We start from the raw sequence: 72089 nt of genomic DNA, 5'->3' as shown, positions 1-72089 counted from the left end.
TGAGAATAGCATATGTGAAAACAAACAAATTATAGATATTTTCAACAAGCATCAGAAAGAAAGGGCTTAAAACCTTCAGGGCTATGCCACGACGAAAAATAGCAACAGTAATTTCGTCGGCTCATAAGGTCGCGACAGGGGGAGGCGAGTCAGAAGGCTCGTGCACCCACCCTAAATGCAGGTTTCGTCGGCTCATAAGGTCGCGACAGGGGGAGGCGAATCAGAAAGCTCGTGCACCCACCCTAAATGCAGGTTTCGTCGGCTCATAAGGTCGCGATAGGGGGAGGCGAGTCAGAAAGCTCGTGCACCCACCCTAAATGCAGGTTTCGTCGGCTCATAAGGTCGCGACAGGGGGAGGCGAGTCAGAAAGCTCATGCACCCACCCTAAATGCAGGTTTCGTCGGCTCATAAGGTCGCAACAGGGGGAGGCGAGTCAGAAAGCTCGTGCACCCACCCTAAATGCAGGTTTCGTCGGCTCATACGGTCGCCACAGGATTACACAATTTGCTTTTTAATGAAGAAGCCCCCAAGTCGGGGAGTATTTTATTACTTCATAATGAAACTGAAAAACTTACAAAGTGTAGAGCTTAAGAGCTCAAGTGTAGTAAGGCCGCAAATGGGCAATATTCCAGGGGCGAGTTGACTCAGCCTCTGTGGTCGGTCGATTAGGCCGAAGATCCACCAAATAATAAGAACCATTGCGGAGGTTCTTGCTGACGACGAACGGCCCTTCCCAAGGGGGTGACAACTTGTGCATGCCTGCTCGATCTTGTATTAGACAAAGCACTAAGTCGCCTTCCTGAAAGGTCTGACTCTTAACCCGGCGACTATGATAACGCCGCAGATCTTGCTGATAGATAGCCGAACGGGCCGCAGCCAGGTCGCATGCCTCCTCCAAGGCATCCAAAGAATCTTGACGCGCCAGCTCATTATCTTTCTCCACATATGCGGCGACTCTAAGAGAGTCATGCCTTATGTCAGTAGGGAGAACAGCCTCTGCTCCATAGACCAAAAAGAAAGGGGTGAATCCCGTGGACCGGTTCGGGGTGGTCCGAATACTCCAGAGTACCGAAGGTAACTCTTCAACCCAACAGCCTGGAGTCCTTTCCAGGGGAACCATGAGTTGGGGCTTGATCCCTCGCAAGACCTCCTGATTCGCCCGCTCTGCTTGCCCGTTGGATTGCGGGTGAGCGACTGCAGAAATATCAAGTCGGATATGTTCTCGACGACAAAAATCCTGCATCGCCCCTTGGGACAAGTTAGTACCATTATCAGTGATAATACTGTGTGGATATCCAAACCGGAAAATCAGCTTCTTCAAAAATTTGACCGCTGTCTCCGCATCGCAAGCTCCAACAGGTTCCGCCTCAACCCACTTGGTGAATTTATCAACTGCCACCAATAGGTGGGTCTTCTTGTTGGAGGACATTTTAAAGGGACCAACCATGTCCAGCCCCCAGACTGCAAAAGGCCAAGTAATGGGAATCAATCTTAATTCTTGAGCCGGCACATGAGCCTGCCTCCCATAACATTGGCACCTCTCGCACCGACGAACTATGTCTTCTGCATCTGCATGAGCCGTCAACCAAAAGAAATCATGACGAAAAGCCTTTGATACCAAAGAACGTGACCCGGCGTGATGTCCACAGTCTCCGGAATGAATGTCATTTAGGATCGTGCATCCTTCTTCGGGGGAAACACATCGCTGAAAAACCCCAGAAGCGCTCCGTTTATATAACTCGCCATTAATGATGACCATGGATTTGCTGCGCCGAACGATCTGGCGAGACAAAACTTCGTCGGTGGGTAACTCGCCGCGAGTGAGATAAGCCAGATAAGGGAGAACCCAATCCGGACTAACACGGAGAGCCACCACGAGCTGAGACTCGGGATCTGGTATCGCCAATTCCTCCTTTGAGGGTAAAACCACGGATGGTTTATGCAAGATATCCAGAAAAACATTAGGGGGAACCGGTTTTCTCTGGGAGCCGAGTCGCGAGAGGGCGTCAGCGGCCTCGTTGAGGAGCCGGTCAATATGGTCCACCTGATAGCCATGAAAATGACCCGCCACATCAGACATAGCTCGTCTGTAAGCCGCCATCATGGGATCCCGAGAGTCCCAGGTACCCGAAACTTGTTGCGCCACCAAATCGGAGTCACCAAAACACCTGACTCGTGTTAGGTTCATCTCTTTTATGAGTCGCAAGCCGTGAAGCAAAGCTTCATATTCCGCCGCATTATTAGTGCAGGGAAACATGAGTCGGAGAACGTAACAGAACCTATCTCCTTGAGGGGATACTAACACAACACCAACCCCTGAGCCTTCCAGCTACCTGGATCCATCAAAGTAAATAGTCCAGTAGGTAAGGTCAGGCCGGTCTTCCGGAGCCTGTAGCTCTGTCCAGTCGTTAACGAAATCAACTAGTGCTTGGGACTTGATAGCTGTGCGGGGAGTATATTGTATGTGATGAGACCCAAGCTCTATCACCCATTTGGCGATTTGCCCAGTTGCCTCCCGATTCTGGATGATGTCACCAAGGGGAGCAGAACTAACCATTATGATCGGGTGCTCCTGGAAATAATGCTTAAGTTTTTGACTCGCCATAAACACCCCATAGACCAGTTTTTGCCAATGCGGGTATCGCTGTTTGGAAAGAGTTAACACCTCGCTGATAAAATATACTGGGCGTTGCACTGGGTATTCCTTCCCTTCTTCCTTTCTTTCAACGACCACAGCCACACTTACTGCCTTGGAATTTGCCGCGATATACAGAAGCATAGGCTCCTTTTCAGTGGGGGCTGCCAGGACCGGCGGGTTAACCAATTGACGTTTCAGGGCCTCGAGCGCCTCATCTGCCTCATTTGTCCACACGAATCGATCGGACTTCCTCAATAATTGATAAAGAGGAATCGCCTTTTCCCCTAGGCGACTCACAAAACGACTTAAAGCCGCAATGCGACCCGCCAGTCGTTGAACTTGATTAACATTCGCCGGCTTTCCGAGAGAGGTAACCGCTTCGATCTTGTCCGGGTTAGCCTCGATGACGCGCTTCGATACCAAGAAACCCAGCAATTTTCCTACATGTACACCAAAAACGCACTTGGTAGGATTTAGCTTCATCTCATATACCCGTAAATTATCAAAAGTCTCCTTAAGGTCTTCCAATAGTGTCTCCCCCTGGCGGGTCTTGATCACAATATCGTCAACATAGGCATGGACGTTGCGACCAATTTGGTTACGAAGACAATTCTGGATGCAGCGTTGTTAAGTCGCCCCCGCGCTTTTGAGTCCGAAAGGCATGGACACATAGCAAAAGGCCCCGAAGGGGGTTATGAAGGCCGTCTTCTCCTGATCCTCTACGGCCATCTTGATCTGGTGATATCCTGAATAGGCGTCCAGAAATCACAATCGTTCGCATCCCGCCACCGAGTCAATGATTTGATCGATGCGGGGAAGAGCGAAGGGATCTTTGGGACAAGCTCTGTTGAGATCCGTATAGTCAATACACATACGGAAAGTGCCATTCTTCTTGAGTACCAACACCGGGTTAGCCAGCCATTTGGGGTGAAAAACTTCCACGATGAACCCGGCGGCTAAAAGACGGGCGACTTCTTCTCCAATCGCCTTGCGTCGTTCCTCGTTGAATCTGCGAAGGTAGTGCTGGACAGGTTTGCATTTTGGGTCAACGTTAAGATGGTGCTCAGCAAATTCTCTCGGTACACCAGGCATGTCAGAAGGTTTCCATGCGAAGATGTCCCGATTCTCACGGATGAATTCGATGAGCGCGCTTTCCTATTTGGGGTCCAGACCCATCCCGATGGTGAACTGCTTGGATGAATCGCCAGGCACGAAATCGATTGTCTTGGTGTCATCCGTCGGCTTGAACTTGATGGGCGACTCAGAATCTGTAGTTGGCTTCTTGAGTGGTGACATGTCCGCCGGGTCAACATTGGCTCGATGGTGTTTGAGCTCTTCCGACGCACAGGCGACTTCCGCATAAGCCGCGTCCCCTTCTTCACATTCCTTTGCGATCCTTCTATCTCCATCAACTGTGATGGGTCCTTTGGGACCAGGCATTTTGAGCTTGAGGTAGACATAGCACGGGCGGGCCATGAAGCGGGCGTAAGCCGGTCGCCCGAACAGCGCATGGTAGGGGCTTTTTAGTTTGACCACCTCGAAGATTAGAGACTCCGACCTGTAATTCTGCGCAGTTCCAAATGCCACTGTGAGCCTGACCCGGCCTATGGGATAAGCCGACTTGCCCGGGACAATTCCGTGGAAAACCGTGGTTGAAGGCATCAAGTCTTTCTCCAATAGATTCATCCTCTGGAAGGTGTCGAAGTATAGGATATTGATGCTGCTGCCACCATCCATTAATACCTTTGACAGGGTGTAACCCCTCACTTGGGGAGCCACGACCAACGCCAGATCGCTCGGGTTATCTACTCTTGGCGGGTGATCCTCCCTACTCCATGTTATGGTCTGCTCAGACCAATGGAGATATCTGGGGATCGCCGGCTCAGATACAATGTACGCCCGGTGACTTACCTTTTTATCTCGCCTGCAAGCATTAGTAGTGAAAACGTGGTACTGCCCATTACTTAGCTGTTTGGGGTTGCTGCGGAAGCCCTCATTATCATCCTGGTCCTACGGAGCCCCCTGTGGAGGCGGCTGCTGGAAAGCTCCCGGCGGGTTGTACCGCCGCTGGTGGTGCACCGGGTACTGGCCGCCGCCTGGCTGCGGGCCTCTGTGAGCCCCTTGTTCGGGAAAGCCGCCGAAGGGGTTCTGTCTTTGGTTGGACGCGGCGAGTTGGTCCTGGCGCCGGTCTGGTAGTTTCCTGAGTCGCCAAGTGCTCTGGCTCCTCCGATCCCTGCGTGAACCCCACAAAGACCGGGCGAGTTAAATTTTGCGTTATGACTGGGCGGACGTACCTGGCCGGCTCGACGATGTGGGTGGATATGTCCGGCTCAGGAACGGATGATCCGATCATGCCGATGAAGATGTTGATCTTGCCGAAGGGGACCCTGTAGCCAGATTCAATCGAATTCGCTTCAGGTCCCCATCGCTGGTTGTCGATGTAGGGTATCCCACGGCGGCTCCGAGTCATGAGTGCCGTCGCGTAACTCCCAAACCCTGGTAGGGCTCCCTTTGAGAACTCAACTCCACTGTGCGTAGGCCCCACGGTGGGCGCCAACTGTCGTGGTTTTTTCACGGCAGATGTCCTCGTGAAAGGACTTAATACTGGAGCCATCGCACTTTGGTGGTGACTCAAAGGGGTTAAGCGGGAGAGACACGGCGATTTACCCAGGTTCGGCCCCTCGGGAGGAGGTACTAGCCTACGTCCTGCTTTTGTGTGTATTGATATGGATTCGATTACAAGGAAGGCGTAACTCGCCTAAACCTAGCACTCAATGATTTCTCACCTGTCCTCTGTCCCCCGGGACTTCGCCTTTATATATAGGTCGATTCCCTAGGGTTTACAAGGATTCCTTCCTTTCTACAACTCGTGACCATTGCGGTCTCTAAATCGCCATCTTCCAAAGCTGGGAGACCCGCCAAGAGCCATACTCGTCGTACGACCTCGATTCGGCCAAAACGAGGCCCAACTAAACGTTTAGATGAATCGCCCAATGGATAACCCGGCCCAACTAGGGCGGGTCATCCACTGGTTACATTCCCAACACTTACCCATAGAGAGAGATGGTGTTCTTTGAAGCTTTTGTTTAAGCCTTAGAATGGTATGATGAAAGCCCATGTACATGACAAGTGTTGTCACGCGTCGGAAATTTTAGGGTGAGGATGAAGCCAAGACCCTTCTCTCTGCAGCATACCCACAAATGGTAGACCACCATGATAATCATCGATAGGTTATTTAGAATGGTCACGAGACTTGTCAGTTAAGAATACCAAGTGATGGAAGAAGCTTTTATCAACAGAAGAACCCTCGATTTTGAGGGAAATGTTATGAGCATAAAGCAAGAGCATCACCAAAGGAGTTGGTATGGAGAATGTGAGGAGTCATATGCCAAGACCCCACAGGATTGTTTGAAATTTGAGGGACCGGTAACTCTCATTTTAAGTGTGGTAGCATCCCACTTTGCACGAGATTGGATTTTTTAGAAGACCCCCAAACCCTAACCTTTTCTTTCTAACCTCTTAGAATCTCGAGGACGAGATTCATTTTAAGTGTGGTAGGTTTGTAACATCCCAAATTTTGGAATGTTAATATAATTACTAGATTGATTGTTTGTTTGTTTGAGTGATTGAAACTTGAGTGAAATTTGAAAACATTTTAAAACTTTTGAATGAGAGGGAATAAAAGGACTTTCCCATTTTCTTTTAATTCAAATTCATCCATTTAAAATCAGTGAGAGAAGATAACATGACTTCTTCAACTATAAAGATTTTGAAAGGTGGATTTGAAAACTAATAAAAGATTTCCTATATGGATTTCATTTTCGTATTTGATCCTATTGCTATTTCAATGTTTAAATGAATACATATATTAAAAAAATATGACAGGAGGAACATGACCCTTCAAACCAAGGGCATTTTGAAAATTATTTGAACCCTAAAACTTAGGAGGTCATTTGAAAAATCTTTGTAAAAGGAAATAAATCATTTAGGCAATTTTCTGAAAACATAATATTTCTTCTGAAGTTTTTATTTTAGCCCTGGAAAAATGTCCATCTTATTGGATTTATTTTTCTGATAATTTTGGTATATAATACTTCTATATTTGGAAGTATATTTATTTAATTTTTTAAGTTTTACCTTCAGGTTTTTATTAAAAGGAAACAAATCGTTTTCTTTGGAAAGGCATCTGGGCCCGTTAGGAATATATGATCCGGCCCGATACCTTCCTTCTTCCACATGTCGTCTCCTTTCCTTCCGTGCCGCGTGAAACTTCCACGAAGATTCCTTGTCGATTCCTTTCCCCGATCTCCGCGTACCTTCCTTCCCCTCGCCCCTCGAGGCCCTATTTAAGATCCTCACCCCCTCCCCTCTCCATTTTCCCCAAGACCCCTTTGTCTCCATGCCCCAGCACCGCCCTCCACCCTCGCCGAAGGTCCTGCTCAGGCCGAAACTAGGAGCTCGTGTCGCCCCACCTCCCTTCGCCCTCGGACCCTCCTGACGCTACCAGGAGAACGTCGGGACCCTCCTTCGCCGCAACCACCACCACGCCGCCCCCTACACCACCCGAGCCGCCTCCCCTCGCCACCTCACCTTCAGTTGCACCATTACCAGCGCTGGAGCTCCTCTTTGCCACGGTAAGCTCCCTCTCTCTCTTTTTTTCTTTTTCCCACCGTTGGATCCATAATATACGCTCTAGATTAGATTAGGATACCCTTTCGGTTTTAGTTAGAAAACCGATCGGTTCCCAGTTAGTTAATTTAAAACCGAAAGGTTTCCTTTATATTGCGACCGTCCGTTAGTTAGCCTAAACCGTGCACGATCTCCAGCCAATCACAGCTTGCCACATCACCTTTTCTTTTAATCTTTTTCTGTTTTTAATTCTGAAACAGATTTGGACCTGATTTTAGATTGCTTATAACTTTTAATCTATAACTCCAATTGAGGTGATTATTTTTGCGTTGGATCACAAATTTTGTGTAGTTTCTGTAGATATAAAATTTTACCATGTTTGAAATTTTAAATTCTGAATTTAAACAGATTTGGTTTAAATCTTGTTTTGTTAATATCTGGAGTTTAAAAATAGATTTTTAGTTGATTCTTTTTGCTGCTGATCGCTAGTGATCTTATATATCACTAGGTAAAATTTCAGAATTTTTGGAGTACTTTTAATCAATATTGTGTGTAAAACAGATTCTGTTTTAGTTCTTTCTTGGATTATTGCTATTTCTTTTGCTATAATTGTTTTTAATTTATTTTGGTTTATACTTGTGAAAGGTTATATTTTGTTTCCTGTTAGTTAACAGTAGGTTTTCAACAACAAGAAAATTTTATTTTATTTGATAGCATGAAATCAATTCTAGTTCGGTAATAACTTGCAAATTGATTTTGTTGCTAGTTTGATGTCCTATTTGATGATACTTTCAAAAAATACAGTTTTATGAAAAATACTTTCTGTTATCTTAGTTAATTTTCTTTTTTATTTTCTATTATTTTACTATTTTAGTGTTCCATTTTCTGTTAAGTTTAATTAGAACAAAAACTATTTAGTGATTGTTGTAGTAGAAGACTCCATAGTTTTTCTGTGAAGTTCCTTTTGGATTTCTATTTGATATTTCTTATTGGTTTTATTGCATCAAATTTTATTGTTGTTTGTTATACTGATTACTAGGATGATTTATAGTAGGATTGCTTATACGAATATTATGTTTGATTATATAGATATCGACGGAGAGTGATGAATAGTTCTATCAAGTTATTTCTTGAGAGCGATATTCTTCTTCATCAACCTTACCAGGCAAGTTCACATTGATCACATTTTTACCTATGGTTTTATTACATTAGTTTCAACCTTCTTCACCCATTGCATGAAAGTAGGTACTTGGAAACTTTGGTTATTGAGTAGTATGTTATGATAGGCACCCCTAAACCCTTGTTACTTTGGCAGGGACGTTATTTTGCTATGCTCATGGTAGACGGGGTTTGGTTGAGTGTTTATCATGAGTGTTGTGAGAAACTTAATAAACAAGACCTGAAGACTCCAAGACTTGCAAGAGCTCAGAACAAAATATACCTCTGGGTGAAGGACGGTTCAGATGGGCTCCCTGGGAAAAACCAGCGGAGGATCCGGGATGCATGGAGAAGCGCCATGACATCTTGCGGAAAGTTTCACCCAGGCTCAAAGAGATGGATGGATATTTCAAGACCCAAGGCTTACCTGCAGAGCCACAAGTCATTATGGGCTCTGGCTTGGTTGGACAACGTGGTGACTCTGGACGGGCGGTGCTACGAGATGTAGAAGAACGGTAGGATTGGATAGGCACCGGCAGTGGCTCAGAGGAACCCGTTGAAAGACCATGTTTTGATCATCCGGTTCTCAAACATCCTGAAGTGCGAGGACTCCAACGGAGGCGATCAAATCTTGTGGGGAACAAGTGCAAAACTCTACAGAGTACTCAAAGCTAATCGATTTGTCGTGTCCACGGTCAGGGATAACTTGAGCCGAAGGAACCGAAGTTATCAGGAATTCTCAACACCATTTAATATTGATGTGGGTAATATTTATAACTTGGGTATGAGAATTGGTTGGTGGAACCATCTCATTAACAACCAACAATGTAGTAAATTTTGCTTTTACCCTCTCTTGTTGTAGGAAAATTTGCTTTACGCCAAACTTAAGACTACGGCCCCACCTGCCATATATGCATATAGTATGGATGATATTTTCACCCCTCTCTTTTGTGACTTGCCGGCATATTCAATATGCTGACCTACACGGCTGCAACGTCTTATGTTGCAGATATTTTCTTCTACGAGTAAGAGTATGATTCGGTGTTACGGTCTGCACACAACTTGCCGTTGGTGTCTATTGGGACTCCACTCCCTTTGACTGTTTCCGCTGAGATTTTCAGGTATATATGAGTTTTACGTTATTTTACATGTGATTGAACTTTGATATATACATTGACGTACTGTGTGTGCCAGCATACTGATCCAGGGATGGCGTAGAACACATAGAGGCTTGACTCGTTTTGAGTCGGGTCGCTACACTCTGACGGAGAACTGGTTAGACCCCTATTTTGGTAACTATATCATAGGGTATATGTGATTACTTTTGTTTCTACCTTTTTGGAATGGAAAGCGCGAGGTTTATGTTATTTCAATCCATGGAATCAGAGTAAGATTCGATAGATCCGTGTAGTGTACATATTGATAGTTAGTTAAGTAAATGATAAGTGATGTGGATAAGTGATATTTGTACAAACAATTATGCTAATAATCAGTCTAAGGGTTATAGTAATTTAATGGTTGATTTGTACAAATTATCATTTTTCTAATAAAACGTCTAGGCTTCTGAGTGTGCTAATAATTCGTAGCCAGATTTTAGAATCGATTTGAATGGCCTACATAGATGAGTATACATGTACCCCGTGTGTAAATAAATATTGTATAAGAGCATTTAGATCACTAGTTTAGTGATATAGGAAGGAGTACTTACTTGAAAGCTCTGAGTTCGTTTGACAATAATCAGTTCATGCATTTATAGTCATTAATTAATATTTTTGTTGCACGAAGTTGTTTGTGATATAATTTTATGCATTTCATTCATCAATGCCATGATTTTTTTATTACATGTATAGTTGCTCTCTGACAATGTTGATAGCGACAAATATGACCAGAGGGGGTACAAGAAACAAAAGTTCAGAGAGCTCCATGCGGGAAAGCATAATCGTCGTATCAGGATCGGGAATGGGGGTTTCAGATGCCCGTTCTGCATCCAAAGGCTTAACTCCGCATTTGCAAGTGTTCTGACGCATGCTAGAGGACGAGCCGTTGGCTCCTTCAGGTAGAAGTATTCTCCCAGAGTGGCGCATGCCACGTACGTGGAGTACGTGGAGAAAGTTTATGTTGTTGTTGGGTACTATTAGGATTGTGCTATATATACATGTACAACACTACCCTAGCTATCTAGTTTGTGTGCCTTATATCTATGCTTGAGTATGTTTATTATGTGTTGATCGAGATGTTGGTGAGACATTGTTTGATGAACTAGTACGTAGAGCAATGTAATTGCGATCTTCGGCTGCAATCGGTTTGGTTGATGGAATATTTATGCTTATCTTAGAGTTCCTATACAATTTACTACTTGCAACTATTTGCCCACAACATGCACAACTACATATGAGTGTCGGCAAAACAAATTACACTATGCATATTTCGTTGAAAAATGCTAGACTTACCTTGAAACTTCTTGAACACGGTAAAAATATCACGTGTCACACGAAAATGGAAATTTCAAACCCATTTACAAACATGGTTATTTTCACGGATTGAAACCATGTGCGATGACTAACATTATGCTCCGGCATGTGTGTCATGATTGTCCAGAATGCATTCCCATGGATCGCACATCTGCAAACGTAGGATTTACAGAGATCACGGATCAGGGCAGTCCATACCCCTCACAGCACACTAGCACTTGCTGCACACGGTTTTGTCTATTGAACCAGTGCCTTCAGAGCGCATTATTTTTTTGGCCCAGAAAACCATCACCATCCCCGCATCGCAAAACCCTCCCCCTTCCCCAGTCACACCGCACTCCTCCCCAACTCTACATGTCACCACCTATCACTGCGGCGACCACTTAGCTCGACGCGTGTTGCCCCCGTCGGCTGCTGCCAAATCCCACCGTGTTTTGCTACTGCCTCTTGCCGCCAGCTACTTGTATGGATTTTCTTGATACTGCTCGTCGTCGACCCAGCTCCATATGATTTGGGATTCTGTGGTACTCAGGGTTTCTCTCATAGAGAACCTAGTAAATAATTTACTGAAATATTTTGTTTGTCTCTTATCACAGTCTGTTTGTGCGTGTTAATCACCAGGTGAAACTCATCGCCGTGGACATGTAATTGACTTGATTTAATTACCATTCTGGCATGTGTTTCCCATGTTGGTCTCATAACAAACGAACTACATAATGGAACCAATAGTGACCATTCACATTATCGTACACGGTTGTCATTCATTACCCGTCTGTGAAACTTTCACCTCATCACACACCCTGCTTAGTGTTGAACGTGTGTGCTGCTTTTAGTCATTGCACACACTACACAGTTTCAAGGGAACAAGCTCACGGAAGATATGTTGGAACCGCTTGTAGACGGCGTATGGCCAAATGAAATGCGAGTATGAGCGCTGGTCAAGCTTGCTCTCCAATCCTCCACTCGGAACGCGGTGATGAGAAATGCCAACTATAGACCGTCCAACCCCCATTTACTCCACCACTCATTTAACCTCTTTTCTCCCTTCAACCTTTCCCCACAACGCAAGAAGTACACCCACGACTCCAAATACAGAGAGGATATCATGCTCGGCTCCAATGGCGATGCTCCCAGCGCTTGCTGACGACGAGTGGCAATTCACCATTTGTGCCTACATGGACACCCACGTAAGGTTCAAGGGCCTCTCGGTGGTGTACACCAATGACCCGGTCTGGGTGGAGAACTCCATCCACGCCATGGAGCAGTTATTTCCCAAAGACAAGTAAAAAGTGGTCGGCTTCGACCTCGAGTACACAGACAGACGACTTGGGTATGATCAGAAGGTTGTCGTCTCCCAGTTGTGCGTGGGCATTACATCCTTGTCTATCACTACTGCCTAGCCACAAGTCATTGCGAGCATTTCTCCATGATTATCAATAGCCTTGAGTACATATTCGTTAAGGTGGATGATACATCTCCAACGTATCTATAATTTTTATTGCTTCAAGTTGATATATTATCATTCTAGAATACTTCTCGGGTATTTATTTACCAATTTATATTATTTTTGAGCACTAACCTATTGACCCATTGCCTAGTGCAAGTTGTTGTTTTCTGCATGTTTTTCACTTTTCAAGTTTTCCAAACCAAACGAAGTCCAATTGACCTGAAAATTTTTGATGATTTTGTTTGGACCAAAAGAAGAGCAACAAGCATTGGAGGAAGGTTGGGGCCCACATGAGGGCCCCAAAAGACAACCCGGCACGGCGTGAGGGGGTCATGCCCTGTTGGCTTGTGGGCCCCTTGAGGCCCTCCCGGCTCCGTTCTCTAGCTTATAAATTCTCATATACCCAAAAAACATTAGAGGGAGTCCCGAAACACTTTTTACGTCACCATGGGTCTCTGTTTCGATGGGAGGCCATCTGGAGCTCCCTTCCGTCACCCTGTCGGAGGGGCTCTTTATCAACCTTGCTTCCCTCATGATGATGTCTGAGTAGTTCACCACAAACCTATGGGTCCATAGCGAGTACCTAGATGGCAATCTCTCTCTCTTTATCTTCAATACAATGATCATCGCATCTTCGCTTTGATCCACATGATGTAATTCCTTTTGTGTGGTGGGTTTGTTGGGATCCGATGACATGTGGGTTTTTGTTCAGATTATTCATGATAAATATTTGAGTCTCCTCTGAATACTTATATGAATCTTATGTGCATGATTATGATAGCTTTGTAATTCTCTTGATCTATTGAAATAGTTTGGCCAACTAGATTGATATTTCTTCAGTGAGAGAGGTGTGTAGTAGTAGGTTCAACTTGGTAAATTTGTATATCCCACTAACAGAAGGGGACAAGATGTGTATTTGTGTTGGTGCTACTAAGGATAAAACGTTGGGTTTTATTCACATTGTTTGAGTTTACTTTGTCTACATCATTTCATTGTTCTCCAAGCATTACTCTGTTTTACTTAATACTCTAGATGCATGTTGGATAGTTGTTGATGAGTGGAGTAATAGTAATAGGTGAAGTTAGGAGTCGGCCTATTTGTTTATGGACGTGATGCCTATCAACACATGATCATTGTCGTGAATATTGCATGACTATCCGCTTTTCTATCAATTGCCCAACAGTAATTTGTTTACCCACTGTATGCTACTTTTCATGGGAGATGTCGTTATGGAAAACTATGGCCCCCAGGTCTATTCACAACGTATAAAAAAACTTCAATACCTTGCTGCCATTTATTTGTTTTCATTTTATCTTGCTATCTACAATTATCTACACACCTCACTTGCAAATAACAAGAACAAGAGGATTGACAATCCTATTACTTGCGTTGGGTGCAAGTTGTTTGTTCTTTTGTGTGCAGCCACTGAAGATTGTTGTGGTTGATATTCCTATTGTTTCTATAAATCTTGGTTTCGTAACTCGGGGAAATACTTACACACATTATGCTACGATAATTTGTTCCTCTTCACGGAAAACCCAATGCAGATCACAAGTATTAGGAAGGATTAGTGGCGCCATTACCAGGGAATATCATCATCAACTGCCAAGTAACGTCACACAAATTTTCATTCACTTGTTATCCTTTTTATTTTCTCGTATATTTAGTTTGTCTCATAAAAAATACAAAAATACAAAAAATATTTACCTTTGCTTGTCACTAGTTTGCATCTTTGTTGTCTAGTTTACTTGCCTAGCTATGTTATCTTTATGTTTGTCACGCCAAAATAGAAAGTAAAATGCAAATATTAAGATAAATGGATCCTCATAAACTAACTAATCTTTTCAAAGTACATGTTTATGTTGAAACAATTGCTAGTGAGAGTGCACAAGATTATCTTTATGAGGTCTTGCTTGAAAATCATGAATCCAAATATTGTGAAATTTATAAAGTGATTCATGATAGTTCCTTGAATGAAAAGCATGATTGCTATATTGTTGAATTTTAATATGATCCTACATGTAATCATTATTAGAGAGGCAAATATGGGTATAGAAATTTTCATGTTACTCACTTCCTCTCTTGATATTCGAATTGTTAATGCTTCATTCTTCCTACTTGCTTATGCTAGACACTTCTTGTATTGACAAATTGTTTGCTTCTAAAATGCATATGCATAGGAAGTATGTTAGACTTAAATGTTCTTGTCACATGTTTTATTATGCTCTCTCTGTTATTCACTTCTTGTCTTTTATGTGGGCATCATTGAAATTTCAAGCCTATCTTAATGACTATAAAGAAAGAGCTTGTTGGGAGACAACCCAATAGTTATCATTCATTTATGTTTGTTTGTTATAAGATGATTATTTTCTATGCAATTATTGTGTTTTTATGTTTTAATTAGTGTTTGTGCCAAGTAAAGCCTTCAGGATGATTTGTATGATGAGTAGAATTGATATGGTGCAAATTCAGAAACTTTGACGTACACTGTAGAATTTCTTTGATTTTACTCGGACGTAGTTTTAAGCTGAATTTTGTACAAACTATTTCTATACAAATTCCGCAGGTCTTCTTAAATTTTCAGAATTTTTGGACTTACAGAAGTATAGATTCATTACACATTACTACAGATTTTTATGTTTCAGTCAGATTCTGTTTTTTTGACCGGCTACTGTAGGGAAAACAACCCACAGTCATTTCTCTCTATTAATAAAGGGGTTAATATGTACAAAGGAGGGCTAAAATGTACAAGAGATGTAGGGGTGTGTGGGATACAAACCTCAAGGAGGTAAAAATGCTATCCATCTAAGGAGATCATCCCTAAAACTAGGTTTAATCCTGTGTGCTAGAAGTGAAATATCCAGAATAAAGCCAGCCCTCCATTTTCTGAGCCGTGGTTGCTAATGATGAAAAACCTTTGCATTTCTTACAGTCCATATGTTCCAGCAAGCAATGAAGACCACTTCAGTGAAGAAAGGGTGATGAAAGTCTCTTCTTGCAGCTAAAGAAGCACTCCACATAGAATTTCCCTGCCATGAGATGTGGAGATAATTCCAGATCCTGGCACTGAAGAGACAGTTGAAAAACAAATGATCTCTGTCCTCCTTGATCCTGGCATGGCAAAGAACACAAAGATTAGAATCAGACACCTTCCAGTGAAGCCTCTCAAGCATATCTTGAGTGTTAAGTCTGTCCATAATCATCAGCCAGGCAAACATCTTGATTTTCATGGTGCAGCAGCTCTTCCACATCCAGCTAAGCAGGGGGTTTGGTGTGATGGGTTGGTGGATATGGACATAATACTTCTTGGCAGTGTATGGTTTAGAGTCTTTACTCCAGAGCCAGATATCATCATCATTCTGGTTTATATGAATATCCTGAAGCATAGAGTTTACATAATCCAGCTCTTTGTATGCTTGTTCAGATAGAGGAAAGTGGAACATGTAGAGCATATTGTTCTCATGAAAAGCATGGAAAACTTCCTCAGCAGTGCAAAAAGAATCCACAACAAAGGAGAACAGTCTGTGGAACCTAGCAGCCAGTGGTCTGATAGAATCTCCAATCAACCAGGAATCAGACCAAAACAAGAATGTATCACCTCTATTTGGTTTAACATAAGCCACAGCTCTGAATTTATCCAGACGTTTGCAGATGTCCTTCCACCAGAAAGAGCCACAAAGTGAGGTACCTTGAGGAACTGTGTTATGATAATATGTGTTCCAAATCAGTTTGACCCAGGGAATATCAGCTTTATTCAAAAACGTGTATGCATGTTTTAGGAGCAGGGCCTCATTCTGGATAGCAAGATTCATAATCCCCAACCCACCCTTCATCTTAGGTCTGCATGCAAGGTCCCAGGCAGCAAGAGAGGGGGCATGATCTTGAACATTCTTTCTCCATAAACATTGTTTTTGGATTCTTTCTAACTGCTTAAGGATTCCTGGAGGAACATTTAAACTGCACAGAAAGAAGATAGGTACTGATGAGAGAGCTGAGTTTAGATATTGCAAACGGCCCCCCTGGGCCAGGAAGGAAGAACTGGCACTGAGTCTTCTCTCCATGTTATCCACTAATGGCATTAGATCAATTATCCTTGGTTTAGTTGTTCCCACAGGTAAACCAAGGTAGGTGAATGGCAAAGAACTCACCTTGCAAGCAATAGCATCTGCCAATCTTTGCAGTTCATCTTGATCTATGCTGATGGGGAGCAGGGCAGACTTGTGATAATTTACCTGAAGACCAGTGGATTGGGAGAACAGAAGTAGCATTCTTTTGAACTCAAGCAACTGAGATTCTTCTGCAGGTAGAATTTTGAGAGTATCATGAGCATACTGCACTATGGGGAAGTCTCTGTCATGACAAGGAATTGGCAATTGAATGAGACCATCCTCTAATAGCTTATTGACTAAAGTTTGCAAAAAATCTACAGCAATTGCAAAAAAGAAGAGTGGACATAGGGTCTCCCTGTCTGACCCCTTTCCTGCACATGAATTTTCTTCCAGGAACTCCATTGAGAAGAACAGAGGAGGAGCCAGAAGTGAGCAGTTGTTGCACCCATAGGATCCATCTATCATTAAACCTCTTGTATCTGAGAATCTGAAAGATGAACTCATGTTCCACAGAGTCAAAAGCCTTTTCAAAATCCAGTTTGAGGATGACAATAGGTTTCTTGGACTGATGACATTGGTGCAAGTACTCTAGTGTCCATCCCACACAATCTTGGATGGTTCAGGATTTGATAAAGCCATACTGGTTTTTGTGTATACATTTCATAACTTGTAGTTGCAGTCTATTGGCCACCATTTTAGACAAAAACTTAAGTCCCATTCCTGTGAGAGAGATAGGACTAAAGTCACCAACCTGCTCAGGGGAGCTTTTTTGGGAATCAGAGTTATATATGATGAGTTCATGTTTTCAAGCTTGGCAATGCCACCATGGTAATCAGCTGCAAGTTGATAAAATTCAGGGCAAATAATAGACCAACATTTCTTGAAGAAATACCCATTGAAACCATCACGACCAGGGGCCTTATCAATGGGCATTTCTTTCACTGTCTGATCCATTTCAGCCTTGGTAAAAGGTTCTGTGAGCACATCCAGCCCATCCACCTTCTGAATTAGGGACTGTAGGTCAAAAGCCATATTAATACCTTGGGAGGAGCCCATCCTATCCTTGAAAGAGGTCCAGAAACAACCAGAAATTTGCTCATGATCAAAAATAACAAAGCCATCATTCGGCTTAAGAGATGAAATGGAATTTTTCCTATATTTTTCAGTTGCCATGCCATGGAAATTTTTTGTGATTTCTTCTCCAACTTTGATGTAACGAATTGTAGCCCTTTTTCCAGTAAAGGAACTACATATGCAAGAGATAATCCAAATGCAACTTGACAATCACCCTGAAATTAGCCTCAGGCCTATACAGGGGTCTTAACTCCTCTAGATCATCAAGAGAGAGAACAACCTGGTTGCACCTATCAATAAGAAGCTTGAGCCGAGAGAGGTTAGTTTGCCATTTCTCTAGGGCCTGCCTTAGGTGTTTGAACTTATCCATGATGATGGCAGTAATATGCCCTTTCCTGGATGGGATCTTCCAAGAGTCCCTGACACAATCCATGAAGCCATCCAATTCAACCCAATAGTTTTCAAAATGAAAGAGATTGCATTTTGGGATGGAAGTGTTAACTGTGACAACACAGGGGACATGATCAGATGCAGTTTTAGCCAAAGGGAGGACTTGCGTCAGAGGATATGATGAAATCCAAGAAGCAGATGTAAAAAACCAATCCAATTGCTCTAGCAGGGGTGAATCTTGCATATTTGACCAGGTGAAAGATCTGCCCTTAATAGGTAATTCCAATAGCCCAAGGTGGCCAATGATCTCATTAAAAATGAACATGTCATTTACATCAACCCCAGGAAGGTTTCTATTTGATGGAGATCTAATAAAGTTAAAATCCCCAAGAAGTAACCAGTTGTCGTCAGCAGGGATGTTGAGATTATATAACCAGCTGACAAAAAGATCTCGAGCCTCACCCTGACAAGGTCCATATACATTGACCAGGGTCCAAGTTTCTGCAGAGTGATTGGATGTAAAGGAGATAACAAGGCCAAAAGGTTGACACTCAATTAAGGTTCCAGTAAGAACAGAGGAGCTCCACAAAGTGATCAGACCCCCAGAGGCACCACGGGATGGCGAGTATGCAAACTGGTCAAATCGTTTAGGACAAAAACTTCTTGCTGATCGAAAATCAATCTGTTGCATTTTTGTTTCCTATAAGCATACTATAGAGGCCAAACTCTCATCTATTTTGTTGCGAACAGCTCTCTGACGATGATCAGAATTGAGGCCACACACATTCCAGCAGAGGACATGCCAACTTCGTGTAGATCTACTATCCATAATAACTAATAGATATAGCAAATGTGGAGTTACATAATAACTCACACAACCAAGGTTCAGAACGTTGTAACAAAAGATAAACAGTAGTCTGACAGACCGCATAACCATCAAAACAGGGCAATAACAACATAGTTTTAAACATCAGAAGATGGGGTCTTGGATGCAGCAGGATCCTCCATAAGACGATCCACCGAAAGCTTCCCCGCAGCAATTCCAAGCTTCTGGCCAGTTGCTTGCAAAACAGGAATTGGTGTTGCTGGCGGAGGCTATTCTCCCTCCTGATTGTCCATAGGCTTGGCCTTGGGCTTCCTATTCTTGGGAGTGTGCATTGGAAGTTCCTGCAGCACTGGTTTGAAGCCGTCGCGCTTGATCGAGCCTCTCGTGCAGCGGCGAACCGAGGAGTCGACAATGGGAGTGGCCTGCTTGCGAGAAACTTTCTTCCTGACAGCAGGTGAAGTAAAAGCGAACTCCCCTGATGGTGGAAGAAAGTCTTCATGTGTTACCTCAGTAGTAGTAGTAGGGATGGTCTCGATGGGCACCAAGCTTGAACCTGCAGACTCAACATCAAAAGCATACGACCACGATCGCTTGGGGATCATGATTGGCAGCACTGGCGGCTTCTGAATATGGCGAGGGACATGCATAGTACATGTCGCGCCCATAAGAGATTCAAAAGACCTGGCCCAACATAGCACAGGTGACAATGGTGGACCATAGAAAACCCTTGTTGCTCTAACCACCAGGTTTGATTGTTGCATCAGTGGACGATTGTATGGGACGATCGCCAAGGGGTTAAACAGAGGCGCCTCCTCGGCATGATCTGCTTCCACAGGCTCTTCGTCGGCGACAACTTCAGCTTCTGGTGCAGCAGCGCCATTGGGAGGGGCAGCTTCAGGAGCAGCCTCGTCAACCGCAGGTTGGACAATAGGCATGTCCACAACAACATCATCAGCAGCAGCAAGCTGAAGGTCAAGGATGACCAATTCATGAACAGAATCAGAGGATGTTGGTTGATCAATAGCCATGGATTCCTGATCTTGTACAGGTGCATCAGGTTGTGGCTCTGGCTCTGCTGCTTCTGGTTCCCAACCCCATCCTCCACCGACTGGGGCTTGTGGCTCTCGCTCTGGGGGAGGTTGTGGCACCGCGTTCCATCCCGAAGCTGGGTATGGTGGCAGAGCAAATAACAGATTGTCATTGATCAGTTGACCAGGAAGTGGGTGTGGGTTGCCATTGAGGGGCATGGGATCTTCGTCATTAGGCATCTGTTCACCAAAATTTGCGCCCAAGATGTAAACTGGCGCAGACCAGGAGACCTTGGCCCCTCCCCATGCAGCATATTCTGAGAAGGTGACACTCCTTGGCACCATATTATCTTCAGGAAAAGAAGCAAAGATAATGGATCGAACCAAATACGGGTCATCGCTGACCCAATGATGGAACTCTCCAAAAGTGTTAAAGGCAGCCCGAAGATCATTAGTATTGCGGAAATCTAGCGGAACTCCAAGTAGCATCAGGCATCCTTGGCGGAAACCTGTCTGCCCCCTAAAACCTGCACCATCACTATGACGCATGAAACGAACAAAGGTGTCGTTCCCTAGTGCTTGAGGGACCATTTGAACTGTAGCAAAGCTTTCTGTCGCATCCCTAAGCTCGAACACACCAACCCCCTCAATCCATGGCTAGGTCGAGCGAACATGAAAACCCCTATTGAGAAGTAGGGCGGTAACTTCCTACCGTACCTGGGCCACCAACTCAGCAGGAGGGGCAGGCATTACTTCGGCGATGATGAACTATTCATGCCTACGGTTGATGGGGTTGGTAGGCGTGATGAAGGTCCTTGGGAGACGATCAGGGCCTCCGTCAATGATGTTGTGGCCCTGTGAAATGAAGCGTTGGGGATCAAGCTCGAAGTTGGCCATTGTAGTCGAAGAAGCGGGAGGCGGCGGCGTCAATGGCGGCGTCCCAGAGGGAGTCCGGGGAGACGGTGGGCTTGACAAGACCGGGAGGAACTGCTCGGCAGGCTTTGCAGCTTCCCCAAGAATAGCAGAGGTTCCTGAGATATCTGCAACAGGGGAGGTGGTGGGGCACTTGCGTTTCCAAGTAAGACAATTATCTCGCATAAAGGAAGTGCAGTCAGATTTGGCATGTCCCGCATTTCCACAGGCAGGGCAAATTAACGTGGCGGTACAGTTGGAAGCGAGGTGCCCTTGAGACAAACAAATCATGCAAGAATAAATCTCTTTAACCATGCCATTAATCAATTCATCGAAGAGTTGGTGGGCCTCCTGCGAAGATGGAATATCAGGCTGATGACAAGATTCTGGCCCGGCAGAAGATGTCGTTGCCGAAGACCCATTAATGGTTTCGTAGAGAGGCCCACTATCAGGGCAATCCAACGAAATAGATTCAATATGATTTGAAACCCCTCCTAGCGTGGTGGGATTAGCCGAGATTGCATCATCCGAGGAGGAGATCCCATTAATTTCGCCACCTTCCATTAGGGTACCGGATGATCCGAGACGGGAAACATGCTGATGAACTGAACCAAAGGTGATGTGCGGCGAGGCGGACATCCACCGGAGCTCTATCGGAGATGGAGCACTAATAATAACACGTTCCTGCGGAGCGATCGAATAACCCGCCTTGGACAGAGTAATAAGCTCATCTTGAGAAACATGGCACTGATAACCTTTGCAAACATCATATTGCTGTAACGCTGCAAAAGTTAATTTTTTGCGAGCAGAAGATCCCAACTTAAGAGAGGAATTAATAGGTTTGGAATGCATTGCCATCAGACCTAGGGTTGCTCTTCGTTTGGTCGGGCTAACAATGATCCATTCTGCATCACATTGCTTCTTCCATAACTTGAATTCCCACCGCCAATTAGGGCCACCATACCCCCAAAGATGAAAGTAACACTTAAAACTTGAGCATTTGTACGAGCGTAAATCCAGAATGTAGAAGCCAACTTGCTGGCAAGAGACCTTGAAGGAGAAAACCGAGTCCGCAACTTGGGAAACCCTAAGTTCTATGGCGGAACCTCCAATAGCTGATTCAATCGCAGCAGCGACAGATTCCTCAGAGAGGCGGAAAGCATGGCGGCCAAAAGAGGCAACCATTGTGAAAGAGCGATGATGTTTCGATGGATGCACCGGAAAGCCAGAGATGCGATAAACCTCATCCGCGAAAGCCAAATTAGGAGAAAAGTCCAGATCCAAAGTGGAGCCAGCCATGCAAGCCATGGAGAACCACGTAAAGGTGGGGTGCTAAGGTTCACCTGATAAGATGAGCTGATGACGAGGATCAAACACCGGCTAGAGGTCCAAATCGCCATGGAGTCACCGAGGTGGGAGGTGGGGGAGGTGGGAGTCGCCACCATCCGGGTTAGGTAACACTTGCCTGCATAGTTTGCTTGTTTTTATGATCCCATGGATTTTATTGGGGGGTATAAGCTATGGATAAGTTAGAATACAGTAACTTATGCTAAAATAAAATAAGACTCAACTTATAACAACACCTGAAAGTATTTGATATGTTGCTTATACTAACGGATCTCACGAAGTTTTGTTGAGTTTTATGTGATTGAAGTTTTCAAGTTTTGGGTATTATCCCGATGGACAAAGGATTGAGAAGCAGAAAAATCCTAAGCTTGGGGATGCAAAATTCATCCTAGGGTAATATTCTAGGAATACTCAAGCATCTAAGCTTGGGGATGCCCCGGAAGGCATCCCCTCTTTTCGTCTCAATCCATCGGTATGTCACTTGGAGCTCCATTTGTATTCATCGCATGATATGAGTTTTGCTTGGATCATCGTCTGCTTTTGTTTTCTTTTAATTTTAGTTTGCCACAATCATCGTTTGCTGGACACACCTCTCTGAGAGAGTTACCACATCATCACGATTTGTTTCAACACTTTATGTGCTTCACTTATATCTTTTGAGCTTAGCAATTGCTCTAGTGCTTCACTTATATATTATTGAGCATGGTGGCGTGTAGATTTTTATAGAAATAATATGCTCTTGTTCTTCACTTATATTTTTTTGAGACTTCAATAAATAGTGATGGAAATTTGCATGGGTCATAAGACTAGATAAAAAATAATGGGTGCTCAATGAGTGATAATTAAAACCATCATGTAGCACATATGGAGAAATTATGGGTTAATGATACTGATGTGGTGATATGAAAAAGGTGTGAGTGCATTATTATTAATTCACATAGGTGTTGATATAAAGAGATGTTAAACTTCTAGTTCATCTAAAAAAATAAAAGGGCATGGTGATGATGTGTGAGCACTTCTATTCCTGGTTGAAAGCGCAACTTCTCCCTAAGGTGGTTTTGGTAATTAATAACAACATATGTGTCATTGAACTAGTGATCTTACCCAAGTATATTTCAGAAAAGTTCAAACATGCATTGGCTAAGGATTATGAGGAGAACCCCTTGATGCAAGTAAAGGAATAGGATTGGCCAAGCTTCAAGCTACAAGACTCTACATTTTATATTTGTGAGAAATCACATTTGAGTCCATAGGAAATCTAATACTATTAAAAGAGGGGTGAGCCATCTATGATGAATTACTTGCTCAAGTGCTTAGAGATAGCCACCAAAAATAATCATCCATTCTCCTAGAAATGTTCTCTCTCCAAAGCTTAAACATCAAAATTGATACCACCAAGATTTTCTATTTGGACCTGCCGATTTTCCACTAGACAAAACCTTTGCCAACACCTAGAATCTCGGTACCACCAACATTCCGTTCGGTGCCACCGAAAACCAGTGACCAAGTTTTTGGTATGTAGTTTTCAAGAATCAGAAATTCTGAGTCTTGGAATCTGTCTCTCCAAGATTTGGAAACTTCCCTAGGTCACCATATCGGTGCCATCGAGATTCCTATATTGGTCTCACGAGAATTCTAAAGTTGCCACATTTTGTGCAAATCGGTGCCACCGAGATTCACTTCGGTTTCATTGAGTTGGGGAATAGTCTTGTAGCGATTGGATTTTGGGAGATGCTTATATATACCTATCCACCACCTCCATTCAAAGATGAAGCACTCAGAACACACCAACACTTGCCATATCCATTTTTGTGAGCGAGAGCCACCTACTCATGTGTTGAGATCAAGATATTCCAATCCATCCATATGAAACTTGATCTCTAGCCTCGCAAAGTTGCTTTCCAACCAATCAATCTCTTCTACCCATGCCAAATTCGTGAGAGAGTGATTGAGTGCTGAGGAGACTATCTTTTGAAGCACAAGAGCAAGGAGTTCATCATTCTAACACATATATTACCTTTTGGAGGTGGTGCCTCCTAGATTGGTTAGGTGTCTCTTGGGAGCCTCCTACTTCGTGTTGTGGAGTTGAACCAAGAAGTTTGTAAGGGCAAGGAGATCGCCTACTTCACAAAGATCTACCCTGAGTGAGCTAGTCCATCGTGGGTGTAAGCAATGATGGAATAGACAAGGTTGCTTCTCCTTCGACCCTGTGTGGGTTGAGACCTCCATGGACATGAGTGGCCATTACCCGCCGTGGGTTCAAGTCTCCATCAATGTGGACGTACGATAGCACCACCTATCGGAACCACGCCAAAAATTGATGTGTCAACCTTTGCGTTGGATCTTCCTATCCCTACCCTCTACTTACATGTGCATGTCATTATTTTCCGCTGATATACTATTAGACTTGCATGTGTAGGGTGTGCTTGACTTACTACAACTTGTAAAACTTGCCCACAACTAAAATTGGGAAAAGGCTAAGTTTTTATTTGGTCAAGTAGTCTAATTACCCCCCCCCCCCCCGCTCTATACATACTTCGGATCCTATAAGTGGTATTAGAGCTTTGGTCTCCATTGCATTGGTTTCACAACCTATGAGAGTATGGCGTTTAGTGAGGGAAATTAGCATCGTAGAGCTCCAAATTTTGATGGTACAAACTTTGCTAGTTGGAAGCATAATATGAAGATGCGTATTCTTGGTCATAACCCTGTTGTTTGGCTTGTTGTTCATGTTGGTTTGCAAGGTGAATTCTTTGGTGATGGAAAGGAACCAGATCGTGAAACGACTACGAAATAATTGAAGATGTTTAAATACAACACTCAAGCATGTGAAATTATGTTCAACTGCATATGCCCTGAAGAGTTCAACAAGATTAGCTGTATTGAGAACGCCAAGGAAATTTGGGACACTTTGATTGATATGCATGAAGGTACTGAATCTGTCACGGAATCTAAGTTGGGTGTGCTACAAAGTCAGCTTGACAAGTTCAAGATGAAGAATGGTGAATGGGTCATTAAGATATACTCTAGGCTTGCTCTCATCACAAATGAGATTGTCCGCTTAGGACACGAAGATATGACCGACAGATTCATCATCACAAACATACTTAGATACATGGGTGGGAAATAGGAAACCGTGTGTACATTGATCCAAATTATACCAAACTACAAAGATCTCAAGCCAACGAAAGTCATTGGAAGGATTGTCTGTAATGTCACTCAAGGACAAAGAAAAGTTGCACAACAAGTCAAGCGGTGCTTACAAAGCTTCAAGTGATGCTCCCACTACTTCAAATGACAACCTTGTCACCAATGAAGACATAAGCCTCATGGTCAATAAATTCAAAAAGTTCTACAAGAGTAGAGGCAAAGAGAGAAGCTCCAACTCAAGATATGAAGAGAAGCGTTCATCTAGTTGTGACCGGAACTGCTACAATTGTGGAAGGCCCAGACACTACTCCAATGAGTGGTCCCCCCCCCACAGAAGAAGAGAAGAGTCACCTAGAATACGAATCTCAAAAGAAGAGTCACCTCGAAGAAAGAGAAGGAGTAGAGAAGATCCTTATGAACAAAGATCCTTATAATTTCAGATCTATAAACCAAAAATACCCAAAAAAATGTTGCCATTTATTTACTTTTGTTTTACTTTTAGTTCTAGCAATCTTTTATCTATCTCTATGATATCTCATCCTTGCAAATAAATGTGAAGGGATTGACAACCCCTTTTTAGCGTTGGGTTCAAGTGTTTGATTATTTGTGTAGGTGCTAAGATTGGGGCCTTGCTTGTTCCTCCTACTGGATTGATACCTTGGTTCTCAACAAACCGAGGGAAATACTTATCTACTTTGCTGCATCATCCTTTCCTCTTCAAGGGAAAACCAATGCAAGCTCAAGAAGTAGCATCAGCCTATTTGTTTATGGACGTGATGCCTATATACACATGATCATTGCCGTGAAAATCGCATAACTATCCGCTTTTCTGTCAATTGTCCAAAGGTAATTTGTTTACCCATCGTATGCTATTTTTCATGAGAATGACATTAGGGAAAACTATGGCCCCTGGGTCTATTCACAACATATATAAAAAACCTTCAATACCTTGTTGTCATTTATTTGTTTTCATTTTATATTTCTATCAGCAATTATCTACACACCCTACTCGCTTGCAAATAACAAGAACAAGAGGATTGACAACCCTCTTGCCCGCGTTGGGTGCAAGTTGTTTGTTCTTTTGTGTGCAGCCGCTGAAGACGGTTGTGGTTGACATTCCCATTGGTTCGATAAACCTTGGTTTCATAACTCAGAGAAATACTTACCCATATTGTGCTACGATAACTCATTCCTCTTCACGGAATATCTAACGCAGATCACAAGTATCAGTGGACACCACCAACGATGAAAAGGTGTGCAATGCCACAGGCTTGGCTTGTCGGAATCTTGTGGACATCCAACGCCAGTATAGGGTCTTGGGCGGCAAGGAGAAGCATAAGGACTCCCTGGTTGACCTCTCCATGGAAATCATTGACCCCTACTATAGAGTCATGAAGGGTTTTTGGAAAGAAGAAGGTTGCGTAGCATCTCGCCTAGGTTCGAGGACTAGATGAAGATCACATCAAGTACGGGGCCAAGGATACGTATGTAAGATATGAGATGTGCAGGCGGATTGTTGACATGAGGAAGTGCATCTGTGTTGCGTCGATCGGCACCCCTCGTCACAAGAAGTATAGATGATTTCATGATCGTTACTACTTGTTTAGTATGCATGTACTTTTAAATTGAGGCGTGCAAATGTTATGCGTAGTCAGTCTATAATGTAATTGGATGTTTATTTTGGTTATGCGATAATGTTGTTGTTTTGTAGATAGAGAAAATCACATTTCTTACTATTAAAGAAAGGAACACGTCGGTCGTGATTTCAACAATCACGGACAATTGGGTGCGAGCAAGTGCTTGCCCATGGCACACAGAGTTTATTCTCAGGAATCATCTATATTTGTATCGGTCATCTAACACAACCCCGATTACTAACCTGTTTGCCGAGTATAACACACATCTTGTTAGGCCGAATCATTTCTGGTACTTTTAATTATCGCAAACAGTTCGTCCGAGCGACCTATTTGTCGGGTATCACACACAACTTCAGACGTCGAAACAGTTGTGTTATTTTGGCTCGTCATAAATAGTTCATCCGGGTGAACCATATACCAACAATCGCACACATCTTGATATGTGCAACCGTTTGTGTTATTTTTCATCATCGCAAATAGTTCATGACGGTGAACCATATGACGTACATCGCACACATCTGTATTTGGTACCTGTTTGTCTTAGTTTTTTTCTCATCCCAAACATATCGTAAATGTCGACTGTATGCCATGTATCCCACATGCAACTTTTATCTGAATTGTGCTTGATGGACCAGACATCGCACACAGTACATTCTATTGGTGACGTATATAGCATTATACCGTTTGTGATCCATGCATTGCACACAGTTTCGTCAAAGGGTCTCAGATGCATGTGTCGTCTTAGGACCATCCTGCAGTAGTGTACTAGTTAGACTTTTAGAAGTTGTGGGTTTTATGATATATTTGTTTTGGTCAAAATTTTAGAATTTTCATTCAATGTTGGAATTTCTTCATAAAACCACCGCCTCACATGAAGTTGCTAGAGCATAGTACACCTTGCATTGACCAAAATTTAGTTAGTATTAGCAAAGTGAAAGCCTGTGATCTTAGAGCTGAAGATCTGATATTTTGGAAATCATGAGATGTAGTGAATGTGAGTTATTTAGCCAAGGTGTGTGTGTGTGTGTGTGTGTTGGCTTGGTCTTTCGATGTTGGCACGCCCACCCATCGAGAAGTTTTTCAAACAAAACTTCACTACTCTCCAAGGTGTATCATACATGGAAGGCTTCTAATAGGAGTCATCAAAAAATGTCCCCAAATCAAATATACAAACTATGGGATATAATGTAACATCCCAAATTTTCAATTCAGAATGTTATACAATAGATCATCTTTGCATATCATATTTTATTGCATTCTTGGTTGATCCTAGAAATTCTACGCAACTCAAGGACCCGCGGAGAGAGTTGGGAATTTCATTATTTTTCATAATTGAGTTTTCCAAAATTTTGAAAAGAGGATCGTTCGGTTTTAATTATTTTCTCTTCAAATATTTCTAAATATGAAATAAAATAGAAGGGATAAAATGACTTCCCCAAAATAAAAGAAATATTGGAGGAAAATATTAAAATCAAATAAGAATTGTATTCGGAGTTTTATTGCTATTTTATTAGAATTAGAATGCGTTTTTCAAAATTGCATTATACTCCCAAATGCGTTTTTCAAAATTGCATTATACTCCCAAATGCGTTTTTCACAAATGCTTTTCCAAAATTGCATTATACCCCAAATAAATGTTTACCTTGTCCGTTATATTTTTAGAGGACGGGGAAAATTTATTTCACGCTTTTTGGAGTCCGTTTGATATTTCTTTTTATTTATCTTCTGCGCGTCGGAATTATTTAAGAAAAAAAGTCAAACCGTTTAAACGGGTCGTGTCCGACCGGGACTATCCCGTCGGCCTTTATAAGCCCAGCCGGGGCGACCCAAACCCTAATCCTAGCCGCGCCCAGCCGCCCCATCCGCCCAGCCGCCTCGCCGTCGACCCCGCCCCGAGGTAGCCGGTTTTAAAAAAACTATATTTATTTTTTTAGATTGGTTTTATTATTATTATTCCCGGTTTATTTAAATAGCGGACGTTCGTCCGTACGTTCATTTTAACGAACGATGTTCATCCGTTAGCCGCAGACAGCGAACGTTCGTTCGTTAGCCTGTTCGTCAGTTTTTCTTTTTCCAGGGATTTTCCGCGATTATTTTCAATCGCGATTTCTGCCGTGATCTTCGTTTTAGTTTATGTTTTCGCTCGATTGTTGGAATTTGGTGATTCAAACACCGAGATCTTCATCTCGAAACCCTCTTTCTGTTTAACCAGGGGAACAACAGCAACAACCCACCACCACCACCACCTATTGATCACTTAGCTCGTTTCTTAAGGCTAAATCCGCCGGTGTTCTCCAGTAGCACCGAGCTGATTGTTGCAAATGATTGGCTCCGCAAGATTGGAAGAGAGCTGAACACTGCAGGATGCACAGATGTGGAGAGAGTGTGTTTTGCTGCACATCAGCGAGATGGACCCGCAGCATCATGGTGGGAGAATTTCACAGTCACTTACCCCATCAATAGTGTCACATGTGACCAGTTTCAGCAAGCTTTTCGCATCGCCCATGTTTCAGCAGGAGCTATGGCCATGAAGAAGCGCGAGTTTCGCAACTTGCGCCAAGGAGGACGCACAGTGGGGCCAGTATGTGGATGATTTTAGTAAGTTAGCACGTTATGCCCCGGATGATGTCACTACAGATGCTGCTAAGCACGAGAAATTCCTGGAAGGACTGAATGATGAGCTGAGCATGCAGTTGATGGTAGAAACCTTCAACAACTACCAGGAGTTGGTAGATAGAGCTCTCATGATTGAAGGGAAGCAGCAGCAGATTGACAACCGCAAGAGGAGGTATGGACAAGGGAAGTACAACTCAGGAACTCAACAGAGGCCCCGTTTTACCCCGAACTCGGGAGGACACATTCACCATAACCATGGAGGCCATCAGTCCAATGGAGGGAGTTCGCATAATCATAATGGCCCCAAGAATGGGAATGGGAATGGAGGAAGCAACGTACAGAACCGTTCCAACCCAGCAACACCCGCCAAGAAGAATCTAAGTCACATTACTTGTTTCAAGTGCGGGAAGAATGGACATTACGCCACGGAGTGTTCTGAAACAAAGAATGGGAATGGCAATGGAAGCTCTGGGAAGAAGCCCAACCCTTTCAATAGGGGACAAGTGAACCACGTTAGCGTGGAGGAGGTTGAAGCGCAACCCGATGCAGTAATAGGTAAGTTTTTGGTTAAGTCATTTACTGCAATCGTTCTTTTCGATACTGGTGTCGCATTCATACATATCAAGGGGATTTGTGGATAAATATAACCTGCCAACCCAAGCCCTTAGGTCACCCATGTTAGTAACCTTGCCAGGAGCAGAGTACATGGCTAGCCTATGGTGTGATCGGTTACCATTAAGGATTGGTAACTATGTGTTCCCCTTAGACCTAATAGTATTAGAGTCACAAGGACTGGATGTAATATTAGGCATGGATTGGTTATCAAAGTATGGAGGGAACATTGACTGCGTCAGTAAGTCGATTTTGCTCACCACCCCAGAAGGAAGAAGGATTAAGTATGTATCCCGGCATGTGCCGAAGAGAACTCAAGTAAACTCCTTATCAGGAGTGGTACAGGAGGAAGTACCAGTGGTGAAGGATTTCTCTCATGTATTCCCAGAGGAGTTGCCAGGCATGCCACCGGATAGAGACATTGAGTTTTTTATTGAGCTTTTGCCAGGCACAGGGCCAATATCTAAGAGACCGTATCGGATGCCCGCAAAGGATTTGGAAGAAATTAAGAAGCAGATTAAGGAGTTACTGGATAAAGGCTATATTCGCCCAAGTTCGTCACCTTGGGGCTCACAAGTGCTTCTAGTGGAGAAGAAGGATGGATCGTTGAGAATGGTTGTTGATTGTCGAGGATTGAATGAAGTGACAATCAAAAACAAGTATCCACTGCAGATGATCAATGATTTTTTTGACCAGTTGCAAGGGGCTAAAGTATTTTCCAAGATCGATGTGCGATCAGGATACCACCAGCTGAAGATTCGAGACCAGGATATACCGAAGACAGCTTTTACCATAAGTTATGGGCTATATGAGTATACCGTTATGTCATTTGGTCTGACTAATGCACCTGTCTATTTCATGAACATGATGAACAAGGTGTTTATGGAGTTTTTGGATAAGTTCGTTGTGGTGTTCATTGATGATATTCTGGTCTACTCAAAGAATGAAGAGGAGCATAAGGAGCATTTGCGTTTGGTACTTGGGAAGCTCAGAGAACATCAGTTATATGCCAAGTTCAGCAAGTGTGAGTTTTGGTTGAAGGAAGTTGGTTTCCTCGGACACGTTATATCTGGGGAAGGAATAGCAGTAGACCCCACCAAAGTTGTCACAATGACTAATTGGGAATCACCCACGTTAGTTGGAGAGATCCGGAGTTTTCTTGGACTCGCAGGATACTACCGGAGGTTCATTGAGAATTTCTCTAAGATTGCAAAGCCCATGACGGAGTTGTTGAAGAAAGGCACCAAGTTCAAATGGACTGAGGAGTGTGAAGCCAGTTTTCAGGAGTTGAAGAAACGCTTGGTTACCGCCCAAGTGTTGATTCCCCAGATCAACTCAAGGAATTATCAAGTGTATTGCGACGCTTCTCGTCAACGACTTGGAGCAGTGCGGATGCAGGATGGAAGAGTTGTTTCATATGCCTCACGACAGCTTGAAACCCATGAGTTGGACTATGCTACCCACGATTTGGAGTTAGCAGCCATAGTGCATGCATTGATGACATGGAGACATTTTCTCATCGGAAACCACTGTTAAGTGTACACGGATCACAAGAGTTTGAAGTATATTTTCGCGCAGAAGGAGTTGAATCTCAGACAGAGGAGATGGTTGGAGCCCATCAAGGATTATGATATGAGGTTGCACTATCATCCCGGAAAGGCTAATGTAGTAGCCGATGCGTTGAGTCGCAAGATTCATGTCAATACACTCATGACCAGAGGATTACCCGAGGAGTTAGCAGAAGATCTTCGCGAGCTATGTTTGGAAATAGTTCCGAAAGGTTATGTAGCAGCATTGGAAATTCAGTCTACCCTGATGGATAAGATCAGAGAGGCTCAGAAGACTGACAAAGAGATTGCCGAGATAAAGGAAATGATGAGCAAAGGAAAGGCTAAAGGATTTCGTGGGGATGAGCACGATACCTTATGGTTTGAGGATCGCGTATATGTGCCTAATGACCCCGAGATCAGGAAGTTGATTCTGTAGGAGGCCCATGCTTCGCCGTATTCGATTCACCCAGGAAATACCAAGATGTATCTAGATTTGAAGGATAGTTTCTGGTGGACCGGAATGAAGAAGGATATTGCGGAGTATGTAGCAGTTTGTGATGTATGTCAGAGAGTGAAGGCAGAGCATCAGAAGCCAGCGGGTTTACTACAGCCATTGTCGATACTTGAATGGAAGTGGGACAAGCTAGGCATGGATTTTATCACGGGATTACCCAGGACTTGTTCAGGCTACGACTCGATTGGGTTGTAGGTGATCGTTTGACGAAGGTAGCTCATTTCATTCTAGTAAAGACCACTTACAACAGTGCTAAGTTGGCAAAGATATACATGACCAGGATCGTATGTCTGCATGGAGTTTCGAGGACCATTGTATCACATAGAGGAACTCAGTTTACCTCAAAGTTCTGGAATCAGTTGCATGAAACCTTGGGTACCAGGCTAGAGTTTAGTACAACCTTTCATCCACAGACAAATGGACAGACCGAGAGAGTCAATCAGACTCTCGAGGACATGTTGAGAGCTTGTGCGCTAGATTATGGATCTAGTTGGGACGAAAATTTGCTGTATGCAGAGTTCTCTTACAACAACAGCTATCAAACCAGTTTGAAGATGGCCCCTTTCGAAGCCTTGTACGGAAGGAGGTGCAGGACACCGTTGTTATGGGATGAGGTTGGAGACCGTCAGTTGTTTGGACCAGATTTGATTAAAGAGTCTGAAGAGAAGGTTAAGTTGATTCGTGGTAGACTCAAGGTAGCCCAGTCCACGCAGAAGAGCTATGCGGATTCAAAACGCAAGGAGACAGTTTATGAAGTCGAAGACAGAGTCTATCTTTGAGTGTCCCCACTTCGAGGAGTTAAGCGTTTTGGAGTTAAGGGAAAGTTAGCACCACGTTTTGTGGGACCATACAAAGTTTTGGAGCGTATGGGAGAAGTTGCTTACAGGTTGGAATTGCCAGAAGGATTGTCAGGAGTTCATGATGTTTTCCACGTTTCCCAGTTGAAGAAGTGCCACGCAGAGATGGTCGATATTCCTCTGAGAGGTACAGTGCCACTAGAAGTGATTCAATTGGATAGCGATTTGACTTACGAGGAGAAACCACTGAAGATTCTCAAGTTTGCCAGCCGAGTCACGCGCACCAAGGTTACCAAGTTCTGCAAAGTTCAGTGGAGCCACCATACCGAGGATGAAGCCACCTTGGAACGAGAGGAATACCTACGGAAGGATCACCCGCACCTATTCTCTAGCCAAACCGAATCTCGAGGGCGAGATTCATCTTAAGGGGGGTGGGTTCGTAACATACCAAATTTTCAATTTGGAATGTTATACAATAGATCATCTTTGCATATCATATTTTATTGCATTCTTAGTTGATCCTAGAAATTCTACGCAACTCAAGGACCCACGGAGAGAGTTGGGAATTTCGTTATTGTTCAAAATTGAATTTTCCCAAATTTTGAAAAGAGGATCATTTGTTTTTAATTATTTTCTCTTCAAATATTTCTAAATATGAAATAAAAGAGAAGGGATAAAATGGCTTCCCCAAAATAAAAGAAATATTGGAGGAAAAATATAAAAATCAAATAAGAATTTTATTCGAAGTTTTATTGCTATTTTATTTGAATTAGAAAAAAAAATGCGTTTTTTAAAATTGCATTATAGTCCCAAATAAATGTTCACCTTATCCGTTATATTTTTAGAGGACGGGGAAATTTTATTTCAGGATTATTGGAATCCGTTTGATATTTCTTTTTATTTATCTTCTGTGTGTCGGAATTATTTAAAAAAATCAAACCATTTAAACGGGTCGTGTCCGACCGGGACTCTATCCCGTTGGCATTTCTAAGCCTAGCCGGGGCGCCCCAAACCCTAACCCTAGCCGCGCCCACCCGCGCCGCCTCGTCGCTGAACCGCCTCGCCGTCGACCCCGCCCCGAGGTAGCCGGGTTTTTTTAATAAAAAAACCATAGATTTATTTTTTTAGATTGGATTTATTATTTTTATTCCCGATTTATTTAAATAGCGGATATTCGTCCGTACGTTCGTTTTAACGAACGATGTTCATCCTTTAGCCGCAGACAGCGAACGTTCGTTCGTTAGCCTGTTCGTCAGTTTTTCTTTTTCCAGGGATTTTCCGCGATTATTTTCGATCGCGATTTCTGCCCTGATCTTCGTTTTAGTTTATCTTTTCGCTCGATTATCGGAATCTGTTGATTCAAACGCCCAGATCTTCGTCTCGAAACCCTCTTTCCGTTTAATCAACTTGAACAAGATTTTTGTACAGTGAAATTTGACTCTAGTCCAGATTAGTAAGAGAATCTCGTTTCTTTCGCAGTTTGAGTTTCGTTGCTTCGTTTGTTTTGATTCTTTTTGCCAACCGGAGTTCTTCAATTGAACTTTCTGGTTAGATCTCTTATTTGAGTTTTACCCATGCATCTAGTTTGAGTGCTTATGTGTGTTATTGTTTGTTTACGATAGAGTACCCGGAGTGCGAAGCGTACTACTACGAGTTTCTAGGTTTTGCGGATCATCAGCAAGGCAAGTAACACTTTGATCATACCTCTTACTAACTAGTTTTATTGCATTAGATCAACCCTCAAACATTGCATGGTTAGGATCTGTTTAACATGTGAGTTTCGGGAAGTAGATTGAGGTAGAACCTATTGTCCTGTTTATTATCAAACCTTTGGGATTTACTTCTACATTATGCTTATATTGCTATGCTATGCTCGTAGACGTGGATTGGGTGAGTGTATCCATGACAGATGTGAGTATTGTTAATTAATGGTTCACTTAAGGTGGCTACTTAAAATAACATCTGGGTGGATTGCTTGAGGCACCCTGGGGTACCCAGTGGTTGTGAGGGCACCTGGAGAAATCCAATGTGGTCCTAGGATATCCCGGAGTAACCGTGTGATCATCCTACGGTCCGCCACCCAGGCTCAAAGGGATCATAAGATTATTCATTCTAGAAACTTTCGTGTGCAGCCACAAGCCAATATGGGCTCTGGCATGGTTGAGTAAGTTGCGTGAAACTCTTGAAGCGGTAGACTAGCAGATGTAGTGGGTTGTAGGTGGTACGGTCTACCCAGAGTAGAGAGTTAATGCTTCAGAAAGACTGTGTCTCGAATCTCCGACCATGGATGTATTCGAGTCTTCTGGGAAAAGTTCGCAAACCTCTCTAGAGTGTACAAACTAATCATGGTTAGCCGTGTCCCCGGTTATGGACATCTTGAGTATCTGGTTCTTGGATTATCATGTTGATCTCATCACTCTAAATTAATTTGTTGGGTTAGTGATGATGCTTAATTGTGATTGAGTTGGAGGAACCTTCTCAATGTTTAACAACAACCATGATAGTTAAATAAAACTTATTACTTTGTGGTAGGGTAAAGATTGGCTTTATGCAAAACTGTTAACTATAGAGCTTTCCACCAGCCATATATGCATGTAGATATAGCATTTATTCTGTTCATTACTCTATGTGTTACATTGTCAGCATATTCCATGTGCTGACCCGTTTTGGGCTGCAACATTTCATGTTGCAGACTTTTCAGACGTTGAGTAAGGTGCCATAGGTCGTTGTCTTTCACTCAGCTATGTCGTTGGAGTTGATGGACTCACTTTATCTTCCAAGCCTTCCGCTGTTATCGTTTTTAGATGGCCTTAAGCCATATTATTGTAATAAGTTCTCTTTTGAGACATTCGATGTAATGAAGTGTGTGATTGAAACTCTGTTATAAATCCTCAAGTACTATGCGTGTCAGCATTACTGATCCAGGGATGACACGGATGCATAGAGACTAGACTGTTTGAGGTCTAGTCGCTACATATAAATAGGTGGTATATATGACGCAATATGTCGGTTTAGTATAGTCCTACAAATTGATGTATTATTGTTAACTTGTAAGGAGACTTTTGTGTTGTTATCACTACTAAACACACAAAGACTGTAAATAGTAAATTATACCAAGAACCAATGATGTCCATCGCTCCCTTGCCTCATCCACCTAAATTCTAAAGAAATAGGAACGTCGAGTATCCATGTTATAGTTGTCAAATTATAGGGGGCACTGCCTTTCTAAACCATTACCACCTCCCTGTACACACACGTGTTTCTTTCTATTCCGCGCAAATATTAATTACCTTCCAAATACATCATTATCCTCTTCCATTTCTATCGAGCTTTCAGTTAGATTGAAATACGCCCCTCTAGCACAATTGCCAATTCACGGGTTTCATGTAGTCTTATTCCAAATCGTGGGCATCGCCTCCCCTCCCCCTCATCTTCGGTGAGGACAGCGTGATAGTCCCAAGCCCACCATCGAATTGTTTTTCATTTTGTGGTCACTCCACCAATATTTCTTTCTACACTTCCCCCGCGAGTCTTATCACCACTGATGGTGCCTTCCCTTTCGAGGTGATTGATGACTTCAAAGTTCTAGATCTAGGCATCGATGGTGTCCTCCCTCTTCATGAACGCAAGGTTTATTTCCGAGTGATTGCCAGATTCAAAGTTCTAGATCTACGCATCGATGGTTTCCTCCCACTTCATGACCATGAGATTTATTTCCGGGTGATTGCCAGATTCAAAGTTCTAGATCTAAGCATTGATGGTGTCCTCCCTTTGCATGCCCGTGAGGGTTATTTCCAGGTAATTGATGTGTTCAAAGTACTATATCTAAGCATCGATTGTGGCCTCCCTCTTCAAGACGGTGAGGATTATTTCCAGGTGATTGACGGATTAAAAGTTCTAGATCTAAGCATCCATGGTGTCCTCCCTCTTCAGGAACGTGAGCACTATTTCGAGGTGATTGGCGGATTACAAGTTCTAGATCTAAGCATTTATGGTTCTCCCCCTCTTCATGACCGTGGGGATTATTTCCAGGTGACTTTCAGATTCAAAGTTCTAGATCTAAGCATCGATTCTATCCCCCCTCTTCATGATCCTGGGGGTTATTTCCATGTGATTGTAGGATTGAAAGTTCCAGATCTAAGCATTAATGGTCTCCTTCATCTTCATGACTGCGAGGGTTATTTCCAGGTGACTGCCGGATTCAAAGTTCTAGATCTAAGCATCGATGGTATCCCCCCTCTTCATGACCGTGGTGAATATTTTTAGGTGATTGCCGGATTGAAAGTACCAGATCTAAGCATCGATGGTATCCTTCATCTTCATGATCACGAGGGTTATTTCTAGGCGATTGTCGGATTCAAAGTTCTAGATCTAAGCACCGATGGTATCCCCCTCTTCATGAACGCGGGGATTATTTCCAGGTGATTGCCCAATTCAAAGTTCTAGATCTAAGCATCATAGTTTAGAGTTTAGGAATTTGTCAAAATAGTTAATAACTAGCTAATAATGATGTCCTTTCTCTTCATGACCTTGGGGGTTATTTCCAGGTGATTGCTAGATTCAAAGTTCTAGAAGCACCGGTGGTGCCATTCATCTTCATCAACGTGAGGGTTATTTCCACGTGATTGTGAGATCCAAAGTTCTAGAAACATCGATCGTGTCCTTCATCTTCATGAACGTGAGGGTTATTTCAGGTGATTCATGACTGTGAGGGTTATTTCAAGGTGCTTGTCGGATTCAAAGTTCTAGCATCGTAGTTTGGAGTTTACGGATTTGTTACAAATAGCTAGTAAGTGTATTCCTAATAATGGTGTCCTTCCTCTTCAGGACCGTGTGGATTACTTCTAGGTGATTGTCAAATTCAAAGTTCTAGATCTAAGCATTGATGGTGTCCTTCATGTGCATGACCATGAGGGTTATTTTCCACGTGATTGTCGGATTCATAGTTCTAGATATAAGAATTGATGGTGTGCTCCCTCTTCAGGACCTTGAGGGTTATTTCGAGGTAAGTGTTGAACGAAAAGTTCTATATTTTTGCAAGAAATATTGGTTAAAGTATTTATGTTATTTTTTCTACATCTGAATTGAAATCTTGTATGTCCCAAGGTTCTAAGAAAGTGGGGCTGGGAAGGGAGGGGCGTGTGATAGGTATGTTGGAGGGTTTGTGGAGTAGAATAGACTCGGCATCGATACTAGAGAAATCAAGTGGTTGATAGTGCGATAATGTTTTTTCAATAGTGGAGGGTCACTCTTCGCATGCATATGGGCTCTCTGGTTGGATACCCCATCCAGCACAACATCCTCTTGCACCATTGAATCATCTCATCTTGGGATCTCCTCTGTCACTATCTTTCTCTAAGATTTACACTCGGTGGTGTGACGACTAGTAATACAGACAATGATACCCCTTATGTATGTAAATTCAAGGAGAATGTTAGTTCTTTCATTGTTGTTTTTTTCTTTTTGAAAGAGTTGGGACGCTCATCATCTCCTCAAATAGTAGTTCCCTCGACGTGTCGCATTTTTATTAGTCGGGGAATCCTTTCATTGGGCGTCGGCATAAAGATCTAGATCTTTTTCTTTTTGAAAGAGTTGGGATGCTCATCGTTTCCTCAAATAGTAGTTCCCTTCAATGTGTCGCACTTTTCTATTAGTCGGGGAATCCTTCCATCGGGCGTTGGCATAAAGATCTAGATCTTCAAATAACATTGAACAGACATGTGCCAAGTGTACCTTCTCTATCTCCTTCATGGCTGGTTTTTATTCAAAGAAATTTTAGAGGGTTTTGAGAGTATTTGGATCCTTTGGAAATTTCCTGCATTGATCATTTGATTCACACGACTGAGATCCCGATTGCTCATTCCTACCCTATTTTAGAGGAAAACTTTAGTGCCCTCCCCTAGTATGGCAATTCGATAGGATTCAAAAGGCCACGATGCTTAATCGTGTATTTTGTTTCTATACCTGGACGTCTTCGGCCTGTTAGGGACGTAGATCAAAAATCTGGAGCCGACGATCGTCAAGCAAACATTCGCCCTTTTTGTCGGCCTCTATGGCCCACCTGAGTTCCATCGCTTCAGGATTAACATCCAGTGACATAATTAACGGGTGTGTTGGGCACACCTAGAATTTTGAGGTATTTTTCACCATATAAGAATTCAACCAAAATAATCATTTTAAACACCCCTAACGTTCTATGCAATAGGCCAATCAACTACTCCCTATGTTCAAAATAAGTAATTTAACTTTATACTAATTTTAATATAAAGTTTGTATAAAGTTTGTATAAATTTAAAACGTTTAATTTTAGACGGAAAGAGAGTATGTTAGAGTGTGCACATCCATCAGTTTAATCATGGCTGTATTTTAGAGTGTGCACATCCATCAGTTTAATCGTGGTTGCACCGCTCTTTAGAACAACTTCAATGGATCGATTCAAATGGACGATGCTTTTGTCCGTTTTTTATCAGTTTGGGTCGGTCGCGCGTCCGGCGTCGGTCTTGTTTTAGATTTAGATCGACAGTGCGTCCAACGTGCCGACCCATTTCATGTCCGCACATAATTTTTAAAAAAGTCTCGCGGCCATAGATCATGCGAGCGGCCATGCCTCATGCCGGCACCATGTCAGTGTCGGCATACAATCAACACACAGTTCATGTTGCGCACTCGCTAGCGGCCGGCACACATGCCAGCACACAAAGAAGGGGTGGTACTTGAGTTAGATTATTCGACGCCCGTCTTGGGGTCTTGCCCAATGTCTCTCAAACACTCGCAAAGAAGCTTGTCCTCGGCCGTCGTGTATGCCTTGGTCCGCTTGCTCTTGCGCTTCGGCTGCTTCGCCAAGGCAGCTTGGTTGGCGAGCTCGTCCTCGAACAAAGGCTCCCCTTCGATGTTGCACTCGTCCTCTTCCTCTTGCCTGTAGTCCTTCGAAAACTCGTGGTCGAATGTGAAGCCGTTCAGGTCCATGCCGACTTGATCACGCATGAAGGCCGCCTGATCTTGATCAAAGATGGACGGCGTGAACGTCCCTCGGTCGTCTTGACTTTGTGTCTCGTCGAGATCGTAGCCGGTGGGATCGTCGTCCGGTGCACCACCATCAAAGATCAAGTTCTGCATGTAGTCCTCGTCGTCGGCGGCCGGCATTCCGTCGAACGGGTTGCGTGCGCCCGGCAACACGTCGGCTGGGATCTGCCGCGGGCGTTTCTTCACGCCTCCAGATGACGAGCCACCGGCCACCAGTGTGGTGTTGAGGTCGATGGGCACGGGCGCGAGCGTGGAAGGCGCCATCATGCTCACTTCTGACGAGCACTCCCCGAAAAGGCGGGAGGCCTGCAGGTAGACGTAGAAGTCGGGCATCGAGTTACAAGCCGACGCGCAGGGCGAGTCAGGCAGCACCATCCGAGGGAACGCGGATGAGTCGGTGCTGGCCGCGGCCACGACGGCGTTGACGAGGCCATGTTGGTTAGGGTTTAACCCTAGCATATAGAGCGCATCCCTCGTTGCCGCCGCGACGCCGACGTTTGTGACCTCCTACTGCGCGGCGACGACGACGACAGTCGTCGTGATGGCTTCATCCCTCGCGCCCGCCACGTGTCTGCGGCCCTTCCTCTTGACCGACTCTCATGCCCGTTGTTCGGGCGTCAACGTCTTCTTCGGCTTGAGCGCGGCGGCGGACTTGCGCTTGCTTTTGTCGGAGGGGGCGGTCGTCATGCCGGACCAGGCGAGGCCGGTGGCGGCGTCGAGGTCGTCATCCATGACGAGGGTGGGGTGGGAGCGCGCGCAGGCGGGAGGGTTTTTGAGGAACATGAAAGGAAATGATGAAGGCTATCACCGACGAGCAGGCCCGAGGGAAGGAGAAGGCGCGCGCATGTCTCGTATCCATGCCGATGCAAATCCAGCTTAAAAATGGACCGAAGATGAATCAGCAAGAGGACGTCAAATGGACATGCGTTGAACCGATTTTTTATGTCCGCACCAATTCAAACGAACTCGAGCACACAAAATGAATCGACCCTTTTAAAGTTGTTGTCACAGCACTGTGCACGAGCGGCCTACCCAACCCCGCCGCTTGTGTCGGGCCGGCGCACGGAGCGTGCAAATCCAGTTGCCGATAGAGTCTGTCAAGTTGCAGAACAGCCTGGCAGCGCTAGTGCTACGTCACGACAGCGACAGGGACACCAGGTTTTACTGACCACAACTGGACACACAGAACAAGCACTGGCACGCTCCCCGTCCCAATCAAAGACAAGAGTTTTTGGCAATAATGACAGGCCACGGGGCCACCCGATGTGTGCATGCACAAGATATTGCAGCGAGATACTACTGGAGTACTACTGCTACATGCCATGCCATCCCATGGACGGATGAGCCATGAGTGCGTGCCGGAAAGAAAGAAAGAGAGAGAGAGGCCAGGTTAAACCTAAATAAACAAGCAATCCAGCACGCGACTAATCACATGTCACCAACAACCGGAGCGGTGCACGCATCTGGACAAAGGCTCCGTTCGTTCGTGCGTGCGTGCGTGCAGACCCACTCCGGAAAGGAAACGGGAGGGAGAGAACACCATTGCATTGCATTGCGCCAAGCGAAAGGAAAGCGATGTCCCCCGGGCAAGGCAAAAAATTCCAGACACTTACTTTTCAGCCTGCAGCACGTCGGGTGGCTATCAGGCCGGACACGTGCGACGGCCCGGAGCTTTGGTGGAGGAGAGCGATCCATGTGAATGAGATCATCATCATCCAGCCCCAGTGTGATGGATAATAGGAGTAGATAGATAGATAGATAGATAGGCACGAGTACGAAGAAGATAGTGGCAGCACGCGTCCGTCCACGCAAGTTAACAAATGGCGGAGTGGCGTGACCGGAAAGAGCGGCACTTTCGGACGGGAGAGCATTCGGTGCGGAGTCCTCGTCACATAGGCCAGAATTCCTTTGTTTTCTAACCGTCTATTTCCATCAGTCATTCTCCTTTCTGACCACCAGATCAATATCCATGCCGCGGCATGTTCATCTCTTTCTCCTTCATCTTCTTCCTCCTCCGCCGCCGCCTCATACCCTGCCCCATCCGCCTGCCTCCAGCGCCGTTGCTGCCCACCACCCTAACCATCCCTCCCAAGCCCCTCACCACCTGTGAAAAATTGCGACGATCCAGAGAAACCGACTGATGCAACAAAAAAGATCAGGTACCTGAAATATTACAGCAAAACCATAAGAAGATTGTCTATCCATCATCAACCACTTGATTGATTCATTCCTTCTACAAGGCTAGCTAATTACAACGCACACCCAAAAGGCAAGTCATGGTCATTCTCATGCCATGCTATGCAGCCTCCCAATCATTGATCAATTACTACTAATACTACTACTTGAGAAAATATTTCCCTGTCTGCCCCAGTTGTTGTTTCTAAAACATGGAAAGAAGAAAGAAAGAAAGAAAGAAAAGAGGAAAAGCAAGAGAAGCAGCAGCAGCATCACAAAAGTTCCCCTTGTCCTGCATTCTAATTAAATCTTCTTCCTTCAGTCAAGACAACAACAAAAACGAACAAATCTAAAGAGACCAGAGCAGCAGTTGGAGGGGAGGGGAGAGAAGTTCAGAGAGAGAGACCAGCTAGCTTTTGACATCCTTGCATAAAACTGCTAAAAAAAAGGGGTTTCTATGCACCTCCAGCTTTCCACCATGGGAGGATAACCTACTACACACAAGCATCACTCCCATCAGCCGTTCTAGAGTTTCACTCGATTGCCAGCGCTCCTGCATGGATGGAATGGGTGCATCATCATCTTCTTCGACGACGCTCCGGCTCTCGCGGCTGCGCAGCCTCTTGTCGCGCAATCGCTTCTTCCACGCGCCAACCTTTCCACAGAATTAGCAGTTAGCTCGCCCAATCAGATTAGCAGCATTCCCATGCTCTGGCGTCTGGGTCCTTTACTTACCTGACAACACAACAGCTTATGTTAGTGGAAAGAACTCAGTGATACATGGAACAACGTCTGCAGGGGAAAGAAGGATATAGGTCCATTACCAGCAGCAGGCTTCTGATCACTGGTAGGCTTTACTGGCATCGGCATTGAAAAGGTCAATTGTGCCCCTGACATGTGAGAGTGAGGCGAACCACTCGCAGATTGCCCCGCTGTGGCAAGGTGCATAAAACCACCAGCAGCTGGATGAAGATTGGCCTTCATGTTACTGCCAGCTGCCTTCCCTGCATCAGCTGGAATCGCAGCTGTGGACATTGACATGGAACCAAGAGAGAGCATAGCAGACGAACCAGATACAGCATTCTGCTGTTGCTGCTGCTGCGTCTTGTCAGTCGAGCGCTTTTGGTAGAGGCCAGCACCAGCTCCAGCATTTACATGCTGAGGCGGACCTTGTGGTGGTGCGAACGCATTGGAGATGAAGAAGTGGCCTTGCGAGAATGGCTGCTGTTGCTTCAATGAGGGTCCATGCGACTGCTGCTTACCGCCAGAGTGAGCCATGTTTGGCTGCTGACCAAGGATAGATGGCATAGGCATACTGCTGTAGTGATTTGTGGAGGCTGACTTGGATCCAGAAGTCGAAGGAGAGTTCTTGGCTGCATGTTGTTGAGGCGATGACAATTGGACAACTGGCTGGCCACCCTTCGCACTTCCAGATGCAGGTGGGCTACCACCAGTACTTTTGGAGACTGAATTAGATGGCGAACCAGAAGCAACAGGAGCATTTGAAGATCGAGATAGGTCCCCTCCTCCTCCAGTAGAAAGATTAGTAAGGGAGTGCCCAATCTTCGACGAACTCATGCTTTGTGACTGGTGATTTGGGGTGGAGAGAGCCTGCAGAGCTTTTGCTTGTTGTTGATGGAGACCACTGTTCTTCATCATAATCAAATTAGAAGGTGAGGATGCAGCAGGGACAGAGGCAGCTGAAGGTGGAGCTGACACTCTCATCGACGATGCCTTCAATTGAGGTGATTGACCAGGAACTCCGCCTTGAGAAGTGCTTGACGGATACATTAAATTCTGAAAGTTCGTTGCATTCAAACGGTCAGAGTATCCACTTGCATTGCTAGGTGCAGCAGACCTGGGGCGAGAGTTCAGATGATTTTGAAACAATTGCTGCTGCTGCTGTTTCTGAAGGTGTAACATATTTTGCTGGTGCTGCTGTTGTTGCTGCTGCTGCTGATGCTGCTGCTGCTGTTGATGCTGCTGCTGTTGTTGCTGCTGCTGATGCTGCTGCTGGAGTTGCTGCTGCTGCTGCTGTTGTTGCTGCTGCTGGAATTGTTGCTGCATCTGCTGGTGATGGTGTTGCTGCAGCTGCAGCTGAATTTGCTGCTGCTGGTGGTGTTGCTGCTGGGAGATGGTTGGTGCAGATGGGGCTGCAGCTGACGTAGCTGCTCCAGTAGAAGCACTTGAAGATTTGCTGCTGCCTAACCCAAAGGCATTGGAAGATTCCGCACCAATAAGGCTCAAAGTGCGGACTGAGGGCTCATTAGCACTGCTACCAAGGAAAGGGTGCATAAAAGATTTGTTTTCTGGCTTTGAGAAGGAAAGAGAATGTTGCTGCGAATCACTCGGGTATTTTGCAGATGCAGATTTCTTTCTCTCATTATCTCCAGCACTTGGCGTTGAAGACGAATCCCCAGCCACAGATTTAGCTTCTGCGGCATTTTGATGCTGGGCCTTGTGCTGTGCAGCTTGAACAGACTGGGCTGCAGCAAAATTGAGCTGAGGGTAACCATGCCGGCCTGCTTCTTGATGGCTCTGGAACAGCGCATGGTTCTGTGCCAATGAAGAGAAGTCAAGACCACTTGGAGCAGAACCAGGAGCACCAAAGGGCATCACAAAAGGTTGAGATGAAGCAAGATCAATTCGAACCCCCTGGCCTCGACTGGTTGATGGCTGCTGGTGGTGATCATTCGATTTCTTCTCACTCTGATTGCCAGCGGCTGGCATCAACGCAAAATTCGGAAGATGCATTGGAATAGCAAAATTATGTTCATACCCACCCTTTTGATGGTGTGCAGACTTGTCATCACTTGACTGGCCATCTTGGAGAGTCTTGTCTGTATCCTGTCGATGAGCGAGGCCAGGCAGTAGAACAGGACGCTGGTTGCCACTCGAATAGCTCTGGGAACTGTTGGCAGCGGCTGCCGCAGCTGCGGCAGCAGCAGCATTAGCATTTGGTGCATATCCCAGCAACCCTTGTGATTGTTGTGGCTGATGCTTCTGAGAGGAACCAGACAAGCTTGGCATTGGGTTTTTCTGATGATTTTGTTGCTGCGTAACTTGCTGCTGTGATGGGTGCAACATGTGGGGAGAGTAGACATGCCCGTTGAAAAACGGTACACCTGCGCCTTGTGGTGCCATGCCTCGATATGATGGAGGTCCTCCAGCATGAGCAGCGGCGACCTGTAACGGGTAGCCGTTCTGTAAGATAGCCAAGAACTGGGCATCACCCGGCTGCAAGTTGGCAAAGCTCAAGTTCATGGCCGATGCACCAGGGTGTGCTGCTGAAGCATGGGCAGTGGCAGATGATGATGGCATGGCACTGCTGGCTCCAGAAGATTTTGTATCACCCATTCGATTGGCGGCAGCAGTTGCAGCTGCTACTGCTGCAGCATGTTGGTTGAATGGAAAGATGAATGTTGGCGGTTGCTGTAAAAAACAAGGGTGCACGGGAAATTATATAAGGAAAAAATACAAAAAAGAACCACAAGAAATACTAGCAATGAATAGCATAAATATCCACAACAAGCATACCATCAAGTTTGGTGGCATGGGAGAAGAGGACTGCTGCGCTTCATGAGCTGGAGGTTGCTTCCTTTGGTTTGATTCAGCAACAGTAGCACTGCTGGATGCCCCTTTATCCTTGGAGAGGCTCCCCTGGAAAGGAGAAGACACCATTGAAGGAGTCTTAGTTTCTTGCAGCGGGGCTTGTGCCCGGACAGGGTAGCCCCCCTGCATTGGGTTCGCGAGAAGGGAGGCAGCCTCTGCAGGTGGAACAACCCCCATGTTGAATGGCCCTCTAGGACCAAAGAATGGTGCAGATCTTGATGCGGCGGCAGCTGCTGCTGCAGCCGCTGCTGGGGGCCAGAAGTTCATCTTTGTAAGTCGCTGGTGGTATTGGATCTGCTGTGCAATGTAACAATGTGTAGCGCAGCGCTTCGGTCGTTCTGGCAGAGGAGGCAATGCAGGATGCTGCAATGTAAAAAACCTTCAGACTTGGCAAAGAAATTCACTCTAAACATACAGAACCACACCATAGCTCAAGTGAGAAAAACGAACCTGTAATCCAGCCGAAGTCCCTGGCTTGATGTCCATAGGATGATGAAGGCCAGGAGCTGATAATCCAGGAACAGGGGCAATGTAACTGCCAAGATAAGAGACAAGAGGTTTCAGACCACAAATCCTTCAGGGAGGAAGAGTGCCGTGTGAAACGTCAAACATCAGTGAGAAAACTCACCTAAAAGGTGGGAAATTCCCCATCCAGCCCCCGACGGTCATTGGCATAGGCGGTGAAGCAGCAGGTAGAGCTGCTAGATGAGGAAAAACCCAAATCAACAAAGAATCACCTTTTACAAAATCAGTGAGAAATGGAGAAGAAGCAAGCAAAATTCTTACGTGATTTCTCATGCTTGACCTCGGACTTTGAGGGCTTGTGCTGCTGCTGCTGTTGCTGCGTCGGCGGCAATGGCGGCTGCCTTCGCTCAGATGGCGACTTCTCGTCGCCTTGGCTGGGCTTCTCCAAATCCAGCTGCAGCGTGAGCTTCTTTGGAGCAAGCTCCTCCGCCGGAATCCTCTGCGCCTTGTCGTCCTCCAGATTGATCTCTAGGCCTCTCCGGGACCTCTCGTCATCTTTCTTTTCAGAATTTCCTCTCCCAGCCTAAAATCGGAGCAAAAGATGAGCAGCAAAAGGATAGATCAGGATCGAACACACAATGCTCCAGGCTGAGGAGATCAATCTGCAGAATTGGGGAAATTGAAGCATGCTCCAGGCTGAGGAGATCAATCTGCAGAATTGGGGAAATTGAAGCATGCAGGCAGGCACCTACCACGTCCATCTCAGAATCCAATCCCTTCTTATCCGCATCAGGGTCGGAAGAGCCATCTCTATCAGGAGATAGCTTCCCAGGAGGGGGAGCCTGGAACAAGCACAGAGGCAGAGAGAAAAAAGGTGAGATAAAAAAAAAGGCTGAAAAGAAAACAAAAAAGGCAATCAACAGTTGCGGCAAAAAATTGTCGTTTTCAATCTTTGCCCAACAAATTCCGCAAGACCAATTCAACCACACACGCACACACACACACACACACACACACACACGAGAAGCATATACCCACCATGAGATCAATGCAAAACTTTTCTTGACGAGCGCCATCAGATGCCAGCTCACTGATAAAAAAATAAAACAATTCACACGAAATTGTGAATATACTAATCAGATCGGCACAATCCAAAGGCAATAATGGCTATCACAACACCAATAATAATAAAAAAATCCAAATGGCCCACCTCTTTGTCGCCGTGATGGCCTCCCCATTCCTGGCCTCAGAGCCGACCGGCGCAGCAGCAGCCTCGCCGTCGGGCTTGACTGGTGGCGCCGGCGGCTCGGCCCGGCTCTCGGGCCCGTGATCCCGTCGATCTGATTCGCTGGCCCGGAGCTCTGGATCTCTTCCTCTGTGGTCCTCCCTCTTCTCTGGCTGCTCCCGGGTAGCCTCCTGCTGCGCGCCAGCCGTGGCGGAGGCAGCGGCGGTGGTGCTGGCGCCACTTTCGGCCACAGCCGACACCGACGGCTTCGCATCTGATCTTGGCACCGGAAGCACTTCCTGCCTTGAGGGCGGCTCTGCCGTGTCCGGCTTTGCTGGGCTCGGCGGGCGGTTCTCGTTGTCGTACTTGACCAGCCGTGGCCGCTTCCTCTTTGGGGCTGGGAAAAGCAGTGAGGAAGTTTATTAGACCCACAAAACCAAAATTAGCAACAAAAAATCGTTACAAGATTAAAATTGACGAGCTGCTACCTGTAGTGGTGAGAGAGGCTGAATCTGCCGGCCGGACGCCAGATGACGACGGAGCCGGCGAAGAGTTCCCAGACTTGGCCTCCGGCGCGTCCTTTGGCTCCGGCTTGTGATTCATGTTCTCCTGCTTGGGAGGGCAGGGGAACTGCCGCGTCAGGCCAAATAGCACCTCGGCGACCTCGATCTCCTCCTGGATGAAGGACGGCGACTTGGAAATCTTTGGTTGTGATGGCTGAGGCGGCGCTGCCGAAGGAGCTGAGGCCGGCGACGGCCGCTGCTTCGGTGCAGGTCCAGAACCGCCGCCGCTGCTCCCACCGCCACCAATCGTTTTCTGTGAGACATCGGAGAGGGAGAGAAATCAGTAAGTGCTAGAGTTAAGGAATCATGAGGGGAGATGGATTCTGTCGGCCTGAAAAAAACGCACCAGCTTTTTCCTAACAGGGGCGGTGGTCGATGTGGAAGCCGGCGAGATCGGCCGTGAAGGACGCTGGATCTGCGAGGCTTCTACAGCGCCGGCGCCGCCGGTTCCACCGCCGGGGCCTGTCCACTCGTGCGAAGACCTCTTGGTGGAAGCTGCGGAAAACACGAGGAACAACGGTGAGATTAGGGAAGAAGAGGAGATAAGAAACAGGAAGAAGCGGCAACAAGGGCGGAAAATTGCGTGCTTTGTGGTTGTGGTGCGTACCTGAGCGCGCCTTCCTGGGGACTGGAACACCGATCATTTCGTCGGCGGCCTTCCATACTATGGGGCTCTTCGGATTGGAGCCCCCCTTCCGGTGCATCTGCTGCTGGCCGTGGTGGTGGTGGTTGTTGTAACCGCCGCCGCCGCCGCTGCTGCTGCTGCTGTGGTGGTGGCCGGCGCCGCTCGGCTGAGGCGGGGACGGCGGAGGCGCCGTGCTGGGCGAGCGGCGCTGCACCGGCGGGTACCTGGGCGCGGAGGCCGGTCCGAGGTCCTCGTCGGCGTCGTCATCGTCGTCGCCGAGGCTGTCGTCGGATGTGTCGTCGCCGTCGTCGCGGCCGTTGCCGTTGAGCATGAGGCGATCCCCCCGCCTCCTGTCGGACCGAGGCGAGTCCCTCGGCCCCGCGCCGCCGGAGACGCCGCCGCCGTTGCTCCTGAGCCGCCGCCGCGGCGGAGGCGCCCCGCCGGACATGGACACGGCGGCCCTCCTGCCTTCCCGGATCCGCTCCATGTCAGATCTGAGGCATGCGCCTCCGATCTCCCTCCCTCCTAGTCGCCGCCGGCGTCCCGGCAGACCGCCGCCGCGCAGATCCGCGCACCAACCGCCTCAACAAATCCCCACGGGCAGAGCGAGAGAGCCCGCCCTCCTTCTCCTTCCCCTCGTGCTCACAAGTATCTCTCCTCTCTCTCTCTCTCTCTCTGTATCGGTGGTGGTGCTGCTCCTCCTAGAGAGTGCTCTCCTCTCTTCTCTCCCTCGGCTGGAATGGCTGCTGCTTCTCTGGTGTGGCCTCCTCCCCTCCCCTTGTGGCTCGCTTTCTAGGCCTCATCCTCTTTTTGTCGCTGCCCATCCCCGCATCCGACGGCCAGGATCCGCCCGACGCATCCGACGGCCCCGACCCCCGCGCGCCTGCCACCGTGGCCGCCCCCACCGCCTACCACCCAACACGCGATAAAATCTCGTGGACGCTTCCTTACGCCACAAGCATGGCCCGATGACCGACACGTGGCGGGGCAGCCGAGCGGGGTGAAACCCACCGGCAACGGGAGGTGGGTGGTTGATGGATGGCGGCACGCCCGTTTGTTCGCTTCCCTAACAAATCTTTTTATCCTCTTGTAAAAACTCAACACTCCACGCAAAATAAAGCAAGAATAATACAATACGAGTACATAAAGATGAAATGGCGCTACGCCATCGGCTTTGGCACGGGACCACCGCGCGCGGGGTCCGCGTGGACGGATGGGCCGCCTGATCTGGACAGTGCGGTGCGGTTTAACCGGGCTGACGTGGCGCCTGCGCGCACCGGTTGGTTGCTACGGGTGGGTTAAAAGGGCACGAGGAAAGTCTCCAGGCAGCAGCAGCGGCAGTGGAGGCGGGCGGGGCCCACGCGCGGGCCCGGGCATCTCCCGTCTCATCCGCTTTTCTTTCCTTTTTCTTTTTCTCTTTCCTAACGTTCTGCTCGTGGGCTCCGACGTGGCGGAGGGGGTGACGTCGGCGGGGCCCGCCGGCCACCAACCTTCACCGCACCACTGGCCTACTTCTACTCTGATGAATTATTAGTAAGATATTCCTTGAAAACACCCAGTAGTTTAATATCATTACCACGGAGGAGATCCGGAAGATGTCATTGTATACGCGGATTGGCGCGGTTTTACTTACACTAACTTTGGAGCATTGAAGGCCGGTAAATTTAAATTTAAATGTTTTCGCTGTGGTGTGGTGTGGTGCGGTGCGGGGCGTCGTGTTCTGGATCCAGACGCCACCGGCATCGGGTGCATATATGCATGGCGACGTACTGCTGCTCGCTTTAAATTGCAAGTTTTTTAAACGAGCCACGTGCGCCTTCTTTCCAGCATTGTACACCCAAATTGAATTTTGAAAAGAAATAAAGAGTAATTCAAGGCATATTTTCAGTAGGTGGCTATCAATGAAAATATGCCTGCGAATCACTTTTTTTTTTTAAAAAACTCAATTTGGGTGTATTTTTGGAAAACAAAGTTAGAGGATCGATTTTGTTTTTTTATCATGACTTTACAAATATGATTTCATGATGAAATTTTGAATGCACAACAAGTATTTCCAAAATATATCATTTCTTTAAATTTATTATTTTATTTTGAACATTTGTGCCTAGTTATAGAAACTCCGCGTCCGTTGTAGGCTTCTTTTTGCTTATGTCACTGAGTGTATGTAGAAGGTACATGTGGTGTTTAATTTGACGTGGTTAGCAAGGACACAAGATTTTGATTCATGAAAAGGGAAAGGACATATGGATAGTAAACTTTGAATGCAATGGACAACAACAAGCACACGCTTCCTCAAAGAAGGGCATCAAGAACATTTTTCCTTGGCATCTCGATTAACTCAATAAAACGTGGGTGTTCCCTCCTCCTCCCCTCCCTCGCACATCGACAAACACACACGACATGCACATGTGTGCCCTTTTTGTGTGTTTGTGTGCGTTGTTGCTCACCCCGCATGCCCATAGTTTGGGAAGACCATGTGTCCTTGAAGCTTCGCCCGTTGGCCAACTTCACACCTATGCTTATTGCATTTGTGAGATTTGAAATAACTGCTATGAGTGATTTTTGGAAAGGACGATGGGAGAGGGTTAGATCCGGCAAATTTGCTGAAATAGCACTATGTGCCCTTCGTTAGTCGGGGACGGGAAGCGAGACTCTCGACTTCCTTTTGAGATCAGAGGGAGCATGCCAAAGTGATAATGAACGGCCATGACCGTGCCTTCCATTCATGGTGATTGGTCAAAACTTTATATAATCTCCAAAGAAGGAGTTCCAAGAAATACACAAAGAGGTGTATTCTAGTTGTTGCCAAATTAGCAACTGCGAATGGCGGTCTCCGAGTAGAGATTATCATATCAAATACAAGATTATTAATTCTAAACGCTCCTCCTAATGTGTGCATGTACTCTCATCGCTCTTGAAAAAGTGCACCAATTTCTAAATTGTGAATTGAGAAAAATGTGTGCGCGTGGGGGGGTGTTGTCCCCCCTAGGTGTGTGTGCATGCCCTTATGCATCTTGTTTCCCACGCATGCGTCGTCACTTAGCTCGTGTGGCCGCGTTCGGAAAGCCAATCCACGTGCCCATGATGCTTCACCCATTGGTCGCATTAGAAGCTATCTATGTCGCATGCATGAGGTTTGGAATAACCGCTACATGTGATTTGCGAAGAGAGTTATGTTTGGAGGGAAATACCAAAATAGCAATAGTGTGCCCTTCCTTGGTGGAAGATAAGAAGCAAGACTCGTGACTTTCTTTGGAGATCAGAGGGAGTATAACAAAGTGATAGTGAATGGCCATGACTTTGCCTTATCATTCATGATGATTGATCAACGATTTATAAAATGTCCAAAGAGCGGTTCTGAGAAAACATGGAGGGGTGTATTCGGGGTGTTGAGAATTTAGCAACTCCCAAATGTGGTTTACATGCAATGATTTATCTTATCTAACACGATATTAATTAATTCTACACACTCCTCCGGATGAGTGCATTTATTCCCACCACTATTGAAAAACACATCAATTTTCTCAATTTTGAATGGAGAAAAGCGTGTGCGTGTGGTAGGTGCTTTTGCTCAAAATCATTCCTATAAGTGTGCGTGTGCATGCGCATGTGTATCTCGTTTCATGTGCATGCACTATCGCTTAGCCCATGTGCCCATGCTCGAGAAGCCAATCCACATGCCCTTGATCCTTCACCCATTGTCCATAATAGAAGCTATGTATGTGGCATGCACGAGATTTGGAGTAACCGCTACACGAAATTAGTGGAGAGGGATAGGTTCTGAGGGAAAAGACCAAAATAGCAAAGTGTGGCCTTCCTTACTGGCAAATAGAAGCAAGACTCATGACTTCCTTCACAGGTTGGCGGGAGTATAACAAAGTAACAATGAAAGAACATGTCATGGTTTTGTCACGACGAAAATCCTCGTGATAGGACTAAGTCTAGGAGCTATCACAACTAGGTGGTTGCTTGGATGGGGTTGATCGGGAATGAGAGACAAGAGTTTACCCAGGTTCGGCCCCTCCGATGGAGGTAAAAACCTGTGTCCTCCTTTTTGTCTTTATTGATGATGATCTCGATTACAAGGGTTCGAAATCTCTAACCTAACTCTCGAGGATTTCTAACTTGTCATTTCTACCTCAGGGGTCCCCTTTATTTATAGGTTGAGGCCCTAAGATCACAATAGAGTCTGGGTCGTACTGCAACCCGTGACTTAGTCTAATTCCTACTCATCTTCTCATCCAAGTAGGGAAAGCTTCTTATGTCTTCCGCAACGAGTCAGCCCACCAGGTGATTGCGTAACCCGACCTTCAAGACGAGCCCCCCCTTGGGCCTCATGTCTCATGTAGGTCTTGTTATTTGGTTGGATTTGGAAGGTCGGGTCATGCCGTGGGCGGGTTACGCCATGGGGTATATCCCCAACATTAGCCCCCATTTTAATTTGGATTCATCCATGTTAAACTCCAACTTGAAAAATGAAAAAGAGCCTTCATAGATGAAGTTAAGCTTTGATCCTTTTACCCTTAAGCCGATATTTCTCCTTGCTGATGACGTGTCCGAGTTGATAATATGTCGGTTTATTTCTTCTGTCCAACACTTAGCTTCTTTTTTATCTCCTTCGCCACCATATCATCATAATGACTGTTGACATGGACGGGTCATGATGACGAATCTTGTTTTTGAACAGTAGTCAAATCTAGGCAGATGCGAAAATCAAGGCGACACAGCCGCCGCTAATTGCTTTAATCCATTATTTTTGCTGCGCCGCTTCGGTTTCAAACCTTCCCTTATAAATAGACCGTACGGGGTCATTTCTTGATTTTTCTCCCGTCTTATTCCTCTCGCCAATTTCTAAATTGTGAATTGAGAAAAAATGTGTGCGCGTGGGGGGGTGTTGTCCCCCCTAGGTGTGTGTGCATGCCCTTATGCATCTTGTTTCCCATGCATGCGTCGTCACTTAGCTCGTGTGGCCGTGTTGGGAAAGCCAATCCACGTGTCCATGATGCTTCACACATTGGCCGCATTAGAAGCTATCTATGTGGCATGCATGAGGTTTGGAATAACCGCTACATGTGATTTGCGAAGAGAGTTATGTTTGCAGCGAAATGCCAAAATAGCTATAGTGTGCCCTTCCTTGGTGGAAGATCGGAAGCAAGACTCGTGACTTTCTTTGGAGATCAGAGGGAGTATAACAAAGTGATAGTGAATGGCCATGACTTTGCCTTGTCATTCATGATGATTGATCAAAGATTTATAAAATGTCCAAAGAGCGGTTCTGAGAAGACATGGAGGGGTGCATTCGGGGTGTTGAGAATTTAGCAACTCCCAAATGTGGTTTACATGCAATGGTTTATCCTATCTAACACGGTATTAATTAATTCTACACACTCCTTTGCATGAGTGCATTTACTCCCACCACTATTGAAAAAACACATCAATTTTCTCAATTTTGATCGGAGAAAAGCGTGTGTGTGTGTGGTAGGTGCTTTTGCTCAAAAGTATTCCTATAAGTGTGCGTGTGCATGCGCATGTGTATCTCGTTTCATGTGCATGCATTATCGCTTAGCCCATGTGCCCACGCTCGAGAAGCCAATCCACATGCCCTTGATCCTTCACCCATTGTCCATAATAGAAGCTATGTATGTGGCATGCATGAGATTTGGAATAACCGCTACGCGAAATTAGTGGATAGGGATAGGTTCTGAGGGAAAAGACCAAAATAGCAAAGTGTGGCCTTCCTTACTGGCAAATAGAAGCAAGACTCGTGACTTCCTTCACAGGTTGGCGGGAGTATAACAAAGTAACAATGAAATAACATGTCATGGTTTTGTCACGACGGATGTCCTCGTGATAGGACTAAGTCTAGGATCCATCACAACTAGGTGGTTGTTTGGATGGGGTTGATCGGGAATGAGAGACAAGAGTTTACCCAGGTTCGGCCCCTCCGATGGAGGTAAAAACATGTGTCCTGCTTTTGGTTTTTATTGATGATGATCTCGATTACAAGGGTTCGAAATCTCTAACCTAACTCTCGAGGATTTCTAACTTGTCATTTCAACCTCAGGGCCTCCCCTTTTTTATAGGTTGAGGCCCTAAGATCACAATAGAGTCTGGGTCGTACTGCAACCCATGACTTAGTCTAATTCCTACTCATCTTCTCATCCAAGTAGGGAAAGCTTCTTATGTCTTCCGCAATGAGTCAGCCCACCAGGTGATTGCGTAACCCGACCTTCAAGACGAGCCGCCCCTTGGGCCTCATGTCTCATGTAGGTCTTGTTCTTTGGTTGGATTTGGAAGGTCGGGTCATGCCGTGGACGGGTTACGCCATGGGGTATATCCCCAACATTAGCCCCAGTTTAATTTGGATTCATACATGTTAAACTCCATCCCAAAAAGTGAAAAAGAGCCTTCACAGATGAAGTTAAGCTTTGGTCCTTTTACCCTTAAGCCGGTATTTCTCCTTGCTGATGATGTGTCCGAGTTGATAATATGCCGGTTTATTTCTTCTGTCCAAAACTTAGCTTCTTTTTTATCTCCTTCGTCACCATATCATCCTAATGACTGTTGACATGGACGCGTCATGATGGCGAATCTTTTTTTGAACAGTAGTAAAATCTAGTCACATGCGGAAATCGAGGCGACACAGCCGCCGCTAATTGCTTTAATCCATTATTTTTGCGGTGCCGCTTCGGTTTCACCCCTTCCCTTATAAATAGACCGTACGGGGTCATTTCTTGCTTTTTCTCCCGTCTTCTTCCTCTCGCCGCCTTAGTCTTCTTGAGCATCATCAGAGTTCAAGCCCGAGAATACATCTAGTCATGCTGGCATTGTCGATAGCGCGTCCACATCGCGTGCGGTCTTCTCCAGGAATGCATCTCTACAAGCCATTCTTGTTCCTAGATCCCGTAAGTAGAACTTCTTCCATTAGGTTTTTTCGTCGGAGTTCATCGTAGTTATTTGTAGTTCTTGTGAACCGCAATATCAATAGATCCAAAACTCCCGGTTCCATCTAGCGTATGTAGTTTTGATATTAGTCTCCTCCTTATTTTGCAAAATGTTAGGTCTAGAACGCCTTATTAGATCTTGTGTACACATCACCTTCGATACCTCCGCTGGTCCTAGAACATTTTCATTCCTTTTTCCGTAATTTATCTGATCCAGTCATCCTGTTGCTTTGGTAGAAAGTGGTTTTTGCACGTAAATTGCGCATAGTCCCATGGATCTCGTATTTCACCATTTAGCCGGCTTAGCTCATACTTCTTCATTTTGCCGCCTTAACTCATACTACACCATTGAACCAAGTTAACTTGTTAGTCTCCTCATTAGCTTGTGGGTTTGCTTTCCGGATTATCCGGTTGTCCATTGCCCCCCACCATATATCGGCTTACTTTCAATTTACTGGCTTGTTTTCTATTTTCTCCTTATAGAGTTTTCTGCAACAATTTCAATGGCCCCCAAGACGAGTAAATATTGTGGCTCGGTCCGGTCCAGAGTGTGAGTGCTTACTGTGCAGGACCTCGTAGGCCAAGGGAGTTTGCCCGCTCAAGATGAACTTGACTGGTGAGTCCCTGAAGAAGAAGCTACTCCATAGCCCGGACACGGGGAAGTTGTCGTTTTTTGTGATCATATGATCACGGGTTTTCGGTTGCCCAGGTCAAAATTCTTCATAGATATACTCCATTTCTTCCACCTTAGGCCCCAAGATATTGGCCCCAATTCCATGACTAATATCTCCTAGTTTCAAGTTCTTTGTGAGGTGTATATCCAAATCGAACCTACCATGACTCTCTTTAGGCGGTTCTTCTATAGCAACCACCAAACTGAGATGAAGAATGGTCTGAGTGTAGAGCTTGGTGGGATTTTGATTCACAAAAGAAAGAACAATGTTTTTCCTGAATCAAAGTTGGCGAGTCATCCTAAAGGTTGGAAATCCACTTGGTTTACTGTAAGGATACTTCTCCAGAAGGTCAGAATCCTTTGCCGGGTTATAGACCTGACTAGATTAGCGCCACGTGCAAATTTCCACGTTGGCCAGGTGAGGAAGAGGAGAAACTGTTGGCACCCACACTCTTAAGGCTGAAAACTTTAACTGCTCATCGTCTTATCGGGAATTGATCTGATCCGGTGTTGGATAAGCTAGATGATTCATCCCCTTAGTTTAAGGGGTGAATTGATGTGCAATTATACTAGCGAGTCAAGGGACGCCCAACGCTTTAGAGAGGTGGATTTTTTCCAAAAATGAAATCAACAAAGCCACCAAGAAAATGTTTGGCGACTCAAAAGAGAAGTGGAGTGTGACCGGCTTAGCTCCATTCTGCGGGACCAACCCGGTTCCACGTGTAAGTATTTTTTTGAACTTGTCTACTTCATCATAATTTTTTCACCATTGCTCTTATGTTTCTCGCTTGTGTTATTTACTGTAGGCAAATTCCGATTTTCGAAGAGTTAGGGCCAGGACCCTTATTCCTCCTCCTCCTGGTCAAGCGGATGACCTGACACGTGAAGCCACCTTGGGTGGAGAGTCTGAGGTAGAACTTGACTCGCCTGGTCGTGTCTTTGTTGAACTTGCTAATGATTCTTCTCCCAAGGGCAATACTAGTCAAGCCGACGATGTTGAGGTAATTTAAATCTCCTCCAACTATTCAGAAACGTATGTTATGAAGCAGATAAGGCAAGCCGTAAAAAAAGTTTAGTTTTCACACCCAACTGCTTATTTAGATCCGCACTTTCTTTTGAAGCAAACTCAGCACGCCGCTCAGTCGAAGCGCAAGACCCGGAGTAGCTCCGGGGAACTGTCTCTCGGCTTACCTCTCGAGTTGATCGTCCACAGACAACGTTTTGAGGTGCCGCATAGCCCAAGTGCTTCTCATCCTCAAGCTAGCCTTTTTAAACAACCTCTTAGTCCATCTAATTCACTTTATCAGGAGTCGCCACCTTCCTCTAGCGACTCAAGAGCAACACAGTTTCTGGCTTTCACCATCAATCGTGGGTAAGCTTTATATTTAAGTCGGTTTCATTGACTATGTTATCACTTGTTATTTCTTTGACTTAATAAACTATTTTTATGACTTGTAGAGCCAAAGCTTTTGCCCGAAAAAAGGTGGGCGAGTCTTCTTCTGCTGATGGGGATCACAACATTCAAATTCCTCCGACAGTTGAAGTGGCGACCCAAGTTGAGCCGTCTATCTAGAATGAGCCGGAATTAGGCATTAAACCACCTCGTGATGTGGAGATGACCCATGCTCAAGAAACAGTTATCACACAGACAACTGCTTATAATCAAGGCGCATCCAATGAGCCGAACATTCAACCTCCTAGCCATCCTCATCCTTCAATCCCTATGCCCCATGTGGATAATGTTGCTCCATCAGCCGCCATAGACAACATAGAAATGGCTATTTTGGGAGAAGCCTTTCAAGCCCCTCGCACTTCGTCTGTTTTAGCGAAGATTGTGACCAAGGATGATCCCGCGAATTTGGAGAAGGGAAAGGCCAAGCTGGAGCTTCCACGGCTTGATGAGCTTGATACCAATGGGTTATACCAGCAACATGTGACCCGATTGTATGAGATCCGGGACATTGAAATGAACTTGGTCAACACCTTGAGAACTAAATATGAGGTTAACTTTTTAACTTGTACCCTTTATAATGTATCTTGTAGCCCCCAAGGGCCAACTTAGGGTGTGTTCGGACTCCCTTCGCTCCGCGACTCCGCGCTAGAGTGGAGTGGCATCCAGTGATAATTTGGAGAGCTACTAAAACATCGCTCGGTGTGCTCCGCTCCGTGGAGGGCTGTCGAACAGGCGCTTAGTACAATAGGTAGTAAACTGGGTCTTGTAATAATTCTTAAGAACCAGTCGTAGCCCCCAAGGACCGGGTTATTTATGATAATAATGAGCCGATATTCTTTTTATTTCTTGAAGTTAAAAATGACAATCATAGCCCCCAAGGTCTGACTTATCTTCTTGAGATAGCCGGGTCTTTTTGACAATAAAAATCGCCAATTGTAGCCCCCAAGGGCTGGCTCATCTTGTTGATACAGTCGTCTCTTTCTGTCACTTAACCACATGTCACCTCTAAACTGCAAAACCGGATCGGTAGTCCCCAAGGGCCGGATTATCCATTTGAGATAGCCGGTTCTTGCTATAATTTAGAAAGAAACGACTTGTATTAGCCCCCAAGTGCCATGTAGAATGCATGCATCTGCCTGGGACTTAGATGAATTTTGTGTGTTGTAGCCCTCAAGGGTTGGGTCATCTACTCGCGACGGCTCGGGGCTTTGTAAACTTTATTATCATACTAATGATTTTTGCAGGTGTTGTTGAATGAGGCTGGGTTTGTGTTAGCCGACTTGAGTAGACAACTCAAGAAGTAAAAGAGGCTGAAAACTGATGTGGAACATGTGGCGGCTAGCCTCCAGGTTTCTCTAATGCAGGCTCATACTCATTTGGAGTAGGCGAAAGCCAAGTTTGATGTGGAAAGGGTCGACTTATTAGCGCGAACAGAAGAAGCTGAACAAAAACTTGGTCCAGTCACTGCCGAGTTGAGCAAGCTAAAGAAACATATTGGTGAAATGACTCTTGCCATCTTTGGTGTGATTCTTGATCTTTCTGCTCTTGTTTTTGGAGCCATCAACTATTGTTGGATCATTTTTTTATTGTTATGCAGGGCGAAAAAGCCACAATCTCTTGCAGGAGCCAATAGTGAAGCTCAAAACAACATTCACATATGTGGAGCAACTATTCATAGGAGCCGTTTATGCCATCATGGTAGTAAAAAATCTTGAGCAGCCTCCTAAAAGAATCAAAGACATGTTCAATCATCTATCAACAATACCACAATGGGTTGAAGAATTTAGAACATCGACAACTCGTCTTGGAGCAAATATGGCGCTTGCTCACGCAAAGGCCTATTTGCCTAAATTGACGACTTAGAATTTTCAAATGAGTATTTTGTCAATTGTGTGAAGGAGACCCGCCCAGTGTCAACTGTGATTGCAAACGAGCTAGATGTAATGCAGTATCAACCCGCCTATTCAATGGAGAACACGCGTATTGACCAGCCAAAAGACAAACCCTTCGAGCTAGTGTCGCCTCGTCATAAGCATCCTGTTGTCCCTGGCGTTTGTTCATTTGTTATCTCATCTGAAGATACATATTTTGAGGATCTGACCACAATCTAGTGGGTTCAAAGGGACCTCCAGATCCAACAGGATGAGCCGGCTCAAGTGGGTCAAGAAGACACCAGCGCAGCCGATCAATGCAAGGCAACTAACGCGGAAGACTTAGAAGTCGACCAGAAGTAGTAATTCTCAGTGCTGAAAAAACTTTGATATTTTGTGTCTTATGAGTTAAGCTTGTAATATGAGTAGTAGAACTTTGATTTGTCTGTCGCGCCATCGTGCGCGTAGTACTCTGTTGACCTTGTTTCTGTTGTGGCAGATTATCAACATGTTTGCTTTGCATCACACTTCTTAAGCCATCTTTTTCATGTGTATGATGAACCATCGGGATAAGATCATGTTTGGATATGATGAATTCCCTAGTATTTTTACCAAGGAAAATAGTTGTTCATCATGTGATCTAGTATAATAACCATGCGGTCTTTGGATAACCCGGTATTTAATAATATAGAATTTGTACCTGCAATTAAGTATACACATAAAAATATATTATAACATAAGTTATAAGCCGGCTTTGTAAGCTCGATTTTTAAGACTGGCTTTCAAGGCTCAAGTGTTGCTTCAATGAAGCTGGCGTGATAGCCCATGGTTTATCCTCGCTCTGTATAAGCCGGCTCTCATATGACTTAAGCCGGTGTTTTAATATGTATAAGTTCAGGGTCCATATGGATTGACTTATCAGAGTACACCGGGTCACCTTTTCAGAGTAGCATCTTGCAAATAGGTAGGTTTAACCAAGATTGTGGTGGCTTATAGCCGGGTCAAGTGGGATATTAAAGGCTAACTCGTTGAGTCAGGAGCCCCCAAGTGACTTATGTTCAAAAAAGGGATCATGCACAATTTTTTAGATGAAACGAGAGAGACCCCGAGTTTTGAGGGCGCCAGTTTTTTTATATTGAACACGAAGGTATATACATAGCTATGCACAATTATTTGGAGTTAGTGACTCTAAGTAAAATACGGACGAAGGTGAGCAATATTCCAGGGCATGTTGGTCTCCTCTTTAGAGGTATGGAACTTCTGGTGTTCATGTATGTCAACGAGGTAATATGACCCATTGTTGAGATTTTTGCTGAGAACAAAAGGCCCTTCTCAAGGTGGTGAAAGCTTACACATGCATGTGTGGTATTGAATCAAACGGAGCACTAGGTTACCTTCCTGAAAAATCCTGCTGCAAACTCTACGCTCATGATAACTACATAGGCCTTGTTGATATATAGCAGATCTAGATGTTGCGAGATCACGTTCCTCTTCCAGTGCGTCCGAGGAATCCTGACGAGCTTGTTTATTACCAGCTTCGACATAAGCAGTGACCCTGGGGGAATCTGTTGTGGAACATAGTAATTTCAAAATTTTCCTACGTCACACAAGGATCTATCTATGGAGAAACCAGCAACGAGCAAAGGGGTAGAGCATCTTCATACCTTTGAAGATCGCTAAGCGGAAGCGTTGCTAGCTCGCTGTTGATGGAGTCGTACTCGCAGTGATTCATATTGCGGTGGATTCCGATCTATGCGTCGAATAACAGCGCCTCCGTGTTCAACACACGTGCAGCCCGGTGACGTCTCCAATGCCTTGATCCAGCAAAGAGGGAGGATAGGTTGAGGGAGAGATCCGGCAGCACGACGGCGTGGTGATGGTGGAGCTGCGTGGTACTCTGACAAGGCTTCGCCAAGCACTAGGGAGGACAAGGAGGAGGAGGAGTACGGATGCGCCGAGAGAGAGAGAGAGATTGTTGTATCAAACAGCCCCAAAACCCTCACTATATATAGGAGGAGAGGGAGGAGGGTGCGGCAGCCCTAGATGGGTGTGGGGCGGCGGCCAAGGTTGAGGCGCCCTAGGATGGGCCTTGAGGCCGAAGGTGGCCTCCCCACTCCTAGGGTTTGGCCCCCTCCACCCATTGTTGTGCCTTAGGCCTTTAGTGGTGGCGCACTAGCCCACCTAGGGGCTGGTTCCCATCCGCTTTTGGCCCATGTAGCAGCTTGGGACTGGTGGACCTTCCCGGTGGACCCCTGGAACCCTTCCTGTGGTCCCGGTGCATTACCGGTGATGCCCGAAACACTTCCGGCGGTCAAATCCTAACTTCCTATATATGAATGTTTACCTCCGGACCATTCTGGAACTCCTTGTGATATCCGGGATCTCATCCGGGACTCTGAACAACCTTCGGTAACCACATACACTATTCCCATATAACCCTAGCGTCATCAAACCTTAAGTGTGTAGGCCCTACGGGTTCGGGAACCATGCAGACATGACCGAGACACCTCTCCGGTCAATAACCAACAACGGGGCCTGGATATCCATGTTGGTTCCCACATGTTCCATGATGATCTCATCGGATGAACCACAATGTCGGGGATTCAATCAATCCCGTATGCAATTCCCTTTGTCTACCGGTATGATACTTGCCCGAGATTCAATCATCGGTATCCCTATACCTTGTTCAATCTCGTTGCCGGCAAGTCTCTTTACTCGTTCCGTAACACATCATCCCGTGGCTAACTCCTTAGTCAAACTGAGCTCATTATGATGATGGATTACCGAGTGGGCCCAGAGATACCTCTCCGTCACATGGAGTGACAAATCTCGGTCTCGATTCGTACAACCCAACAGACACTTTGAGACATACCTGTAGTGCACCTTTATAATCACCCAGTTACATTGTGATGTTTGATACACCCAAAGCACTCCTACGGTATCCGCGAGTTTCACAATCTCACTGTCTAAGGAAATGATACTTGACATTAGAAAAACTTTAGTAGATGAACAATACAATCTAGTGTTATGCTTAGGATTGGGTCTTGTCCATCACATCATTCCCCAATGATGTGATCCCGTTATCGATGACATCCAATGTCCATGATCAGGAAACCATGATCATCTATTGATTAACGAGCTAGCCAACTAGAGTCTCACTAGGGACACATTGTGATCTATATATTCACACATGTATTATGGTTTCCGGTTAATAGAATTATAGTATGAATAATAGACAATTATCATGAACTAGGAAATATAATAATAACCGCTTTATTATTGCCTCTAGGGCATATTTCCAACAGTCTCCCACTTGCACTAGAGTCAATAATCTAGTTACGTTGTGATGAATCGAACACCCATAGAGTTGTGGTGCTGATCATGTTTCACTCGTGGAAGAGGTTTAGTCAACGGATTTGTGACATTCTGATCCGTATGTACTTTACAAATATCTATATCTCCATCCTGGATGTATCCATGAATGGAGTTTAAGCAGCGCTTGATGTGCTTGGTCTTCTTGTGAAACCTGGGCTCCTTTGCAATAGCAATAGCTCCAGTGTTGCCACAGAACAGAGTCATCGGGCACGACGCACTTGGAATCACTCCTAGGTCAGTGATGAACTTATTCATCCACACTCCTTCATGTGCTGCTTCCGAAGCAGCTATGTACTCCGCTTCACATGTAGATGCCGCCACGACACTTTGCTTGCAACTGCACCAGCTAACTGCCCCATTATTCAAAATGTAAACGTATCCGGTTTGTGACTTGGAGTCATCCGGATCTGTGTAGAAGCTAGCATCGATGTAACCCTTTACGACGAGCTCTTCGGCACCTCCATAAACGAGAAACATATCTTTAGTTCTTTTCAGGTACTTAAGGATGTTCTTGACCGTTGTCTAGTGATCCACTCCTGGATCACTTTGGTACCTCCCTAGCAAACTTATGGCAAGGTTCACATCAGGTCTGGTACACAACAAGGCATACATAATAGAGCCTATGGCTGAAGCATAGGGGACGGTACTCATCTTTTCTCTATCTTCTGCCGTGGTCGGGCGTTGAGTCGTACTCAACCTCACACCTTGTAATACAGGCAAGAACCCCTTCTTTGCCTTATCCATATTGAACTTCTTCAATATCTTGTCAAGGTATGTGCTTTGTGAAAGGCCTATGAGGCGTCTTGATCTATCTCTATAGATCCTGATGCCTAATATGTAAGCAGCTTCTCCAAGGTCCTTCATTGAAAAACTCTTATTAAAATAGGCCTTTATGCTTTCCAATAGTTCTATATCATTTCCCATCAACAATATGTCATCCACATATAATATGAAAAATGCTACAGAGCTCCCACTCACTTTCTTGTAAATACAGGCTTCTCCATAAGTCTCTACAAACCCAAATGCTTTGATCACCTCATCAAAGCTAATGTTCCAACTCCGAGATGCTTGCACGAGCCCATAGATGGAGCGCTGGAGCTTGCATACCTTGTTAGCATTGCTAGGATCGACAAAACCTTCCGGCTGTATCATATACAATTCTTCCTTAAGAATGTCATTCAGGAATGCCGTTTTGACGTCCATTTGCCAGATTTCATAATCATAAAATGCGGCAATTGCTAACATGATTCGGACCGACTTCAGCATCGCTATGGGTGATAAGGTCTCATCGTAGTCAATCCCTTGAACTTGTCGATAACCCTTAGCGACAAGTCGATCCTTATAGATGGTCACATTACCATCCGCGTCAGTCTTCTTCTTAAAGATCCATTTATTTGTTATGGCTCGCCGATCATCGGGCAAGTCCACCAAAGTCCATACTTTGTTCTCATACATGAATCCTATCTCGGATTTCATGGCCTCAAGCCATTTGTTGGAATCCGGGCCCGCCGTCGCTTCTTCATAGTTCGAAGGTTCACTGTTGTCCAACAACATGATTTCCATGAGAGGGTTGCCGTACCACTGTGGTGTAGAACGTACCCTTGTGGACCTTCGAGGTTCAATAGCAACCTGATCTAAAGTTTCATGATCATCATCATTAACTTCTTCTCTAGCCAGTGCAGGCGCCTCAGAAACATTTTCTTGCGTTGTGCTACTCTCCGGTTCGAGAGGAGGTACAATTACCTCATCAAGTTCTATTTTCCTCCCACTTAGTTCTTTCGAGAGAAACTCTTTCTCTAGAAAGGATCCGTTCTTGGCACCAAATATTTTGCCCTCCGATCTAAGATAGAAGGTATAACCAATAGTTTCCTTAGGGTATCATATAAAGACACATTTTTCTGCTTTGGGTTCGAGCTTCTCTGGTTGAAGTTTCTTCACATAAGCATTACATCCCCAAACTTTCAGAAACGACAGCTTAGGTTTCTTGCCAAACCGTAATTCATATGGTGTCGTCTCAACGGATTTAGGCGGTGCCCTATTTAAAGTGAATGCGGCAGTTTCCAATGCATATCCCCAAAATGATAGCGGTAAATCGGTAAGAGACATCATAGATCGCACCATATCCAATAAAGTATGATTACGACATTCAGACACACCGTTATGCTGCGGTGTGCCAGGCGGCGTGAGTTGTGAAACAATTCCACATTTCCTTAGGTGCGTGCCAAACTCGTGACTCAAATATTCTCCTCCATGATCAGATCATAGAAACTTTATTTTCTTGTCACGTTGATTCTCCACCTCACTCTAAAATTCCTTGAACCTTTCAAAGGTTTCAGACTCGTGCTTAATTAAGTAGACATACCAATATCTACTTAAATCATCAGTGAGGGTGAGAACATAACGATAGCCACCGTGAGCCTCAACACTCATTGGACCGCATACATCGGTATGTATTATTTCCAATAAGTTGTTTGATCGCTCCATTGTTCCGAAGAACGGAGTCTTGGTCATCTTGCCCATGAGGCACGGTTCGCATGTGTCAAATGATTCAAAATCAAGAGACTCCAAAAGTCCATCTGTATGGAGTTTCTTCATGCGCTTGACGCCGATATGACCAAGACGGCAGTGCCACAAGTATGTGGGACTATCATTATCAACCTTACATATTTGTGTACTCACAGTATGAATATGTGTAACATCACGTTCGAGATTCATCAGGAATAAACCATTGACTATCGGGGCATGACCATAAAACATACCACTCATATAAATAGAAAAACGTTATTCTCAGATTTAAATGAGTAGCCATCTTGCATCAAGCGAGATCCCGATACAATGTTCAAGCTCAAAGCTGGTACTAAATAACAATTATTAAGGTTTAAAACTAATCCTGAAGGTATATGTATAGGTAGCATGCCGACAGCGATCACATCGACCTTAGAACCATTCCCGACGTGCATCGTCACCTCGTCCTTTGCTAGCCTACGCTTGTTCCGCAGTTCCTGCTTAGAGTTGCAAATGTGAGCAACAACACCGGTATCAAATACCCAGGAGCTACTACGAGCGCTGGTAAGGTACACATCAATAACAAGTATATCACTAAGTACTTAGGGCAATTCCACTTCGAGTGACTGGTGTTGGAAATATGCCCTAGAGGCAATGATAAATAGTTATTATTATATTTCCTGTTTAAATATAATCATTTATTATCCATGCTATAATTGTATTGAATGAAAACATAGATACATGTGTGGATACATAGAGACTATGTGCAAAGTGTTGTTGCTCGATAACTCGATCACATCACTAGGAGAATCATGTGATGGACTATACCCAAACTATAAACGTAGCATATTGATCATGTCATTTTATTGCTATAGTTTTATGTGTGTCAAGTATATGTTCCTATTACCATGAGATCATATAACTCACAAGCACCGGAGGAATACCTTGTGTGCATCAAACATCACAACATAACTAGGTGACTACAAAGGTGCTCTACAGGTATCTCCGAAGGTCTCCGTTGAGTTAGTATAGATCAACACTGGGATTTGTCACTCCGTGTGACGGAGAGGTATCTCGGGGCCCACTCGGTAATACAACATCACACACAAGCCTTGCAAGAAATGTGACTAAGTGTAAGTCACGGGATCTTGTATTACGGAACGAGTAAAGAGACTTGCCGGTAACAAGATTGAAATAGGTATGCGGATACCGACGATCGATTCTCGGGCAAGTAACATACCTAAGGACAAAGGGAATGACATACGGGATTATATGAATCCTTGACACCGAGGTTCAACCGATAAGATCTTCGGAGAATATGTAGGATCCAATATGGGCATCCAGGTCCCGCTATTGGATATTGACCGAGGAGTGCCTCGGGGCATGTCTACACACTTCTCGAACCCGCAGGGTCTGCACACTTAAAGGTTCGGCAATGTTTTAGTATAGTTGAGTTATATGTGTGGTTACCGAATGTTGTTCGGAGTCCCGCAGGGTTTCCGGAATGGTCCAGAGACGAAGATTGATATATATGATGACTTCATTTGGTTACAAGATGGTTTTCGGGCATTATCGGGAATGTACCGGGAGTGACGAATGGGTTCTGGAAGTTCACCGGGAGGGGGGCAACCCACCTGGGGGAAGCCCAATGGCCCTAGGGGTGGCGCACCAGCCCTTAGTGGGCTGGTGGGACAGCCCAAGAGGGCCTATGCGCCAAGGAAAGAAAACCAAAGGAAAAGAAAAAAAGGTGGGAAGGAAGAGAAGGACTCCACTTTCCAATCCTAGTTGGAGTAGGATTGGAGTAGGACTCCTCCTCTCCCTTGGTCGGCGCACCCTTGAGGGCTTGGCCCTCAAGGCAAGCCTCCTCCCCCTCCCTCCTATATATAGTGGTGATTTAGGGCTGATTTGAGACAACTTTTGCGACGTTTTACCTCTAGGTCGTATTTCTGCAGAGCTCGGGTGGAGCCCTGCAGGAGTAGATCCTCACCACCATCGGAGCGCCGTCACGCTGTCGGAGAACTCATCTACTTCTCCGTCTTGCTTGATGGATCAAGAAGGCCGAGATCATCGTCGAGATGTACGTGTGCTGTATGTGGAGGTGCCGTCCATTCGGCACTAGATCAGATCGGATCGTGGGACGGATCACGGGACGGTTCGTAGGACGGTTTGCGGGGCGGATCGAGGGACGTGAGGACGTTCCACTACATCAAGCGCGTTTATTAACGCTTCCTGCTGTGCGATCTACAAGGGTACGTAGATCCAAATCTCCTCTCGTAGATGGACATCACCATGATAGGTCTTCGTGTGTGTAGGAGAATTTTTGTTTCCCATGCAACGTTCCCCAACAGTGGCATCATGATCTAGGTTCATGCGTAGATGTTATCTCGAGTAGAACACAAAGCGTTTTGTGGACGGTGATGCTCGATTTGCTGCCCTCCTTAGTCTTTTCTCGATTCAGTGGTATTGTTGGATTGAAGCGGCCCGGACCGACATTATTCGTACGCTTACGAAAGACTGGTTTCATCGATTGACATGCAACCTCGTTGCATAAAGATGACTGGCGGGTGTCGGTTTCTTCAACTTTAGTTGAATTGGTTTTGACCGAGGCGGTCCTTGGAGAGGTTAAATAGCAATTTGCACATCTCTGCTGTGGTTTTTGCGTAAGTAAGATGCGATCTACTAGATACCCATAACAGCCACGTAAAACATGCAACAACAAATTAGAGGACGTCTAACTTGTTTTTGCAGGGTATGCTTGTGATATGATATGGCCAATGACGTGATGTGATATATTGGATGTATGAGATGATCATGTTGTAATAGATAATATCGACTTGCACGTCGATGGTACGACAACCAGCAGGAGCCATAGGGTTGTCTTTAAACTAACGTTTGTGTTTGCAGATGCGTTTACTATATTGCTAGGACGTAGCTTTAGTAGTAATAGCATAAGTAGCACGAAAGATGAAGTGACGATGCGCGTGGGAAATGGTTCCAAGGTTGATGCAATCACCGCCGGCACAGTTTCACTTCAGTTACCATCAAGATTAGTTATGAACTTAAATAATTGTTATTTAGTGCATGCGTTAAGCATGAACGTTATATCTGGATCTTGTTTATTGTGAGACGGTTACTCGTTGAAGTCAGAGAATAATGGTTGTTCTATTTCTATGAGTAATATCTTTTATGGTCATGCACCCAATGTGAGAGGATTGTTCATATTGGATCTTGATAGCAATGATACACATATACATAACATTGAGACCAAAAGAGTTAGAGTAAACAATGATAGCGCCATGTTTTTATGGCACTGCCGCTTAGGTCATATTAGTGTAAATCGCATGAAGAAACTCCATACCGATGGACTTTTGGAGTCACTTGACTTTGATTCACTTGACACGTGCGAACCATGCCTCATGGAAGACTCTGTTCTCCGGAACAATGGAGCGTGCAAGTGACTTGTTGGAAATCATACATACCGATGTATGCGGTCCGATGAGTGTGGAGGTGCGCGGCAGATATCGTTATTTTCTCACCTTCACTGACGATTTGAGTAGATATGGTTATGTCTACTTGATGAAGCACGGGTCTGAAACGTTTGAAAAGTTCAAGCAATTTCAGAGTGAAGTTGAAAATCATCGTAACAAGAAGATCAAGTTCCTACGGTCTGATCGTGGGGGTGAATATCTGAGTTTCGAGTTTGGTGCTCACTTAAGACAATGTGGAATTGTTTCACAGTTGACACCACCTGGAACACCACAGCGTTATGGTGTGTCCGAACATCATAATCGTACTTTATTAGAGATGGTGCGATCTATGATGTATCTTACCGATTTGCCGTTATCGTTTTGGGGTTATGCATTAGAGACAGCTGCATTCACTTTAAATAGGGCACCATCAAAATCCATTGAGATGACACCATAGGAACTGTGGTATGGCAAAAGACCAAAATTGTCGTTTCTTAAAGTTTGGGGATGTGATGCTTATGTCAAAAAGTTTCAGCCTGAAAAGCTGGAACCCAAAGCGGAAAAGTGTGTCTTCATAGGTTACCGAAAAGAGACAGCTGGCTATACCTTCTATCTCAAATCCAAGGGCAAAGTGTTTGTTGCTAAAAACGGAGATATTCTTGAGGAGTTACTCTCGAAAGAATTGAGTGGGAGGAAGATAGAACTTGATGAGGTCGTCGAACCTCTAATTCCTCTAGATGGTGGCGCACGGCAAGGGGAAACCCTTGTTGCTGCTGCGTCAGTTGAGGAGCAAGTTGATGATGATGATCATGAAACTTCGGATCAAGTTCCTATCGGACCTCGCAGGTCGACAAGATCACGTACTGCTCCTGAGTGGTACGGTAATCCTGTCTTATCAATTATGTTGTTTGACAACAATGAACCTGCAAGTTATGAAGAAGCAATGGTGGGCCCGGATTCCAACAAATGGCTGGAGGCCATGAAGTCCAAGATAGGATCCATGTACGAGAACAAAGTGTGGACTTTGGAAGTACTACCTAAAGGCCGCAAGGCTATTCATAACAAATGGATATTTAAGAAGAAGACGAACGCAGACGGTAATGTGACCGTTTATAAAACTCGACTTGTGTTAAAGGGTTTTTCACAAGTTCAAGGAGTTGACTACGATGAGACTTTCTCACCGATAGAGATGCTTAAGTCCGTCCGAATCATGTTAGCAATAGCTGCCTTTTATGATTATGAAATCTGGCAGATGGATGTCAAAACGGCGTTCCTTAAAGGTTTTCTTAAGGAAGAGTTGTATATGATGCATCCCGAAGGTTTTTCTATCCGAAGAATGCTAACAAAGTATGCAAGATCCAGCAATCCATTTATGGACTGGTGCAAGCATCTCGGAGTTGGAATAAGCGCTTTGATGAGGTGATCAAAGCATTTGGGTTTATACAAGTGGTTGGAGAATCTTGTTTTTACAAGAAAGTGAGTGGGAGCTGTGTGGCATTTCTAATATTATATGTGGATGACATATTGCTGATTGGAAACAACGTGGAGCTTTTGGAGAGCATAAAGGATTACTTGAATAAAAGTTTCTCTATGAAGGACCTAGGAGAAGCTGCTTACATTCTAGGCATTAAGATCTATAGGGATAGATCGAAACGCGTGATAGGACTTTCACAAAGCACATACCTTGTTAAAGTTTTGCAGAAGTCCAATATGGATCAGTCCAAGAAAGGGTTCTTGCCAGTATTACAAGGTATAAAATTGAGTAAAACTTAGTGCCCATCAACTGCGGAAGATAGAGAACAAATGAGTTCCGTCCCCTACGTTTCAGCCGTAGGTTCTATCATGTATGCAATGTTGTGCACTAGACCAGACGTCAGCTTGGCCATAAGTATGACAGGAAGGTTTCAGAGTAATCCAGGAGTGGATCACTGGACGGTGGTCAAGAATATTCTGAAGTACCTGAAAAGGACTAAGGAAATGTTTCTCATTTATGGAGGTGACAAAGAGCTCATCGTATAGGGTTACATCGATGCAAGTTTTGACACTGATCCGGATGACTCTAAGTCGCAAACCGGATACGTATTTATTCTTAATGGGGGTGCAATAAGCTGGTGCAGTTCCAAGAAGAGCGTCGTAGCAGATTCTACATGTGAAGCGGAGTACATGGCTGCCTCGGAGGCAGCAAAGGAGGGTGTCTGGATGAAGCAGTTCATGACAGATCTTGGAGTTGTGTCGAGCGCACTAGATCCATTATCTATGTTATGTGACAACACTGGTATCATTGCCTTAGCAAAGGAACCAAGGTTTCACAAGAAGACTAGACACATCAAACGACGCTTCAACCTCATCCGCGACTACGTCGAAGGAGAGGATGTGAATATTTGCAAATTGTACACAGACCTCAATGTAGCAGACCCGTTGACTAAACCTCTTCCACGGGCAAAACATGATCAACACCACACCTGTATGGGTGTTCGATTTATTACAATGTAAATCACATGGCGATGTGAGGACTGGATTATTGACTCTAGTGCAAGTGGGAGACTGTTGGAAATATGCCCTAGAGGCAATGATAAATAGTTATTATTATATTTCCTGTTTAAAGATAATCGTTTATTATCCATGCTATAATTGTATTGAATGAAAACATAGATACATGTGTGGATACATAGACAAAACAATGTCCCTAGCAAGCCTCTAATTGGCTAGCTAGTTGATCAAGCATAGTCAAGGTTTTCTGACTATGTGCAAAGTGTTGTTGCTTGATAACTGGATCACATCATTAGGAGAATCATGTGATGGACTAGACCCAAACTATAAACATAGCATATTGATCGTGCCATTTTATTGCTATAGTTTTCTGCGTGTCAAGTATTTGTTCCTATGACCATCAGATCATATAACTCACAGGCACCGAAGGAATACCTTGTGTGGATCAAACGTCACAACGTAACTGGGTGACTATAAAGGTGCTCTACAGGTATATCCGAAGGTGTCCGTTGAGTTAGTATAGATCAAGACTGGGATTTGTCACTCCGTGTGACGGAGAGGTATCTCGGGGCCCACTCGGTAATACAACATCACACACAAGCCTTGCAAGCAATGTGACTAAGTGTAAGTCACGGGATCTTGTATTACGGAACGAGTAAAGAGACTTGCCGGTAACGAGATTGAAATAGGTATGCGGATACCGACGATCGTATCTCGG

The 72089-nt window shown here is 45.0% G+C and overlaps 1 protein-coding gene and 2 long non-coding RNA genes across 5 annotated transcripts; 2 read left to right on the top strand and 1 right to left on the bottom strand.

Annotated features, from left to right (window-relative positions):
* Positions 1 to 36188: 36188 nt before the first annotated feature.
* Positions 36189 to 37337, top strand: LOC123429830. Its single transcript, XR_006622756.1, has 3 exons — positions 36189 to 36703; positions 36839 to 36937; positions 37026 to 37337. It is a non-coding gene; the product is annotated as an uncharacterized LOC123429830 (long non-coding RNA).
* A 5038-nt stretch (positions 37338 to 42375) lies between these two features.
* LOC123425631 (protein TIME FOR COFFEE-like) lies at positions 42376 to 49294 on the bottom strand. 2 transcript variants are annotated; one of them, XM_045109328.1, is made up of 12 exons: positions 48576 to 49294; positions 48315 to 48463; positions 47894 to 48221; positions 47391 to 47802; positions 47219 to 47270; positions 46933 to 47022; positions 46502 to 46763; positions 46344 to 46416; positions 46166 to 46250; positions 45641 to 46078; positions 42928 to 45535; positions 42376 to 42838 (listed from the first exon to the last, which is right to left on the bottom strand). In XM_045109328.1, the coding sequence occupies exons 1-12, from the start codon at positions 49078 to 49080 to the stop codon at positions 42831 to 42833; spliced, it is 5010 nt and encodes a 1669-aa protein (XP_044965263.1). In that variant the 5' UTR covers positions 49081 to 49294; the 3' UTR covers positions 42376 to 42830. The 2 variants fall into 2 exon arrangements, with proteins under 2 accessions (XP_044965263.1, XP_044965264.1); XM_045109329.1 differs by having other exon boundaries at positions 46344 to 46413.
* Positions 49295 to 49466: 172 nt separating this feature from the next.
* Positions 49467 to 58414, top strand: LOC123425632. Of its 2 annotated transcripts, XR_006621867.1 has the most exons (5): positions 49467 to 56932; positions 57017 to 57211; positions 57332 to 57436; positions 57518 to 57582; positions 57669 to 58414. It is a non-coding gene; the product is annotated as an uncharacterized LOC123425632 (long non-coding RNA). The 2 variants fall into 2 exon arrangements; XR_006621866.1 differs by having other exon boundaries at positions 57332 to 57582.
* The last annotated feature ends 13675 nt before the right edge of the window (positions 58415 to 72089 follow it).

This window comes from Hordeum vulgare, chromosome 2H (assembly GCF_904849725.1).
Source record: "Hordeum vulgare subsp. vulgare chromosome 2H, MorexV3_pseudomolecules_assembly, whole genome shotgun sequence".
Classification (NCBI taxonomy): Eukaryota; Viridiplantae; Streptophyta; class Magnoliopsida; order Poales; family Poaceae; genus Hordeum; species Hordeum vulgare.
Note: the sequence above shows the minus strand (reverse complement) of the source record. Positions and strands in the feature narration are given on the sequence as shown.

Coding starts and splice junctions, on each gene's coding strand:
- LOC123425631 (XM_045109328.1), bottom strand. CDS start 49,080: ATGGAGCGGATCCGGGAAGGCAGGAGGGCCGCCGTGTCCATGTCCGGC. Junction 48,222..48,314: donor CCCCTGTTAGGAAAAAGCTG/GTGCGTTTTTTT, acceptor GATGTCTCACAG/AAAACGATTGGTGGCGGTGG. Junction 46,764..46,932: donor TGGATTCTGAGATGGACGTG/GTAGGTGCCTGC, acceptor CTCCGATTTTAG/GCTGGGAGAGGAAATTCTGA.